At 43.2% G+C, this 72,089-nt stretch overlaps 3 long non-coding RNA genes across 4 annotated transcripts in view; 2 read left to right on the forward strand and 1 right to left on the reverse strand.

Annotated features, from left to right (window-relative positions):
• LOC132591838 (uncharacterized) overlaps positions 1–1,670 on the forward strand; it is a 9,528-nt gene extending 7,858 nt beyond the window's left edge. For both annotated transcript variants that reach the window (XR_009557254.2, XR_015949403.1), the window contains exons 2-3: positions 116–260; positions 1,484–1,670. This is a non-coding gene — a long non-coding RNA (uncharacterized LOC132591838). The remainder of the gene's footprint in view (positions 1–115; positions 261–1,483) is intronic.
• Positions 1,671–21,285: 19,615 nt separating this feature from the next.
• LOC132591925 (uncharacterized) lies at positions 21,286–24,704 on the reverse strand. The gene is made up of 3 exons (XR_009557399.2): positions 24,587–24,704; positions 23,185–23,302; positions 21,286–21,459 (listed from the first exon to the last, which is right to left on the reverse strand). It is a non-coding gene; the product is annotated as an uncharacterized LOC132591925 (long non-coding RNA).
• A 38,349-nt stretch (positions 24,705–63,053) lies between these two features.
• LOC132591839 (uncharacterized) lies at positions 63,054–65,971 on the forward strand. The gene is made up of 3 exons (XR_009557255.2): positions 63,054–63,289; positions 64,424–64,544; positions 65,798–65,971. It is a non-coding gene; the product is annotated as an uncharacterized LOC132591839 (long non-coding RNA).
• The last annotated feature ends 6,118 nt before the right edge of the window (positions 65,972–72,089 follow it).

Below are 72,089 nucleotides of genomic sequence, written 5' to 3' on the forward strand. Positions count from 1 at the left end.
GTTAAAGGGTATTCCGTTCCATTCCAAAGCAGCAGCAGCAGCAGCAGGTGGTGATCTATAGTTATCAAGTAAGAATGGAGGAATGCCTTAATCAAACAATGTTCTTTTTCTCTAGGACATGCATGCATGAAAGACGGCGATCCCATACGATCTATTGAAGCTTGCAGTAAAACTGGGGGATTTTGCACTAATGAGTCTAAATGCAACTCACCTTACCCATCCCAAGGAACATGTGGAGAAGGCACATTATGCTGTTTACCGTAAGATTTATATTTTTTCTAATATATGAACTCTAATGGAACATATATTTCAGTTTTCACATCTTTGTTCCTCATGTTATGATCTGATGGTATGCTCTCAGAAGTCACTCGTCATCTTGGAGTGAGAAGGATTTGGCTGTTCCATCTTTCAAAAATGCTTGGTTACATTTTTATATATTTATTTGTGGTTATATACCACTTTTCATCCACACTGGTCAAAAGGGCATTCGTGGGTCTCCCCTTACCCCATTATTTTTTAAATTAGATAAGTTGGAAATAAAAAGCCAGAGCAACAACGTACTGTTTAATCAAAGGATTCATTTGTTTGTTTGATTTAACAGGAGTCTTATATGGCTTTATCGTTCATAACTTCTAAGAAGTTTACATCCTATATAAAATCAAACATTAAACACAAGTTAATCTTGGGTTGCAATGTTTCAAAATGTGAAAATTCAGACAGAACTGTTGAGTTGTTTTTTTGGGGGGGGGAGTTCTTGAGCTGCTTTTGGGGTATGTGGGAAAAATTGTTGAGGTTTTTCTTTGTTGGGGGGAACCTAAAAAAGGAATGGTGGAGCTTTTTAATGAATTCTCACCCAAAAAATTAACTGTGTTGCCAATTTGCAAACAGTGAACAAAATCGGGCAAAAGTGCACCCATCTCCAACCTGGTGCCCTCCATACATTTTGGACTACAAATTCCACCATCCCTATCTGCATTGATGGGGTTGATGGGTCTTAAAGCCCAAGACCACTAACATATGATTCAATGTCCTGAAAAACAAAAAATAATAAGTATAAGTAAAAAAAAAACTTTATATCACAATCCTTGGACTGGAAATTATTCCAAGGCACCTTGCATGTAACACTAAACTACATTTTTTCAGCACACACTGTATTGAGCTCAGGGGTGGGGGAATTGTTCAGCCTGTGGGCCCCAATCCAGTGGTGGACGTGCTGTTTTGTTTTTCATTTTCCCCCTCCAAGGCATTTTAAAACTCCATATTAGTTGGATGTCCAGTCAAATTTGGTCATTTGTAAGTTTTCCTTTTAAAAAGTGTAGAAATGAATAAACTACAGGTCAATGGCATTTTTGTGACATGAAAAATGGTTGCTTATGGAGTGTCCCCCCCCCCCTGTGTGTGTGTGTGTGTGTGTGTGTACTGTCTCTTATGTGTTAATACATAAACCTGGTAATCATAGAATATGTATTTTTTCTTTCTGCAGAGCTTATGGAGAGTAAGGTGGAGAGAAACATTTGCTTATTTCAGCAACTGATATTACCCAGATTAATAGATTGATCTGCTGTTGTTTGGCTTCCAGAAAATACTTGATTGGAATTGATTTTTTTTTTTGGAAAACAACAACAACAACAACAACCCTGTGTACTATTTTGAATAAAATGTAATATGTTGCTGGGAAATTTGTGTGGGTTTATGTTCTTGTGAGATGTGAATAGACTGTTGTGGAGGATTTGCAGTTTCAGATGACCGAAAGCCACCACTTCATCAATATTAACACATTTCACTGAGGTATTATAAAAAAAAACTTCTCAGTGGGATGCCTTGGTTGACAGGGCAAGAGACTGCCACTGTTGATGATAGGCAATCCTTGATTAGTGGGTTTGGAGAAGAGGCTGAATGGATACCTGTTATGGATGGTATATGAGCAGATTTCCTGCCTTTGAGCCTTTGAGGTTCCTTATAATTCTCTGATTCTGCTGGAGATACTACCCAGATGGCTGGGAACTGCCTTAGAAGAGGCCCTCTATTTAGAAGGCTTGTAACTGCTAGCTCACTTACTTCCTGTAACATAATCCAGATGGTTAGGAGCCTCAGTAACATTTTAAATACACAACCCTCATTCAGGTTGTAACTGTGGTTCATCACCCAGCCTTTCCCTTTAATGTGAAATAGGGTTTTGCATGACTCACCCTTCCACCCTTGCGAGGTAGGAGGGCTATGTACATGTACAGTTCAGTTTCAGTTTCAGTTTAGTTTTATTACAGCAAAAGCCAGCAATACAGAATACCATAATTCCAAACAAAAGAAAATCAGCAATAACATCACCAGAAATGAAACAGTTCTAGTCACAGGTAGGTAGCCGTGTTGGTCTGAGTCGAAACAAAATAAAAAAATTCCTTCAGTAGCACCTTAAAGACCAACTAAGTTTTTATTTTGGTATGAGCTTTCATGTGTAATACTTTCACAGTAATACTAAAAGGGAAGGGAGTTCATGATGGTTGGGAGTTTGTTAAAAGGGAGATATTAAAAGCACAACTTCAGGCAATACCAATGAGACGGAAACATGGAAGGTGCCTAAAGAAGCCAGGCTGGCTATCTAAAGAACTTTTGACTGAGTTAAGATGTAAAAGGGATATGTACAAAAAATGGAAAAGGGGGGAAATCTCCAGAGAGGAATTCAAACATATAGCCAGCACGTGTAGAGACAAAGTCAGAAAAGTTAAAGCACAGAATGAACTCAGGCTCGCCAGAGAGGTTAAAAGCAACAAAAAGGGCTTTTATGGGTATGTCCGTAGCAAAAGGAAAAACAAGGAAACAGTGGGGTCACTCAGAGGAGAAGATGGTGAAATGCAAACAGGGGACAGAGAAAGGGCAGAACTCCTCAATGCCTTCTTTGCCTCAGTCTTCTCCAAGAAAGAAAACAACGCCCGACCTGAAGAATATGGAGCAGATGATTCAGCAGGGGAAACACAGCCCAGAATAAGTAAGGAGGTAGTACAAGAATACTTGGCTAGTTTAGATGTATTCAAGTCTCCAGGGCCAGATGAACTACATCCAAGAGTATTAAAAGAACTGGCAGAGGTGATTTCAGAACCACTGGCAATAATCTTTGAAAATTCCTGGAGTACAGGCGAAGTTCCAGCAGACTGGAGGAGGGCAAATGTTGTCCCTATTTTCAAAAAGGGGAAAAGAGAGGACCCAAACAATTACCGCCCAGTCAGCCTGACATCAATACCAGGAAAGATTCTAGAGCAGATCATTAAGCAAACAGTCTGTGAGCACCTAGAAAGAAACTCTGTGATCACTAAAAGTCAGCATGGGTTCCTGAAAAATAAGTCATGTCAGACTAATCTGATCTCATTTTTTGACAGAATTACAAGCCTGGTAGATGAAGGGAACGCTGTGGATGTAGCCTATCTTGATTTCAGCAAGGCCTTTGACAAGGTGCCCCATGATATTCTTGTAAAGAAGCTGGTAAAATGTGGGCTAGACAATGCTACCATTCAGTGGATTTGTAGCTGGATTACTGACCGAACCCAAAGGGTGCTCATCAATGGCTCCTCCTCATCCTGGAGAGTAGTGACTAGTGGGGTGCCACAGGGTTCTGTCTTGGGCCCAGTCTTGTTCAACATCTTTATCAATGACTTGGATGATGGGCTTGAGGGAATCCTGAGCAAGTTTGCAGATGACACCAAGTTGGGAGGGGTGGCTAACACCCCAGAGGACAGGATCACACTTCAGAATGACCTTAACAGATTAGACAACTGGGCCAAAGCAAACAAGATGAATTTTAACAAGGAGAAATGTAAAGTACTACACTTGGGCAAAAAAAATGAAAGGCACAGATACAGGATGGGAGACACCTGGCTTGAGAGCAGTACATGTGAAAAGGATCTAGGAGTTTTGGTTGACCACAAACTTGACATGAGTCAGCAGTGTGATGCAGCAGCTAAAAAAGCCAATGCAATTCTGGGCTGCATCAATAGGAGTATAGCATCTAGATCAAGGGAAGTAATAGTACCACTGTATTCTGCTCTGGTCAGACCTCACCTGGAGTATTGTGTCCAGTTCTGGGCACCACAGTTCAAGAAGGATACTGATAAGCTGGAACGTGTCCAGAAGAGGGCAACCAAAATGGTCAAAGGCCTGGAAACGATGCCTTATGAGGAACGGCTTAGGGAGCTGGGTATGTTTAGCCTGGAGAAGAGAAGGTTAAGGGGTGATATGATAACCATGTTCAAATATATAAAAGGATGTCATATAAAGGAGGGAGAAAGGTTGTTTTCTGCTGCTCCAGAGAAGCGGACACGGAGCAACGGATTCAAACTACAAGAAAGAAAATTCCACCTAAACATTAGGAAGAACTTCCTGACAGTAAGAGCTGTTTGGCAGTGGAATTTGCTGCCAAGGAGTGTGGTGGAGTCTCCTTCTTTGGAGGTCTTTAAGCAGAGGCTTGACAGCCATCTGTCAGGAATGCTTTGATGGTGTTTCCTGCTTGGCAGGGGGTTGGACTGGATGGCCCTTGTGGTCTCTTCCAACTCTATGATTCTATGATTCTATGATTCTATGTGCATGCACAAGCCATAAGGAACACCATTTCAGATAGAACCACAGTGGACTTTGCTACCAAACTCTGCCACTTTGTCCTTACCCACAACCACTTCAAATTTGGTGATGACCTGTTCCTCCAGATCAGTGGCACAGCCATGGGCACCCGCATGGCCCCACAGTATGGCAACATCTTCATGGCAGATTTAGAACAACGTTTCCTAAACTCCTACCCACTCAAACCTCTCTTGTGCCTACGATACGTTGACGATATTTTTATTATCTGGACACATGGTCAACAGACCCTGGAAACCTCCCACCAGACATTCAATGACTTTCACCCCACCATCAGTGTTCTTTCTAAAGAGTAAAGAGTAAAGAGTAAAAGAGTAAAGTACTTACTAAAGAGTAAATCTCAGAACAGCAATATTTGTTTAAAGATACAATTGTGGACCTGTGTGGTCAGCACATGAAGCTGGTAAGCCAACCTCATAGACCAGGGATCGGCAATCTCTTTTGACCTGCGGGCACATTTGCAAGCTGGACAAAATGTCAAGGGGACACGCCACATTGAAAGATGGATTGCAAACTATTCTATTGGCAACAAAAGAATCCTCCTTTTAAGCCTAGTTTCAGTGGAGGGAGGGGAAAATTTGGAGGCCATGGAGGCCTTTATGTACCCCTATTGTAACAGGGGTTACTAGTCTGGACTTTTAAAACAGTGAAGCTGGCATAAGTTTAATATGAAAGGCATCCTTCCAGAAATTTCTATGACCCTGATACATCTCCTATCTCATTTGAGACCTAAAGTAACAGTTCACACCCTAACATAAGAATGTAATAAGGCCCGACTGGCATGTTCTCTCCCTCCTGGTCGGTCGTTGAGGACCTTCAAAAGTATTCTGAAGCCTGAACATCACAGTGACTGATGCCAAGAGGCATAAGCACACTTAGGGATCCTGCAGAGTATTTGCAGCTTGAGTAACAGAACTCAGTAGCACAGCATTTTGGCTAATCTACTTTGTTGTTGTTTAGTCATTTAGTCGTGTCCGACTCTTCGTGACCCCATGGACCAGAGCATGCCAGGCACTCCTGTCTTCCACTGCCTCCCGCAGTTTGGTCATACTCATGTTGGTAGCTTCGAGAACACTGTCCAACCATCTCGTCCTCTATCGTCCCCTTCTCCTTGTGCCCTCCATCTTTCCCAACATCAGGGTGCTTTCCAGGGAGTCTTCTCTTCTCATGAGGTGGCCAAAGTATTGGAGCCTCAGCTTCAGGATCTGTCCGTCCAGCGAGCACTCAGGGCTGGTTTCCTTCAGAATGGATACTTTATTTACATATAATACACTCGGAGCATTCTGACTTAGCTCCTTCCTCTTTCTCATCAGACAGCAAAGAGAAAGAACAAAGGACAACAGTCCTACTTCATGGAACACAGGAATACCAAAACATCCTGTCTCCATCACGTCCCACACTGTGGAATGAAAACATACACTGTCACAGTGGCCGGAGCAGGCTACTTCAGAGTAACGACGCTACACAGCTCTGCATTTTATTCTTTTATTGGTGCTGCGTATTTACAGTGCTGAAGTCATTGCTATTTACACGGAGCGATGTGGTCATTCGGTTTCAGAACCTCCGAATGGCTTTTGGCGCGTCTTTCTCCAACACAAAAGCTTTGGCAGCCCCATCCTCTTTCCCCTCCTCTTTCTGTGTAATTCCGGAGTTGGGGGGATGGGTCTCCCCCCCTTATTTGCCCCTTCCTGTCCCACCTGGGACCCTGGCTCCTCTACCTTGCCTGAGCCTCGGACACGACTTCCTGCTTCCCCACTGGAATCGGAACTCTCTCTGCTTTCCCCTGTGCTCGGGGATGGGCTTGAACTCAGGAGGGGAGGGACTTCGCGATATCCCCTGTCCCTCACATCCACCCCCCTCCCAAGCTCTCCTTCTCCCCTCCCCAGGTCCCCCCCAGGTGTCGGTGACGACTGGAAGCTTAAGAACTCAGTACTTTCCGAGCCCGTTGGTGTGAACACCTCCCCCCAGTCCTGCGAGCCCCCCCCTTCCGCCTGGGAGGACGGGTATCCCAAAAAGTCCATGGCGTCAGAGCTGGTGGGGGTAAAAATGTGCTGCCAGTCTGCTTCTTCCTCTGACTGGGTGGATCTCGGTGACGCCCATACCTCGTCCTCTGGTTCCTCAAACTCCGCTTCCCAGCGCCATGGTGAACTGCTCTCCCGTGCTTCCTCCCCCTCCCCCTCCCTTTCCATGTGCCAGGGCTTGGGTCTGTGGGGAAAGAGGGCGTGAAATTCTTCTACCAGGAATTCCTCCTGTATCTGAGTCGCTGGGACCCATTCATTCTGTGACGGTGGAGCATCCTCCCATGCCATGAGGTACTCCAGGCCCCTCACCCCTCTCCGTGAATCAAGGATGGCCGTGGCCTCATTGAGTTGCTCCCTGCCTTCCCTCTCCCCCCCTCCCTCGGGGGTTTGTTCGCTGTCTCGGAGCCTGCTGCTTTCCCTGTACGGCGACAGCAGCGATCTATGCTGCCCAGGACTCTCTCCTGCTGTGAGTGCCTACAGGCCCTGTCCCTGCCTCCTTCCACCTGGTCTAGGGCGGGGCCTGGAAGGCCTCATAAAGGACTGCTGCCGCTGCTCTGCTACTGGTGCTGCCCAGGACTCTCTCCTGCTGTGAGTGCCCTCAGGCCCTGTCCCTGCCTCCTTCCACCTGGTCTAGGGCGGGGCCTGGAAGGCCTCATAAAGGACTGCTGCCGCTGCTCTGCTGCTGGTGCTGCCCAGGACTCTCTCCTGCTGTGAGTGCCCACAGGCCCTGTCCCTGCCTCCTTCCACCTGGTCTAGGGCGGGGCCTGGAAGGCCTCATAAAGGACTGCTGCCGCTGCTCTGCTGCTGGTGCTGCCCAGGACTCTCTCCTGCTGTGAGTGCCCACAGGCCCTGTCCCTGCCTCCTTCCACCTGGTCTAGGGCGGGGCCTGGAAGGCCTCATAAAGGACTGCTGCCGCTGCTCTGCTGCTGGTGCTGCCCAGGACTCTCTCCTGCTGTGAGTGCCCACAGGCCCTGTCCCTGCCTCCTTCCACCTGGTCTAGGGCGGGGCCTGGAAGGCCTCATAAAGGACTGCTGCCGCTGCTCTGCTGCTGGTGCTGCCCAGGACTCTCTCCTGCTGTGAGTGCCCACAGGCCCTGTCCCTACCTCTCTCCACCTGGTTTAGGGCGGGGCCTGGAAGGCCTCATAAAGGACTGCTGCCGCCGCTCTGCTGCTGGTGCTGCCCAGGGGAACTTGAAACAGCACAGAGTTCTTTTTAAAATGCTTTTTAAAGAATTTTTTATGTTTTTATCTTCTTTGGGGTGGTAGGTGGGAGGGATTTTTAGTTGGGTGTGGGAATCTGTTAAATTTTAGTGTATTTGTAATTTTTATTGTTTTTGGTTTTATTGTTTTATTGTGTTTGGGGTGGTAGGTGGGAGGGATTTTTAGTTGGGTGTGGGAATCTGTTAAATTTTAGTGTATTTGTAATTTTTATTGTTGTTGGTTTTATTGTTTTATTGTCTCTTTTTTGTGTTCTTCTTTTGTTGAGTTCTTTGCTGTTTCTTACAGAGGTTTTATTTTGTTTTTAAGGGGAGGGGTCAGGGCTGCCCGGGAGGGGGTCCCAGCAAGCAAAATGGCTGGGGCAGATTCCACAGGGGGGTGTGCACTGGAACAACCGATCTCAGTGGTCACGGGTAGGAGGAGGAGTTACGCTAAGACCAGACCATGTCATTACCGAGGAGGCAGACTTAGTCGTTGTCTGAGGACTATCCCTGCCTCCAGGTCTGGTCCTGACCGGACGGATATTGGAATAGGCAAGGGATACCCACATGACCTGAAGGTGCTGCTGTGCAATGCCAGGTCGATGATGAATAAGACCACCGCCATTCACGACCTGATTGTGGATGGAGGATTTGACCTGGCATGTGTGACAGAGACCTGGTTGGAGGAAGCCGATGGGCTCGTTCTTGGCACTGCTTGCCCACCAGGTTTCTCTTATGCACAGCAACCCAGGCCATCTGGGCGGGGAGGGGGGGTTGCAGTGATTTTTAGGAAGTCATTAGTTTGCACCAGGCGTCCTATTGGGAAGACCCAGTTCTCTGAGTGCATGTTCTGGAAGTTGGGCAATAGGGGCAGTACAGGATTCCTTTTGGTGTACCGACCTCCCCGCTGCACCAAGGATTCCCTGCCCGAGCTGCTTCAGGTCGTGTCGGATGTGCTCCTGGAGACACCTAGCTTGGTTGTCTTAGGGGATTTTAACATCCATGCCGACACGACCTTACAAGGAGCCGCTCGGGACTTCGTGGAAAGCATGGCCACCATGGGGCTGTCCCTGAATAAGTCTGGCCCAACTCATAGCCGCGGACATGCCTTGGACTTGGTGTTTACCTCTATGGATGTTGGTGATCTGACATTAAGTAAAAGCGAAACAAAAGAAGTGCCATGGTCAGATCACTTTCTGGTGCAACTGGACTTCTCCGCAACCCTTCCCCTCTGCAGGGAGGTGGGACCGATTCGGATGGTCCGCCCCCGCTACTTAATGGATCCAATTGGCTTCCAAAGAGTGGTAGGGGATGTTTTATCCCATGTCGATGGCCTTTCAGCTGATTCCCTGGTGGCCCGCTGGAATGCGGAGTTAACCAGCGCTATTGACTGTCTGGCTCCGAAGCGCCCTCTCAGATTGCATGGAGCCCGGACAGCCCCGTGGTTTTCCCCGGCGCTGAGGGCAATGAAACAGTCGTTGAGACGGCTAGAGCGCCGGTGGCGGAAAACTCATTTTGAATCAGACCGGACACGGGCTAGAGCTCAACTTCGAGCCTACCAAGTGGCAATGGCGACGGCGAAGAGGACCTTCTTCACGGTCTCCATCGCATCTGCAGAAAACAGCAGCAGGAGACTCTTCCAGGTGGTTCGCAATTTAGCGGAACCACCTGCTCCATCCGGGCCCAGTACGGGCCACATGATCTCCTGCAATGATTTTGCAAAGTTTTTTGCAGATAAAGTCGCTCAGATTCGGGAAGAGGTAGACTCCACCGTGGGAGCAGGGCCGGGGCGGGGGAGTGCTAGAGTCCTGTCTAGTCAAGTTTTGTGGGATCAATTTCAATCTGTTACCTCCGAGGATGTGGACAGGCTGCTTAGACGAATGAAACCAACCACCTGTCTCCTTGATCCTTGCCCATCCTGGCTTATAAAAGCTAGCCAGGAAGGGCTGGGCGATGGGCTTCGCGGGCTGGTAAATGCTTCTCTCCATGAGGGAGCCTTCCCAGACCCGCTGAAAGAGGCGGTTATTAAACCGCTTCTTAAAAAACCATCTTTAGATCCGGCCAATATGGCCAACTATCGCCCAGTCTCAAATCTTCCATTCTTGGGCAAGGTGATTGAGCAAGTGGTTGCGGAACAACTCCAGGCACGCCTGGAAGAAGCGGACCATTTGGATCCCTTCCAGTCAGGATTCAGGCCTCATCATGGGACTGAAACTGCCTTGGTCGCACTGGTCGATGATCTCCGGCGGGCTAGGGACAAAGGTAAGAGCTGTTTCCTGGTTCTGCTGGATCTCTCAACGGCTTTTGACACCATCGACCATAACATCCTTCTGGACCGTCTAGAGGGCTTGGGAGCTGGGGGCACTGTCATGCAGTGGTTCCGCTCCTTCCTCCTGGGCCGTGTTCAGAAAGTGGTGGTGGGGGATGAGTGTTCAGACCCCTGGGCGCTCACTTGTGGGGTGCCTCAGGGTTCTGTCCTCTCTCCCATGCTTTTTAACATCTATATGCAGCCGCTGGGAGAGATCATCAGGGGGTTTGGGCTGGGTGTCCATCAGTATGCTGATGATACCCAGCTCTACCTCTCTTTTAAATCAGAACCAGTGAAGGCGGTGAAGGTCCTGTGTGAGTGCTTGGAGGCGGTTGGAGGATGGATGGCGGCTAACAGATTGAGATTGAATCCTGACAAGACAGAAGTACTGTTTGTGGGGGACAGGAGGCGGGCGGGTGTGGAGGACTCCCTGGTACTGAATGGGGTAACTGTGCCCCTGAAAGACCAGGTGTGCAGCCTGGGAGTCATTTTAGACTCACAGCTGTCCATGGAGGCACAGGTCAACTCCGTGTCCAGGGCAGCTGTTTATCAGCTCCATCTGGTACGCAGGCTGAGTCCCTACCTGCCCACTGACTGTCTCTCCAGAGTGGTGCATGCTCTAGTTATCTCTCGCTTGGACTACTGCAATGCGCTCTACGTGGGGCTACCTTTGAAGGTGACCCGGAAACTACAACTAATCCAGAATGCGGCAGCTAGACTGGTGACTGGGAGCGGCCGCCGAGATCACATAACACCGGTCCTAAAAGACCTACATTGGCTCCCAGTACGTTTCCGAGCACAATTCAAAGTGTTGGTGTTGACCTTTAAAGCCCTAAACGGCCTCGGTCCGGTATACCTGAAGGAGCGTCTCCACCCCCATCGTTCTGCCCGGACACTGAGGTCCAGCTCCGAGGGCCTTCTGGCGGTTCCCTCATTACGAGAAGCCAAGTTACAGGGAACCAGGCAGAGGGCCTTCTCGGTAGTGGCACCCACCCTGTGGAATGCCCTCCCACTAGAGGTCAAAGAGAACAATTACCAGACCTTTAGAAGGCATCTCAAGGCAGCCCTGTTTAGGGAAACTTTTAATGTTTGATGGATTTCTGTATTTTAGAATTTCTGTTTTTTTGGAAGCCGCCCAGAGTGGCTGGGGGAACCCGGCCAGATGGGCGGGGAATAAATAATAAATTATTATTATTATTATTATAAACACTGGATGCACCCTCATGTCCTCTGGCAGTGCCAGCCTGTATGCCACCGGGTTTACCTGCTGCGTGACCGTGAAAGGCCCAACCTTCTGGGTGCCAGCTTCTTGCACCTCCCTCTGGTGGGAAGGCCCTCCGAGGACAACCAAACCTTGTCCCCCACCCTGATGACCTCCCCTTGTCGCCTGTGGCGATCTGCCCCCTTTTTGTACGCTTCCTTGGCCCTCTCCAAGTGTTCTCTGAGCTGCTGGTGCACCGTCTCCAGCTCCTCTGCCCAATCCTCTGCCTGCGGGCCCTCCTCCTCCTCCTCCCCCTCCCTCTCCGGGAAAGATCTGAGGTCGCGCCCGTAGTTGGCCTTAAAGGGCGACACCCCTGTGGAGACGTGCACCGCATTGTTGTAGGCAAATTCTGCCAGTGGCAGGCGATCCACCCAGTCCGTTTGCCTCTGGCTGACGTAGCATCTCAGGTACTGCTGTAGAATGGCATTGACCCTCTCCGCCTGTCCATTGGTCTGCGGGTGCCGAGCCGTCGACAAGCTAACCTCCACCTGCAGGAGGTTCATGAGCCGCCTCCAGAACCTGGAAACAAATTGGCGGCCTCTATCTGAAATAACTCTTAAAGGTAATCCATGCAATCTGAATACGTGTTCAACAAACAGTTTGGCTGTCTCTTCTGCAGAGACCGCCCTGGCACACGGTATAAAATGGCCACATTTTGGACATAAGGTCCACCACCACCAACACTGCGGTCTTGCCTCTGGACGACGGCAGGTCTGTGATGAAGTCCATTGACACTACTTCCCACGGCCTGTGCGGGGTGGCTAATGGCTCCAGCAACCCTGCTGGTGCTGCTCTGACCACCTTTGCTCGTTGGCAGGTGTCACAGCCCCGTACATAGTCTCTAACATCTTCCCGCACCCCTGGCCACCAGAAATGTCTCATGACTAGGTGAGCGGTTTTGTCCCTTCCAAAATGACCCGCCGTTGGGTTGTCGTGCATCTGCTTGAGGACCTTACGTCTAAGCTGGGTGGTGGGCAGGTACAGTGCACCCTTGTAGAAAAGCAGCCCCCTGCGGTCTGTGAAGTCTTTTGCCTGCTCCCTCCCCCCTCTCAGTTCTCTGAAGATGCGGGTGGCAAATTCATCCGCTGCTGTCAGTGCTGTGAGTTCTGCCTCGCTCACCACTGCTGCTCCGCAGGACCATGCTGACGGGGGGGAAATGTGCCTGGGTGCTGGTGGCGACTCCTCCTCCATGTACTCTGGCTTGCGGGAGAGGGCATCCGCCCTGACATTCTGCTCCCCCGGGATGTAGTGGATGGAGAAGTTGAAGTTCGAGAAGAACTCTGCCCACCGTATCTGCCGCTGGTTGAGCACCCTGGCAGTTCTCCAGAACTCCAGGTTCTTGTGGTCTGTGCACACCTGGATGGGGTGCTTGGCGCCCACCAGGAAGTGTCGCCAGTGCTGGAACGCAGCGTGGATCGCGAGAAGTTCCCTATCAAACACTGTGTAGTTGCGTTCTGGCTGGGTCAGCTTCCTGGAGAAGAAGGCACAGGGTCTGCACTCTCTGTTGGCGTCCAGTTGCAACAGAATCGCTCCCAAAGCCTTGTCTTTCTCTGCATCCAGCTTGTTTTGGAGGTCTACCGCCACCGCCCTTAATTGCTGCTCTCTTTCCTGAAGTGCTCTCACCTGTTCCGCAAGTTGTAGCCGGTCGTCCTGGACCTTCTTGGTTTCTTCTTTAGCTGCCTTTAATACCCCCTGCGCCTGCTGCGCCAGCTGCTGGAGGTCTTGCTGGGCTTTCTCCGCGATCTGCCGCCATTTCTCCGCCTCTGACACACTCATCCCGGCAACTCCAAAGTAGCCCAAAAAAGATTCGGAGGTTGCTGTCACAGTGGCCGGAGCAGGCTACTTCAGAGTAACGACGCTACACAGCTCTGCATTTTATTCTTTTATTGGTGCTGCGTATTTACAGTGCTGAAGTCATTGCTATTTACACGGAGCGATGTGGTCATTCGGTTTCAGAACCTCCGAATGGCTTTTGGCGCGTCTTTCTCCAACACAAAAGCTTTGGCAGCCCTATCCTCTTTCCCCTCCTCTTTCTGCGTAATTCCGGAGTTGGGGGGATGGGTCTCCCCCCCTTATTTGCCCCTTCCTGTCCCACCTTGGACCCTGGCTCCTCTACCTTGCCTGAGCCTCGGACACGACTTCCTGCTTCCCCACTGGAATCGGAACTCTCTCTGCTTTCCCCTGTGCTCGGGGATGGGCTTGAACTCAGGAGGGGAGGGACTTCGCGATATCCCCTGTCCCTCACAGAGAACAATCCCATGACTGCAAACACGGAGCAAGAATCCTAACACCCTCTCCCTTCCTGCAGTTTCCAGCCATTGGTATTCAGATGCATTGTTGCATCCAACTGTTGGAGGCACAGAGTAGCTATCATGGCTTGTAGCCACAGATAGCCCCCTGCTCCATGGTTCCCCCCCCCAAACCTCTTTTAAGGTCATTTAAGTTGGTGGCTGTCACTCAGTTTGAAGAAGTTGTACTGGAATTATTTGGAATCTCTTTTTGTTTTGGTTTAATGACCGTGAACAATTTAATATCATGAGCAAACTTGCCCATCTTGCAGCTCACTCCGCATTATGTTTACTTCTCTTAATTCAGAGAATGCCTTGTAGAATTTTAAGCATAACTTTGCTAGCGTGAGAAATGAGCGCAATTGTGCGGTAGTTGGAGCATTCTTTGGCACTGCCCTTCTTTGGGATTGGGATGTAGACTGATCTTCTCCAATCCTCTGGCCACTGCTGTGTTTTCCAAACTTGCTGGCATATTGAGTGTAGCACCTTGACAGCATCCTCTTTTAAAATTTTATATAGTTCAGCTGGAATATCATCAGTTCCACTGGCCTTGTTATTAGCAGTGCTTTCTAAGGCCCATTTGACTTCACTCTCCAGGATGTCTGGCTCAAGGTCAGCAACCACACTACCTGCGGTGTACGAGACCGCCATATCTTTCTGGTATAATTCCTCTGTGTATTCTTGCCACCTCTTCTTGATGTTTTCTTCTTCTGTTAGGACCTTACCACTTTTGTCCTTTATTATGGTAATCTTTGTATGAAATATTCTTTCCATATCTCCAATTTTCTTGAAGAGATCTCTGGTTTTTCCCATTCTGTTGTTTCCCTCTATTTCTTTGCATTGCTGGTTTAAGAAGGCCCTCTTGTCTCTCCTTGCTATTTTTTGGAAATCTGCATTCAATTTCCTGTATCTTTCACTATCTCCCTCGCATTTTGCTTGCCTTGTCTCTCCCACTATTTTTAAGGCCTCATTGGACAGCCACTTTGCTTTCTTGGATTTCCTTTTCATTGGGATGGTTTTCGTTGCTGCCTCCTGTATAATGTTACGAGCCTCCATCCACAGTTCCTCAGGCACTCTGCCCACCAAATCTAAATCCTTATACCTGTTCCTCACTTCCACTGTGTATTCATAACACTGTGGGTTACTGTACTGGAGGTCAATTAGTTTTTTTTCTGTGTTATATGTAGGTACAAACTCTCTATCTGGGATTCATGCATAGAATGTCCAGTAGAATCAGAGACTTGTAAAGAACATGAAAGTTCATGTAGACCAGCCATCTGCCAAGGCAGGAAACCCATTAATATACCATCTGTGATCAGGGGCATAGGAAAGTGGGGGCGGTGGTGGTCCACACCGAGTTCCATCATGGAGGGGGTGTGTGTGACAAATTATCAAAGAACAATTACTGCCCTTCTAGGGCGGTTCATAAAAACTTTTTTTTAAAATAAAATGCCTGCTCCAAATGTCTTATCTTGCTACACTAGGGATTGTATAGCTATATATGAAATTTCATGCATATCAGTTAATATCTTGACCCGCCTCCTCGAAAATAGCTGTTTACTTGGCCGTTTTCCTATGTCGTGAAGGCTGAAGTTTTAATTCAGTGGAGAAGGGTCACCATCCCAAAGAGGATAAAATGGGTTGACTTTGGTACTCTTTTGTCATCCCCTGCCCCAATGTCTTTCTAACTGAGCTGGCTCCCTGCCTGTTATGTTACATGCAGGGAAACCCGTGTGGGGTTCCTCTCTGTATAAAGTCTTCAAGCTGTTCCTGGCTGAGGGGAAAAACAGAAGAAGGATGTCCCTCAGTCAGGGATGGTCTAGTTGAGATTCCTGCATTGCCCCAGGGATTTGGCTAGCTGACCCTCAGGAGTCCCTTCCAACTCTACAATTCTCTGGTGCAGGCTCGTGCAGAGTTTTAGGTACAGGTTGGATGCAAGGGGTGCACCGTCGGCTTGGGACAAACTCCCACTGTTCATGATGAGACTAGATTGCTGCTGTGCAGTCCTTTTTTAAAAATAAATGTTTTCCTTTTCAGATAATACAGAGCATCGTGAAATCACAATAAATAAAACCTCTCCTTCAGTAGTTTCAAGCACTACTACAGGTTCCACATAATATCTCAGGTACCTCGGGTTACAGACTGTGAGGGACAAGAGATACCGGCAGGTCCCTCCCATTCTGCACACCAGCTCATCGCCCAGCGCCAGTAGCAGCGGGGAAGGGGATAGCTCAAGCAGTGATTCAGGAAGTGAGGTCCGAGGGAAGGGGAGGGGGAGGGACCCTCAGGAGGGGAATCCGGGAGCAGATCCCCATGGAGATGGGAAGCTGGTTTTGAAGAACCTGAAGAAGAAGTATGGTTTTACCAGGAGACGGGCACGTCAGAGTCAGTAGAGGACTGGGGACAGATTTTCACTCCCACCAGCTCTGATGCCACGGACTTTTTGGGCTTTCAGTCCTCCCAGAGAGAAGGGGGGAAGTCTCCAGACTGGGGGGAAATTTTCACCCCCTCCAGCTCCGACGCCACGGACTTTCTTGGCTTCCAGTCGTCCTCGGCTCCCTCGGAGCCCTCGGGAAGGGGGGGGGGAGGGGAGCCTGTGGGGGTGGATGTGAGGGACAAGAGATACCGGCAGGTCCCTCCCATTCTGCACACCAGCTCATCGCCCAGCGCCAGTAGCAGCGGGGAAGGGGATAGCTCAAGCGGTGATTCAGAAAGTGAGGTCCGAGGCTCAGGCAAGGTAGCGGAGCCCATGCCCAGCGGGAGACGGGAAGTGGGAGGCAAGGGGGGAAGGCCCATCCCACCTACCCCAGAATTGCACCGGAAACGGCGGGGGCCGAGATTCAGTATCCCGAGACTACTTTGCTGGAAGAAAACGCGCGAACATCCATTCAGAGGTTCTGACTCCTAGCTGACAACATGTACATAGCACTGCTCTGCACTGTAAATACTCAGCACCAATAAAATCATGAAAAGGCAACGAATGGAAGAGTCGTTACTCTAGAGTAGCCGCTAACGCCCCTGTGACAGAAACCTCCGAATCTTTCTGGCTACTTTGGAGTTGCCGCGATTAGTGAGCAGGAGACGGCACACTGGTGGCAGGAGGTGGAGAAGCTGAAGCAGGAGATGCAGAGCTTGACCGCGCAGGCCCAGCAACAGTTGGCCGTTGCCACGGAGGAATCACGCAGAGCGCAGGAGGAGCTACAGAAAGCAGTGGAGCAGGTGAGAGCGAAAGATGAAATGGAAAAGCAGCTGAGGGCCATGGTGGTGGATCTGCAAAACAAACTGGATGCGGAGAAGGCAGCGAGAGGTGGGGGGCCCCCCTGCCACAAGTATTACCAGTGCGGAGGGGGCAAGCCCTAGTAACCAAGTTTAACGGAGACCCCAAGGAGTATCTAGGATTTGAGACTGAGATTAATTATGCGCTGGAACTGCATAACGCGGAGTTTCCGGATGACGCGCACAGAGTCTCTTATATCGTGGAACACTTGACGGGAGGGGCAAGAGAATGGGTCAGGCCGCTCATCGCGTCAAAAAATCCTAAAAGTAATGTATGCAAGCGACAGTGAGATGGAAGCTACGAAGGAGGAGCTTCACAATTTGACACAGGGCAAAATGACGGTCAGAGAATACTGGGCGAAGTTTACGATGCTAGTTCACAAACTGGGGTGGGATTTGCACAGTGACCCAGTGCAGTCTGCCTTTTACCTGGGGTTGCATGCGGATGTGAAGGATGAACTTTCGAGGGGGCCAAAGCCACAAAGTATGGATCAATTGAGTAAAGCAGCATTAGCGGTGGGCGTGAGACAATAATCCAAGTGGAACGACAAACAGGGAGCTGTGCAGCAACTCAATGAGGCCACAGAAATTCTGGATTCCAGGTGGGGGGACAGAGGGCTGGAGTATCTCATGGCGTGGGAAGACACCCTGCCGTACAGGAGGAATTCTTAGTGGAAGAGTTCCACGCTCTCTTCCCTCACAGACCCAAGCCCTGGCAAAGGGACAGGGAAGGGGAGGGGGAGGGACCCTCAGGAGGGGAATCCGGGAGCAGATCCCCATGGAGATGGGAAGCTGGTTTTGAAGAACCTGAAGAAGAAATATGGTTTTACCAGGAGACGGGCACGTCAGAGTCAGTAGAGGACTGGGGACAGATTTTCACTCCCACCAGCTCTGATGCCACGGACTTTTTGGGCTTTCAGTCCTCCCAGGGAGAAGGGGGGAAGTCTCCAGACTGGGGGGAAATTTTCACCCCCTCCAGCTCCAACGCCACGGACTTTCTTGGCTTCCAGTCGTCCTCGGCTCCCTCGGAGCCCTCGGGAAGAGGGGGAGGGGAGCCTGGGGGGGTGGATGTGAGGGACAAGAGATACCGGCAGGTCCCTCCCATTCTGCACACCAGCTCATCGCCCAGCGCCAGTAGCAGCGGGGAAGGGGATAGCTCAAGCGGTGATTCAGGAAGTGAGGTCCGAGGCTCAGGCAAGGTAGCGGAGCCCCTGCCCAGCGGGAGACAGGAAGTGGGAGGCAAGGGGGGAATGCCCATCCCACCTACCCCAGAATTGCACCGGAAACGGCGGGGGCGGAGATTCAGTATCCAGAGATTATTTTGCTGGAAGAAACCGCGTGAACATCCATTCGGAGGTTCTGACTCCTAGCTGACAACATGTACATAGCACTGCTCTGCACTGTAAATACTCAGCACCAATAAAATCATGAAAAGGCAACGAGTGGAAGAGTCGTTACTCTAGAGTAGCCGCTAACGCCCCTGTGACACAGACGCTTCAGGTTACAGAGGCTTCAGGTTACAGACTCCATTAACCGAAAAATAGTACCTCGGGTTAAGAACTTTGCTTCAGGATGAGAACAGAAATTGTGTGGTGGCGGTGCAGCGGCAGCAGGAGGCCCCATTAGCTAAAGTGGTACCTCAGGTTAAGAACAGTTTCAGGTTAAGAATGGACCTCCGGAACGAATTAAGTTCTTAACCCGAGGTACTACTGTACTGCATTGTTTACTGTGAAAGCACCACTTTGGAACTCCCCGCCTATTGCAACAAAGCACGTGGCTTTGCTAGACTGTTTTCGAGCACCTGCTAAAAGCATTCTTCTTTAGGCAAGCATACCTAGATGCCTAGGAAGTTGAAGTAAATTTAATCTTAATATTTTAGCTTTTGTATGTTTTAGAGTAGGATTGTTCATTTTTCTTGATTTTACTGCTGTGGTGTTTTTTGTGTTGTTGTCTTTTGGTAAACAAGGTTGCAGGTTTTTAAAAATAAATTTTATTAAATAAAGTAGCTGGCCCGGCCACGTGTTGCTGTGGTTCTTTTCTGTGATTCACCCCACTCTGTCTGGACACATGACTTATCCTGCCCCCTCCTCCCCCCACCCCCTGGTTCATCCCTGTGACTGCCCCCACCCTGTTCCGACCCATGAGGTATCGAGCCCCCTCCTCCCCCACCCCCGCAGCACATCCCTGTGACTGGCCCCACCCTGTCCTGACTCATGAGGTATCGAGCCCCCTCCTCCCCCCACCCCCTGTCTGAGTCCTCTGTTGTCTCTGGGAAATGTTGGGATCCTCTGTTGTCTCTCCCCCCCCCCGTTTCTCTATACCTTGGCCCCCCACACTTGGAACTGTCAGCTTCTGGGTTGTTTCCCAGCATGCACATTTGTCTGAGGCCTCTGTTGTCCCTGGGGAGTGTTGGCCCCCTCCCCCCTGTATTTCCATACTTGGGCACCCACCATTGGAGAAGGAACTGTCAGCTTCTGGGTTCTATTTCCCAGTATTTACTTATGTCTGAGCCCTCTGTTGTCCCTGGGGAGTGTTGGCCCCCTCCCCCCAGTATCTTCCTACATTGCCCCCACCCTTGGAGAAGGAACTGTCAGTTTCTGGGTTCTATTTCCCAGTATTTACTTATGTCTGAGCAATCTGTTGTCCCCGGGGAGTGTTGTCCCCTCCCCCCTGTATCTCCATACATTGGCCCCTGTGCACGCATCATGAACATTTTAATATATTTAGATTTAAAAAATTGAAATAAGAACATGAGAAGCAGAAGTCTTTATTGTTTAATTTTATTTTTGGGGTTGTCATTTTGGTGGATATTGTATGATTTGGGCATTGTGTGTTTTGTGGTGTGCTTTTTTTGGTTATTTGGATATTCTAATTTTGGAGTAGGTGTTTTGAATGTAGGATGTGTTGTTGTTTTTTATTGTATTGTTTGCGATGTTTTATTTCTCTAGTTGGGGGTTGTCATTTATTTTGGTGTGAAGTGTATGATTTTGGTGTGGGTGGTTGTTTTTTGTTTTTTAATTTTTGGTGTAATTTTATAGAATTTAGGATGGGATGTATTTTTTTTAATGTGTTGTTTGTAACTTTTTTATTTTTATGGGTTTTATTGTGGGTATAATTGAGGAGTATTTGGTGTTGAGAAAGGTGGGGAGAGGTCCATGTGGGCAAAGCCCAAAGCCAGGGGGGAGATGTCTGTTTGGGCAAAGAAAAGGGTTGGGGTTGATGATGCACCCCAGGACCCAGAGAACTACTTTAAAAATCCCAATGGGGGGTGTCAAATAGCGAAGCCCCACAGCCCTATAGCAACAGAAGGTGGGTTCCGAAGTGCCCGAACTGCTCGGTTCCATAAAAAACCCATTCTGTTTGTTTTTCCCTGCTTGGCAATGCTGCGGCCTATTGAAAAAGCCGGGCCTTGTTGCTGCAATAGGACTGTTTTCAGTTGGTTGCTGTGAATTTAGTGATGTCATCTGGCGGCGCAGCTTTGGAGCTGCTGGAGTCTTCAGAGCTTCTGGTGGGCGCCACATTTTTGTGTTTAATCATTATTTTAGGTGTGAAAGGTGTGGTTTTTGGAGAAAGAATTCTGCCAGATCCCTCCCTGATGGGCATGGAACGTTGTGGCCAAATTTGTTACATTAAAGTTCAGCAGTTATGGAGAAAGGCTGTGACCTCTGCGCACACAATACCTACATTTAGATAGATAGATAGATAGAGAGATAGATAAACAATAAATATAAATAAAATAACACAAGCCAAAACACAATCCAACCTGTAGATTTAAGTATCTGTCCATAGTCGCCTACTTGTTACCAGAGGCCCAGAATCTACATTCCTTTGAAAGAAAATATGAAATAACATAAAAACCATTTTTGCAGGGAGAGATAAAAACAAACAACAATGTGGGGTGGGGGGTGACAAGAAATTTTCCGCACCGGGTACCCCCTGACCTTCCTACGCCTATGTCTGTGATACGTAGACATTCAGTCTCTTCCTCGAAGCAACTAATCATGGCCAATCTAGCATCTTCAGTGAAAGTCTTTTGCACTGTCAACCAGCTCATCCCATTGGGAGGTTCTTCCTAATGCCTTTGTGAAATGTGTTGATATTGTTGCAGGCCAAATGACATTAAAACCAAACTGGCAGAAATGGTGAGTCTTGGCAGAAAAGTGTTATTTAACCTGAGCATAATTTGCGGTATACATGTAGAGAAGAACAAGCATGGACCACCTGAACTTTAGAAATAAAAAGATTTTGGTAGCTTTGCAAATTGTCCACAAGGGGGATCCACGTCTCAGGAGGGCATAAACAAACACACATTTCCCAGCAACATATCAAATATTTATTCAAAATAGTACACAGATTTTCTCAAAATTCCCACATCATGGAAGTATTTCCGCAGGCCAAATTAGCAGCACGTCCATCTCGTTGCTTGGGTTATAGCCATTGCTGAAAGAAGCAGATGTTTCTTTCCATTTTAACCTTTAGTAGTGCTGAATAAAGGAAAGAGATTTCTTTAGTGATTCACAGGTTTATGTGTTAACAGGGAGAGTACACAGACACACGAACACAAACATTTCTCTAGGCGGAATCAGGCTGGGGGGAGAAACTCAAAGCCAGGGTCTGAATGTGGCCTTCCAGGCTTCTCCATCTGACCCTCAGCAGCCCGAGCTACACAGTCTATTTCAAAATCACACAGAATACTGGCTCTACTTTGCCTGCCAAGAATGTGTCCTTGAACTAATCCCTTTCTCTTGCTTGGAAGGAAGATAGGGAGATATATGCATGCATACAAAAGTTAGAATTATTCTCATTGCCACACCCACATTTGTCTCTGACTCCATCCACCAATGGGATGGGGCCTTTGGGTGGATGCTCAAAATGAAAAATGGCTCTAGGGTTTGAAAAAACATCTCACCACACATGGCCTCAATGTACTGCAGACCTTCCATGTGTCCCTATTTAACCCTGAGTTTCAGATTTGATCCCGTAATGTCCCACGTTTTCTGAGGATATCCCTATTTTCATTGGAGACATGTTGGAGGGCATGGTTGGATGTCCCTATTTTCATTGGAGGCTATGGGATTATGTGACCCACGAGTCAAGGAGATAAAAGGAGATATAACCTTTAGAAGACGTCTGAAGGCAGCCCGGTATAGAGTAGTTTTAAAATGTTTTATGTTTTATTACATTTTTTCAACTTATTTGCATTCACCCACCAACCCCAAGTTGTCCATGTAATCATAAAAAACCTCATTTTCTTCTTTTTCTTTTTCTAGAAGTGCCTGAACATTGACTCATAGCTAAGTTGTCTTGGACTACAATACCTGTGAGCCCCAATCAATATGAACAGGGCTATGGGAACTTGTAGTCCAAAACATCTAAAGGGCACAAAGTTTTGGATGTTTCGCACTTCATTATTTGTAAATAAAGGAAATGCTTTAAGAATGGCCCAAAACATCAGTGATTCTCACTGCTTGGGGAAGTGGGGAGTATGGGGTGGTATTTTAAGTTTTGTTGCAACCATATTAGAAAAATCTTAATGGAAGTCAAGTTGAAGAGAAATGTGTATTAATGAAAGTGGGTGTAAAAATAATATAAAGCATTCGTTGAGCAGTCCCTTCTAACCTTTACAAAGTTTTGTATTGGGGGGGGGGAGAAGGAATTTAAGAAGGAAATGAAATAAATGCTGCCCTCTAACTGGGAGCAGATAATTAATCAATGTTAAACCCCTACTGGCAAATCAGAAATCTGAAGCCTACTATAAATTTGAAGCCTACTATACTAAATATCTTCTGGACGACAAGTGTAATGATATCACAGTGGCCGTGGCAAAGTTTCTTTCGGTAGTCATAGGTATCAAAAATCATTGTACTTAAGACTAAACAAATATTGTCTCATTCTTCCTCTCCCGGTGGGTTGTCTGTATGAATCTGCATTTTATTCTGAATCTATGTTATGGGTCTTTGGACCACAAGAAAGATTAATAATTATTCAATGGGCATAAATTTAAATATGAGAGGGGGGAGGAGAGAGAGAGAGAGAGAGAGAGAGAGAGAGAGAGAGAGAGAGAGAGAGAGAGAGAGAGAGGAGAGAGAGAAAGCTGCTTGTTTTAAATTTCGAGGTTAATTTGCTTTATGTATTTCATTTTATCAATATTTTAAGAAACAAATTCCATTAGAGTTCAATGGATTTGAAAAACTAGGAAGAAAACTTACTCTTCACAGCATTTCTTCCCTCCAGGACAAGTTCCACTCTGCAAGATGATCCCACATCCAGCCCTGCATAACCCACCAATAGCCTCGCAATTATGAGGTTCCCCTGCATGGACGAATCCTAGATAGAGATATTTTATTTAATTTTATGAAGGCATTTCCACATTCTGACATTCCTGACCGCATTATCATGGGCCATTGCAACTGCGTCTTTGAACTGCAGTGGACTACTCTTTAACCGCCTCATAAGAATACCAGAGCTCAAGATGTATAGCCATTTTGAATTTTCAGATGTTTTAAATTCAGCATTCGTAAGGTAGGTGTTACTATGCCTGCACTGAGCTTTCCATTTTGGGAATGACACTGGAGTGTAATGGATTATATGTTTCCCCCAGTGAACAGGGCCAAACCTCTGGAGAGGCAGTTGCCAAAAATGGCAATCTGGAAGGGGTAGCAGATTTGCCTCTGGGTGCTGCCCTCAGTTCCTGCCTCCTGCCTCCTTGGCTACAGCAGTGACACATCCTCATCCCTGGGACAGTTTCTTCAGGAATGGAAAAAAGCTTTCCTTCTCCCACTCTTCTCATTGCTTCTCCAGTTCCTCCTCTATCTTTTCTGACTCTCCTGATTTTCTGGTCTGAAATCCTCACTTAGCTTGCATGCTTGGCTTGCAGTATTCGAGGTTTCAATGCTGGGTGACTTCCAGGGAAGGGGTTTAGTCCTTCCCAACAGCTTGTACCCCATCACTAAGTGCTGAGTGGAATGAAGAACTGAACCTTGCCCTACTGCCATGTCAACCCTGCCTTGCCTACTGCAGTCAGTAAGATTTGGCCTGATTTTAAACCAACGTCTGGTGTCTTGTCTCTGTTATTTCAGGGCTCTCACAGGTCACAGAATCACGTTCCAGGGCAAACATTTTTCCTGATTCCCCTTGCTTGTTCCTCAACATTTTCTGCCAATGAACTTTATTAGGACACATCAGACACTGCACTTCATATGGCAGGAAAAGGCAAATATTTATCAATATCAGACAATCCTTTATATTAGAAATCCTTATCTCATGTTCAAAACACATTTACATACATCCTTAAAAATCCGGAAAATGCAGCATAGCAAAGAGATGGTGTGAACAGGATTGGATGATGGGGCAGAGTCTGAGAAGGAAGACAGCATAATCAATAGATCAAGGGAAGCAAGAATGAAGGAGGGAAGTGTTGAGAGTAGGTGCAGGAGGAGGGAAAGAGACAGGTCTAGAAAAGAGAGAGGAGAGAGAGCAACATAGATCAAGGCATATGGCTTTCATATTAGCCTTGAAGGGAAAGCAGAAGTGGAGTAGAAAGCCATGCTGGTTAATGTATCCCAATTTCCACATTATGTCTGAACATTCTGATTTTGATCTATGTCTTACCTGGAGAAGCTAAGAGCATCGCTGAAAGAGCAATGATGTAAAAGATGCTGATCTGCATTGCTGAAGTTTGACTGGAAATGCCAAGTTGGAAACCAAAGAAGGGAGACCAAGAGTGCTCTCGAATTCCTGTGTCATCCAAAAGATTGCATGCTCACGTATTTATAGGTCTGCAAACAGCATTTACACGTCCGCCCTAGGATTTGGCATCCTAAAAGTACTGGATGTGTTAGCAGGAAGTCCAGTACTCCCCATGAATTCCCGGTGTGCCAAAAAGAAGTAAAATAAACTAACTTGTACATTCATAGTCCAGTCAGCTCAAGACAGTAATTTTATTGTTTTCTGTGTTTTTATTATTTATTGTTTTCTGTGTTTTATCTCTTCCTGTATCCTGCTGCTATAGTTCATAGCTAAAACTAATGAACTAAACTGAACTGAACACTATGTACAAATTAGTATGGTGAGCACTTTGAGTCTCTTTGTCTTAAAACAAAGTTCCCTTGTTGTTTTTAAAGAATAAGGCCACATTTAGTAAAATGCAGCACTGTTAGAATCCAGAAAGAACCTTCATCTGGGCAAAATATCTGGATTAGTTTGGTGTGCACTTTCAGTTCATGAGGCAGGCCTCAGGTTTTCTGGCACCACTGCTCCCCTGACTAGCAAGAAGATGTGACCAAAAGGAGACCCTTGTTGGATGAGACCAAATATTTATCCATGATCCTGTTCTGACAGTGGCCTGCCAGATGTCCCTGGGAAGCCCACCAACAAAACATAACGACAGCAGTGTGCCTCATCAACAAGTGGTATTCAGAGGCTCTCATTATCCTCTCTGGGTGTTGGACCCCTGGTGCTGCTCTAGAAAATGGAGATGGAGCTGATATATTCAATGACAATGTTTATCTCCTTCCTTCCTCATTTGGTTTATTGTTAAAAGCAACAGAAACCCAATTTAGCAATCACAGAAGCAATGATGTAAGCATGTACAAAGTAGTAGAAGACTACAATGCACTACAAATATTACAAGCTAAGTCCACTAAATGAATGCAAGCAGTGGCAACAAGGTAAGCAGCAATGGTGGAGGAAATCACCAAAGTTGCACCTCATTTTGTGCTTCTTCCTACCAATTGAAGAATATGTATGGACCGCAGCCATGGACCCCTTATTGCCTCAGTAATTTTTCCAAGATTTTTCTTCCTGTAAATCATGCTGTGATGCTATTGTGTGCCCCTGGGCACTTTCCTTTTTTTAAAAAAAATAATTTTTAATTGAATTTTCCATTAAACGTTTTACAACAACTTAATGTCTCCAACATTGTATCTTTGTCAATTTCTAACAAATTCAGACTTCCCTCCTCCCTTTGGTAAAAGGTATAGTTCTCTTTAGTTCGTGCATTTTAGAGAGACAAAACACAACCTTAACAACTTTACAGTCTGACCAAAAGAAAGAAAAAATAACTTTAAAAAACATCAGCTTTGTAGGTTCTAACACATACCCGCCAGAGTCTTTAAACTTTTATAATTCTCTTTAACATACTCTCGGAATTTCTTCCATTCTTCGTTGAATTTCGTGTCCTCCTGATCTCGGATTCTGCATGACAGGTTTGCTAGTTCCAAATATTCCAGCATTTTCACTCGCCAATCCTCAATTGTGGGTATTTCAGTCGTCTTCCACCTCTGGGCTAGTAGGACTCTTGCTGCCACTGTGGCGTACATGAACAGTCTTTGGTCTATTTTCGGAATTTCATTTCCCATCAGCCCTAACAGAAAGGCCTCGGGTCTTTTAGGAACGTGTATTTAAATAATTTTTTGAGTTCATTATAAACTTGTTCCCAGAAACTTTTAACTTTGTCGCACGTCCACCACATGTGGCACTTTCCATATGAATTCCCCCCAACAAAGAAAAAACCTCAACAATTTTTTCCACACACCCCAAAAGCAGCTCAAGAACTCCCCCCAAAACAACAACAACTCAACAGTACTATCTAAATTTTCACATTTTGAAACATTGCAACCCAAGATTAACTTGCTTTTAATGTTTGATTTTATATGGGATGTAAACTTCTTAGAAATTATGAACGATAAAGCCATATAAGACTCCTGTTAAATCAAACAAACAAATGAATCCTTTGATTAAACAGTACGTTGTTGTTCTGGCTTTTTATTTCCAACTTTGCTAATTTTAAAAATAATGGGGTAAGGGGAGACCCACAAACGCCCTCTTGACCAATTTGGATGAAAGGTGGTATATAACCACAAATAAATATATAAAAATGTCACGAAACATATTTGAAAGATGGAACAGCCAAATCCTTCTCACTCCAAGTTGACGAGTGACTTCTGAGAGCATACCATCAGACCATAACATGAGGAACAGAGATGTGAAAACTGAAATATATGTTCCATTAGAGTTCATAGATAAAATATAAAGCTTACACTAAACAGCATAATGTGCCTTCTCCACATGTTCCTTGGGATGGGTAAGGTGTGTTGCATTCAGAGTCATTAGTGCAAAATCCCTTAATGTTACTGCAATCTTCACAAGATTGTATTGCTTCTGTCCTGACTGCATGTCCTAGAGAAAAAGAACATTGTTTGATTAAGGGATTCCTCCATTCTTGGAGGGATGTGGGTGGCGCTGTGGGTTAAACCACAGACATTAGGGCTTGCCGATCAGAAGGTCAGCAGTTCGAATCTCTTCAATGGGGTGAGCTCCCATTGCTTAGTCCCAGCTCCTTCCAACCTAACAGTTCGAAAGCACATAAAAGTGCAAGTAGATAAATAGGTACCGCTCCAAGCGGGAAGGTAAATGGCATTTCCGTGTGCTGCTCTGGTTCACCTGAAGCGGCTTTGTCATGCTGGCCACATGACCTGGAAGCTGTACGCCGGCTCCCTTGGCCAATAAAGCGAGATGAGCACCACAACCCCATAGTTGGTCACAACTGTACCTAATGGTCAGGGGGTACCTTTACCTTTAGCTTTACCATTCTTACTTGATAACTATAGATCACTACCTGCTGCTGCTGCTTCGGAATGGAACGGAATACCCTTTAAACCTCTAATACATCTAAAACACATCTACACACACCCTTATATGCTAGGGCAGGCAGCATGGTAAAGAGATGGCTTGAGCAAACAGGATGATGGGCAGGTGGAAAAGTCCAAGGAGGACAGCAGCAATTGCTCATCTGAAACAAGAATGAAGGAGAGGAGTGAGAGGAGAGGTGTGTGAAGAGAGAATGAGAGAGATCTAGAAGAGGAGGAGGAGGAGAAAGCAAGGGAGACAAAGGAATATAGTCTTCATCCTGGCCCCAGAGCCAGGAGAGAAGCAAGACATGGAGGGAACAGGAATGGGAGGAAAAAAGTAATTTCTGGAAGTTCATTTTTTACTTGGTTTATGGTAATTGCACTGCTGGGAATGTGGACATCTGTCACTGTGGTTTGGTTAGAACTTGTTGATTATGAGGAAGTGCTAGGAAAACTTGAGAACTATGATGCTGATGGAGATGGAGATTTTGATGTGGAAGATGCCAAGGCTTTGCTAGGACTTAAAGAAAAATCTTTCCCAGAACAGCAAAAGACAAGAGATGCTGAAGAGGTTATCCAACCTACAGAGGAGCCACATGGGAGAGCAAAACACAGGAGTGCTGAAGCAGAACCAGAAGAGGAAGATGAAATGGACACTGTACTACGTCAAGTTCTTGAATCAGAGTTTGAAAAAAATAAGTGAAGCAGATGAAGAAACAGATTTTCAGGAAGAGAATAGTGAAACACCTGAAGTTCCCACAGAACAGTATGTCTATGATGGAGACCTTGAAGATAAAGTTAATGTTTAATAAATGATTGTATTTTAATATTTCTGCTGGAAGCCGCCCAGAGTGGCTGGGGAAACCCAGTCAGATGGGCGGGGTATAAATAAATTATTATTATTATTATTATTATTATTATTATTATTATTATTATTTTATTATCATTATTATCTTAATCTTGAGGGGAAAGTCTTCAGCAGAATTGGAGGAGAAGGCTATCTTGAAATATATAAAATATAAAATAATAAAACTGTCCAGTAATACCTTAGAGACCAACTAAGTTTGTTCTTGGTATGAGCTTTCGTGTGCATGCACACTTCTTCAGATACACTGAAACAGAAGTCACCAGACCCTTATATATAGTGAGATGGTGGGGAGGGGTATTACTCAGAAGGGTGATGGGAATGGGTGATTGGCTGATAGGTGTGATAAACCTGTGGGTGACTGTTAATGACTGTGATTGGTATTACAGGAAAAAGCAAGGGATGAGATGGCCAAAAATAGCTTTAGCATGTATAATGAGATAAGAATCCAATGTCTCTATTCAGACGAAGTCTCTCCATGGTTTTACGTTTGGTAATAAGTTGTAATTCAGCAACTTCTCTTTCCAGTCTATTTCTGAAATTCTTTTGTAATATGACAGCTACTTTTAGATATTGTATGCCACTTGTCTACCTCACCTATCAGCCAATCACCCATTCCCACCACCCTTCTGAGTAATACCCCTCCACACACACACACACACACACATTTCTACTGTGTCAGACCAACACAGCTACCTTCCTGAATCTAAGGCTATCTTGGTTATTGAATCCCAATTTTCACATCATCTCTGAACATTCTGATTTTGATGTATGGCTTACCTGGAGAAGCTAAGAGCATCCCTGAAAGGGCAATGATGTAAAAGATGCTGGCCTGCATTGCTGGGAAGTTTGACTGGGAATTTCAAGTCAGAAACCAAGAAAGGGAGACCAAGAGCATCATCAAAAAGAATGCATGCTCATGTATTTATAGGTCTTCAAATGGCACTTACACGTCAGCCCTAGGATTTAAGATTACCAAAGTAAAGGTTGTGATAGCAGGAAAGTCTTGGTCCAGTGCTCCTCATGAAGTCTTGGAGCATCAAAAAGAAGGAAAATACAGTAGCTTGTACATTCGTAGCCCAGTGAGATCTGAAGAAGTGTGCATGCACACGAAAGCTCATACCAATCACAAACTTAGTTGGTCTCTAAGATGCTACTGGAAGAAGAAAAAACTAAAAAAAAATTATTATTATTTTAATTGCCTGTATTTTCTTTCCACTTTCTGGCTGCTATAGTCCATTGCTAAAACTAATGAACTGAACTGAAGAGTGCAGGCAGATTAGTACATTGAGCACTTTGTGCCTCTTTTGTCTTAAAACAGGTTGCTATTGGTTTGTTTGTTTTCTTATTTTAAAGAACGAGGCAACATTTAGTAACACACAGCACTGCAAAAACCTCCCGCTGGGCACAATCTCTGGCTTGGGTTGGTATGCACTTTGGATTAATGAGCAGGTCGGTTTCCTGGTAGTCCTCAATGTCAGGAGCCCCGGCTGCCGTCTTGATAACACAGCACACAAGTCATAATAAACTTGACAATTTATTGCAATACAAACAATTAGCCTTGGACATCTAACCAAATATCTGTGGTTTACGAATCAGTTGACCCTTCTGAAGAAAGCTTCCTGGTCCGCAACTGGACCTAACGGTCAGGGGTCCCTTTACCCTTTACCTATAAGGAACCTAAAAGGCTATGTAGGCCAGCAGCCTGCCAAGACAGGAAATCTACTAATCAGTTTATTGCACTGCAAACTCAACAACAAAAAACCCACACACATTTCCCAGCAACATGTCACATATTTATTATTATATTATTATTATATTACAGTTCCCCACCCAAAATACTTTATTCAATTGAAGTATTTTCTGGAGGCCAATAACAGATTAATCCAGTTGCTTGGGTTTTGTCAGTTGCTAAAAGAAGCATATGTTTCTCTCCACTTTAACGAACCCTAAAAAAAGAAAAGAGATTTATTTCATAATTTCCGGGTTTTTGTTTTCACAGAGACATTACACATAATGTTCTGGGGGTGTGGGAATAAGCAAAGCAGCTACATGCCAGCATTCAAGTGAAAATTTACAAAGGAATGAATTTGACTGAACATCCAATGAATATTGTACATGAAATGTGAGTTTCAAAACATATGAAATAAAATTAAAAACAATAGAGCACGAAACCACCTGAGATCTGTGTAGCTAGCAGCATGGGAGGGTGTTCTCTAGGCGCAAAAAAATTCAACACCCAGTGCTGCTTTAACTTGAGCACAATTTTTGATATATGTCTAAAAAACATGACAATTTCCTTAACTTTACGAATAAAAAGATTTCTGTCGCTTTGGTGATCCATATCTCACAAGGACACAAGTCTGCACATATTTTCCAGCAATATGTTTATTCAAAATAGTACAAATTCTCCCCCTCCCCCTTAAAAAATCTATCCCATAGAAGTATTTTCTGGAGTTGCCAAATAACAGATCAATCTAGTTGCTTGGGTATTATCAGTTGCAGAAATAAGCATATGTTCCTCTCCACTTTACTCAACCCTGAAGAAAGAAAAGGGATTTATTTTATGATTTCCAGGGTTATGTTGTTAATAGAGACATTACACATAATGTTCTAGAGGGTGGAAATAAACCAACAGAGATACAATGCAGCACACAAGAGACAATTTACAAACAAGACAACAGACCAAAGCATCATGAAGACTTCTAAAGGGGTTACTCTCCCTCTGAAGGAGCAGGTACTTAGCTTGGGGGCATTTCTGTATCATTTGTTGTGGCTTGAAGGTCAGGTGGCTTTAGTGGCCCAGAGTGATTTCCATCAGCCTCGGCTGGTGGTCCAGCCGTGCACCTATATGGACAAGGATAGCCTAACTTCTGTTGTCTATGCTACGCTAACCGATTACTCCAATGTACTACATGGGGTTGCCTCTGAAGATGGTTCAGAAACGTCTACTGGTGCAGAATTTAGTAGCCAGGTTGCTCACTGATACAAGGCGGTTTCAGCATGTAACAGCAATCCTGACTGCACTGGCTGCCAATTAGTTTCCAGGGACAATTCAAAGTGCTGTTTTTGTCCTATAAAGCTTTAAACAGCTCAGGACTGTAATACCTCAAGGGTCTCCTCTCCTCAAATGAACCGCCCCAGACCCTGCAACGACCAACTAAGGTCCTTCTTTGTGTGAACAATTAAGTGGCATAAAAAAAGGTAATGGTAAAGGACCCCTGACAGTTAAGTCCAGTCGCGAACGACTCTGGCGTTGCGGTGCTCATCTCGCTTTACTGGCCGAGGGAGCCAGTGTTTGTCTGCAGACAGTTTTTCCCCGGGTCATGAGGCGAGCATGACTAAGCCACTTCTGGTAAAACCAGAGCAGCACATGGAAATGCCATTTATCTTCCCGCCGGAGCGTTATCTAGTTATCTACTTGCATTTGACGTGCTTTTGAACTGCTAGGTTGGCAGGAGATGGGACTGAACAACGGGAGCTCACCCCATCGCGGGGATTCGAACCGCCAACCTTCTGATTGGCAAGCCCAAGAAAACCCCTGCTAAATCAATCAAATTAATCCATTAATGGAATGTTATGTGGTTGCTTTCATTTTGGATTTCCCACTGCTTAAAAAAAAAGGAAGGCAAGAGAGACACCCATGAACTCCCTCCTGAGCTGCACGGATGAAGCAAGGGATCTAAGCACAAACAAACAAGTACTTTTTAAAATCAAACTCACTGGAAAGAAGAGACAGCAAAAACTTTCCCACTCTAAGTTGATGAGTGGACTGGGAGCACTTTAATTATAAGAACGGGAAAAGGGTTATAACAATCTGAATGTATGTTCCAGTTGAGTTTCATGACTTTAGAAAAAGTATGGGGGGAGTGGAACTTACATTACACAGCAAATTCGGTTTTTATCACATTTTATGTCATAACTCTTGAGGCCCGAGCATTCATTGGTGGTGGTGCATTCCCCGCCCTTGGCCTCGCAAGCATTTTCATTCTTTGGCTTTTCATTATTTGGTTTAGGTCTTCCATAAGTATATCCTAGAGAGAGAAGTTTGCTGGATGAATGCATTCCTATATTCTGACCTATCTAGTCCCATCATCGTGGCTCATTTGCAATGGTTAGTTGGAAGGATGAAGCCAGAGTTTAGGGTCGAGCTGCAGTGATGTGAGCTAGAGGAGAAAGCAGCAAACCATATTTGATTTCTGACATAGGTGAAACAATACCCTGTTGGGGTGTTCAGGCTGTGAACCACTCCGTCATAGGCTCAGGTTGTATATATGCGGAAATAAACCGTATATCAGAATATTGTGAACTGCCCTGAGACCTCTGGGTATACAGCGGTATATAAATTCAATAAATGAAATGAAATAAGAACAACATGGTTGTGCCTCATTTTCAGAAGGAAACATGAACCCAGGGTAAGCACTTGTAACCCCTGGAATGTGCACCGCTCAAAGGGGTTTTGTGCAACAATATTAGCAATAAAGCTCAGCATGTTTTGGCTTTTTGAATGTTCAAATGCATCAAATGAAGCATTTGTATGGTAGGTGATGGGTATTATCTCAGCATTGTACAGTCATACCTCGGTTTAAGTACACTTCGGTTTGTGTACTTTCAGTTTAAGTACTCCACGGACCCGTCTGGAACGGATTAATCCACTTTCCATTACTTTCAATGGGAAAGTTCGCTTCAGGTTAAGTACGCTTCAGGTTAAGTACAGACTTCCGGAACCAATTGTGTACTTAAATAGAGGTACCACTGTACATTGCACTTCGGGGGTGAAACTGAAAGGTGATGGACTATATGTTTGCCCACACTCAGAGAGCGCCTGGGATGGGGAGAAATTCATTTGGTGCAGAAGTCTAATGTGAACTTTCTTCCTTTGCATTTCCTGAGCCGATGTATGAATAGAAACACAGCCATCCTATGCAGCACGCATGTCTTCCTACGTCACAATTTAACCCTAGAACCTCAGGAGCAAATCTAAATCAAGAGGAGGAGTAGAAAACAATGCAGCTATTAGTGGATTTATTTTAGAGAAATATTTGGACAATAATGCCTTACATCAGGAGAGGTTTCTTGCAAAAATGCATAGATTGAGTAAAACTATGAACACAAAAGCATCTATTGGTTGAGAACGGAAAGCAATGAATGTTCACAGCTTTGTGTGAAAATTGGAAAAGAATCAGCATCTTTTCAGAAATGGAGTAAACAGAGCAGAGAAACCAAAGCTGGCATATTAATTTATATGGTAGGAGTAGGTAGGTTATTCAGTTTACACTTTGCCCCTTCCAAATATGGGGTCTCCTATGTGTTCTTTCCAGCTCTCCTTTGCCTGCAGTTATATAACTTCTCCTTTGAGAAGGCCACATTCATTCTCGTTACCAAATTTTGCATAGGTCTACATTCCTTTAGGTCTTAATATTTCAGAAGTTGATGTAAGGCCTTACCTGGAAAAGTTAAGAGCGTCCATGAAAGGGCAACAATGTAAATGATGCCAAACTGCATTGCTGAAGACTAGGAATCTCAAGTCAGAAACCAAAAGAGGGAGACCAAGAGGGAGACCAAGATTCTCTGTGTTATCCAAAAAACTTGTTTGTTCAGATCTTTATAGGCACACATGTAAACTTGATGACATAGTATTCCTGAAGTAATGGATGTGATAGCAATAAGCCTTGGTCGCCTGCTCCTAATGAAATCACAATGTACCCAAGAGGAAGGAAGGAAAGTAGTTTAACTTGAACATATATTCAGGATCCAGTGGGCTGAAAAAAAATGTTTTTATTGTCATTTTCATAGGTTTTTTTTAAAAGTAGAATTGTCTGTATTTCCTTTCCTATTTCCAGCTGCTAACATGCATTACTATTGAAATGAAATGAAATGAGCAGTACATTGAAATTAGTACAGTGACATTTTTTTCCTGAAAATGTTTTTTTTTTTAAGGAACATTGTAACATTTAGTATATGCAGAACTGTTGGAACTGTTCTGGCTTAAGTTCATATGCACTTTGGGTTAATGGGTCTTGATGGTTTCCTGGCAGTCTTCATATTTTCTGGCAGCACTGATGACATGAGTGGTAACAACAGAAGGAGATTTTCCTAGATCAGACCGGAAGCTCATCTCACCCAGAAGCTTTTTTCTGTTGGTGGCCAGACAGATGCATATGGGAGTCCCCCAGGAGGGCATGGCCAGAACAGTGTGTTTCCCCAAGAAGTTTTAGCTTCTATTTTGTGTTCAGGAAGTGAACCAAATACGGGTTGGGCTAAACCAAATAACCATGTATGCTTATGTACCATCCCTTAGTGGATTTTTCTTTGCTTCGCCTTCATGTCAGGGAGGTCATGAGGATCCAGAAAGTCCATTGGCTGACTTGACTCAGCAGGAAGCTAGGTTGTAATAATAGTAAAAAAGTTAAGCAATTGGTAAACAAATGATCACCAGCTTCATGACTGGTAATAACAGAAGAAGAGAGAAAGGCACAAAGAGAGAAAATCTTTCTTATCTTGAGGTAGTTGTTGTTGTTGTTTAGTCGTTTAGTCGTGTCCGACTCTTCATGACCCCATGGACCATAGCACGCCGGGCACTCCTGTCTTGCACTGCCTCCCGCAGTCTGGTCAAACTCAGGTTTATAGCTTCAAGAGCACTCTCCAGCCATCTCATCCTCTGTCATCCCTTTCTCCTTGTGCCCTCCATCTTTCCCAACATCAGGGTCTTTTCCAGGGAGTCTTCTCTTCTCTCTTTTTTTTTTTTTAAAAAAGAAGTAAAAAGTATTTTATTGTTTTCCATTTAAAAATCACACTATGCAACAGTATTGCAACAATATTACAAAGAGAAAAAACAAAGAAAAATTATATCATGTGCAAATCTAACAAAAGGAAAAGATACATAGTCACAATAACGAAATACAAACCAGTAAACCAGTAAAAGTATATGCCTCGTCTGATAAACTCAGAAGAGGCGAGGGAAAGGAGAAAACAGTAACGATGAACAGAAGGAAGAAATCAAGAAGAAAAAAAGGGGGAGAAAAAGAAAAGAGAGGGAGAAAAAAAGGAAAAATTAAAATTTGACTTCCCGTTACTTCTCTGTACCTCATATATTACATTCTATTTCATGGCACGAATCTTAGTTTACATTTACATCTTCTTCCTCAGGTGTTCAATTTAGGCTCAGGTACGCTCTGCTGGTTGGCTTAATTATTTAATTAGATTCTAAATATTCGTAAAATAACCTCCATTCTTTTTTAATTTTTTGGTTCGTCTGTCCTCTGACTCTTCCTGTAAATTTTGCTAGCTGTGCATATTCTTTCATTAACAGTTGCCACTCAAGTTTACTGGGTATGCTGTTACTTTTCCAGGTTCTCGCTAACAGGATCCTTGCCGCAACTATTCCATACATCATCAGCGTTCTGTTCGCGCCTTTTACATTTTCAGGAATTATATTCAATAAAAATACCTCTGGTTTCTTTTTAATTGTTGTTTTTGTCATTTTCTTAAGTTCCTCATATATCACATTCCAGTAGTTGTTTATCATGGGACATTTCCACCACATATGTATTTGCGTACCTGTTTCTGTTCCACACCTCCAGCATTTATCTGATTGATTTTTATATATTTTGGCTAATCTATCCGGTGTTTGATACCACCTGTACATCATTTTTAAAATATTCTCTTTTAGATTGTAACAGGCGGTAAACTTCAGGTCCTGTCTCCACAGCCTCTCCCATTGCTCCACGAGGATATTATACCCAAAATCTTGGGCCCATCTCACCATTGATGGTTTAGTTTGTTCTTCCATGAGGTCCCATTCAAGCAACAGGTCATATATTTGTGAGATTTGTTTGCCTTCTTTATTCATTATGATTTTTTCAAATTTAGATTTTTCTTTGGCAATACCCAATTTTTTATCCTCATTAAATCTTTGGTTTATTTCGAAATATTGGAGCCAGACTGAAAGGTGATCTTTAATTTCATCATATCGTTTCAATTTAATTTCATCTTGGTTAATTTCCAATATATCATTGTAGGTAGCCAATTTCTCATCCATGTTTGTTTTTTTAACTGTTATCATGTTTATTGGAGAGGCCCACAGAGGTATTTTTGTTTCTAAGATTCCTCTATATTTCGTCCATATTGCATATAGAGATTTCTTTACCAAATGATTTAGGAAACCCCTGTGCGCTTTAACTTTCTCGTGTAACAAATAAGAGTGCCATCCAAAGCGATTATCCGCTCCCTCCAAGTCTAGTAGTTCTTGATTTTCCAAGGTGATCCACTCTTTCACCCATACCAAGCCTGCTGCTGCGTGATAGAGTTCAAGGTTTGGTAGCGCAAAGCCCCCCCTTTCTTTTTTATCTGTGAGTAATTGATATTTAATACGGGGCCTCTTACCATTCCAAACAAATTTCGACATGTCTTTACGCCATTCTGCAAAACATTTCATTCCTCCCAATATTGGTATTACCTGAAATAAGTACATTAACCTAGGGAGTACATTCATTTTAATTACAGATATCCTGCCCCATAGTGATAGTTGTAACTTACTCCATTTCTCCATGTCCTTTTTTATCTCATTCCACACCTTTTTGTAGTTGTCTTCATATAGGTTCAGACTTTTTGCCGTAATCCAGACCCCCAGATATTTAACTTTCTTTCTTATTTCTAGACTTGTTAGTTGTTGTAGTTCTTCCTTTTCTTTCTTATCCAAATTTTTAGTTAATAACATGGTTTTCTTATAATTCACTTTTAGCCCCGCTACCTTCCCATATTCGTTGATAATTTCTAATACTTTCGGGATACTTTGGATGGGGTCCTGTGATGTTACTATTATGTCATCCGCGAAAGCACGAACCTTGTATGCCCTTTTACCGACCGTTATGCCCTTTACCATCTCTTCATTTCTGATATTATTTAATAAAACTTCTAGTACCATTATAAATAGCAAAGGGGATAATGGGCACCCCTGCCTTGTGCCCTTTGTTATCAAGAAACTGTCCGACACCCTTCCATTCAATATTAACCTGGCTTTTTGCTGGTTGTAGATAGCTCCTATAGCATTTTGTATTTTTTCCTTGAATCCCATCATTTCTGTCTGTTTCCTTAAAAACTCCCAGGAGACATTATCAAATGCCTTCTCGGCGTCTAATAACATTAATGCTGCTTTTTTATCAATTTTGAATTCCAAGTATTCCAAGATGTCAATTACATTTCTTATATTACTCGCTATCTGCCTCCCTGGTAAGAATCCTGTCTGGTTCGGGTGTATTACTTCTTTTAGGATGTTCTTTACTCTTTGCGCTATTATTCCTGCGAAGATTTTATAATCGCTATTTAGGAGGGATATCGGTCGGTAGTTTGCAATTATTTCTGTATCTGTGTCTGATTTTGGTAATAACGTGATATATGCTTCCTTCCACGACTCTGGTGTTAATCCCTTTTCTAGTGTCTGGTTCATCAGGTCTTTTAACGGGTTAAGGAGAATACTTTCCAATTTTTTATAATACTCTACCGGCAGCCCATCTGGGCCCGGCGATTTTCCTGGTTTACTTTTCTTCATTATATTTTTTATTTCCTGTATTTTTTTTTTCTCTTCTCATGAGGTGGCCAAAGGTGTCTTTTAATTTCATGACTGCTGTCACCATCTGCAGTGATCAAGAAGTAAAATCTCTCACTGCCTCCATTTCTTCCCCTTCTATTTGCCAGGAGGTGATGGGACCAGTGGCCATGATCTTGGTTTTTTTGATGTTGAGCTTCAGACCATATTTTGCGCTCTCCTCTTTCACCCTCATTAAAGGTGAAAGAGGAGAGCGCAAAATATTCCCCTTCATGGATCACATATGGTAGAATTGCAAATAAATTATAAATTATTGGGACAATGATTTATAATGAAATGAAAAAAATCTGTTTAAGATAACCTTTGTTACAAATCCAGAAGCCTTTTAATTGGGTATTGCAGGACAAGATATACCAATAGACAAGAAGAATTTATTTATGTATGCGACAACAGCGGCAAGAACGTTATTAGCTCAAAGATGGAAAAGCGATGAAATACCAACGAAAGAACAATGGCAAGAAAAGTTAATGGAATACGTGGAAATGGTGAAGCTAACTGAAAGACTTAAAGACAAAGACAATAATGACTTCAAAAATGATTGAAATGAACTCATTTGTAGGATTTGAGTAATACACTTACAATGGACAAATACAAATAGTAAATATAAATAAGGACTAAGAGACTAAGTACTGATTAAGAAATAAGTTTATTTTATTACAGAAGGGATATAAAACTATATGCAGAACAAAAAGAATACATTCCAAACCAGAAAGGGAAGTTGGGGGAAGTCACGCGGGGACGTGGGGCGTGTATATTGAGTATGTAAAATGTAATTTGAGTTTTTTGAATGTGTTAAAATTTGTTTAAAAACCTAATAAAAACTATTAAAAAAAGAAATAAACTGCTGCATTTTCGTAAATGTGGCCTTATACGTACTTAAAGAAAAGAAAAGAAAGAAAAACAACTTGTTTTAAGACAAAGATGTGCAAAGTGTTCAATGTACTAATTTGCATGCACTGTTCAGTTCCATTCAGTTCATTAGTTTTAGTCATGGACTATAGCATCCAGAAACAGGGGAAATTACAGGCAATTTAATTTTCAAAAGACATTTAAAACAATAAAAATCATGTTTCGAGCTGGCTGGACTCTGAATGTACTAGATCCTGTATTTTACTTCTTTTCACTGTGCCAAGACTTAATGAGGACCACTGGACCTAGGCTTCCTGCTATCACATCCATATCTGGATTAGTTTGGTGTGCACTTTCGGTTCATGAGGCAGGCCTCAGGTTTTCTGGCACCACTGCTCCCCTGACTAGCAAGAAGATGTGACCAAAAGGAGACCCTTGTTGGATGAGACCAAAGATTTATCCATGATCCTGTTCTGACATTGGCCTGCCAGATGTCCCTGGGAAACCCACCAACAAAACATAACCACAGCAGTGTGCCTCATCAACAAGTGGTATTCAGAGGCTCTCATTATCCTCTCTGGGTGTTGGACCCCTGGTGCTGCTCTAGAAAATGGAAATGGAGCTGATATATTCAATGACAAGGTTTATCTCCTTCCTTCCTCATTTGGTTTATTGTTAAAAGCAACAGAAACCCAGTTTAGCAATCATAGAAGCAATGATGTAAGCATGTACAAAGTAGTAGAAGACTACAAATATTGCAAGCTAAGTCCACTGAATAAATGCAAGCAGTGGCAACAAGGTAAGCTGCAATGGTCTCTTCAGAGAATAGTGGAGGAAATCACCAAAGTTGCACCTCATTTTGTGCCTCTTCCTACCAATTGAAGAATATGTATAAACCGCAGCCATGGACCCCTTATTGCCTCAGTAATTTTTCCAAGATTTTTCTTCCTCTCAGGAAAGCATGATTCCTGTAAATCATGCTGTGATGCTATTGTGTGCTCCTGGGCACTTTCCATATGAAGGAGAAGCATGAAAAATATTTAAAATCCTCATTTTGGGATCACAGCAACAGGAGTGAAATCCCATTAGTTGTACTCCATTGCCCAGGTGCATGGTACAAATTTTAGCTTCGCCACATACAGTCAGGAGGGGTGAGACAGGAATGTTTCAGGGTCCTTAAAATGAGTAATAAGCAATTTATCTCTCTATCCAGGGAACACGGAAAAGTTCCTTCAGCCAATGTACTGCACAGTGCTTTCTCTCCCTGGAACACCTTATCTCTTGAAGAATAAGGCACTGTGGTTTTCTTTCATCATTCTCCTTCTCAAAGGGACATTAATCCCAAAAGCTTACCTGTAAGTATATGCTAAGTCTTGAACAGTAAGTCTTGGACATTAAGTTTTGGAGAAGCCAAGGACACCAAGTCTCTGAGAAGACAGAATATGTGTTCTGCTGTGGTTTTTCTCTCTTTCTGTAGTATTTGAGATTACCTTCAGGCTTCAGCCATGTGGACTGGCCTTCTTCACCTTGCCCAATCAAAAATAAAATAAAATCTTTAAAAATTATTGACATTTCTCAGGGGTAATCCTAATGTGTGTTTGGGTGGTGGGGGATGCTGTTTCACCATTGGCATCTAAGTATGAATATAAAAAGTTATAGTAATATAATAATAATAATAATAATAATAATAATAATAATAATAATAATTTCTACCATGTGGCTGGGCTCCTGAATAACTACTGGAGTTGGAACTAAAATGCAGAGCAGGTTTAACACAGATAGGGCACCTTTCCATAGGAACTTCCCATAGCAACAGGTATCAGTCAAAGCTTATAACCTGTACATAGCCCTAGCCATCTGGATTATGTTACAGGAAGTAGTGAACTAGTATCTTTGTTATATACAGTTACAAGCCTGCTGAATAGAGGGCCTCTTCTATGGGCAGTTCTGCACCTCCTTCTTCCATCTGGGATTCCTGGGTAGTATCTCCAGCACAATCAGAGAATTATAAGGAACCTCGAAGGCCCAAAGGCAGGAAATCTGCTCATATACCATCCATAACAGGTATCCATCCGTTCAGCCTCTTCTCCAAAACCACTAATCAAGGATTGCCTATCATCAACAGTGGCAGTCTGTTGCCCTGTCAACCAAGGCATCCCATTGAGAAGATTTCATAATACCTCAGTGAAATGTGTTAATATTGATGAAGTGGTGGCTTTTGGTCATCTGATAGCCAAATAGCATTTCAATCGCTTTGGTAGCAATGGGGAGTGTTGGTAGAAAACTTGATCAGAATTTTTGGTATACCCATAGAGAACAATCATATGGTTTCCTTATCTTTGCAAATAAAAAGCTTTCTGAAACTTTACAAATCCTCCGCAACAGTGTATTCACATCTCACAAGAACATAAACCCACAAACATTTTCCAGCAACATATTGCATTTTATTCAAAATAGTACACAGGGTTGTTGTTGTTTTCTTAAAAAAATAATAATCGATTCCACTCAAGTATTTTCTTGAAGCCAAACAACAGCAGATCATTCTATTAATCTGGGTAATATCAGTTGCTGAAATAAGCAAATGCTTCTCTCCACTTTACCCTGAACCAAATCTGCAGAAAGAAAAAATACATATACTGTGATTACCAGGTTTATGTGTTAACACATAAGAGACAGCACACACACACACACACACACAAACGTATGGGGGGACACTCGATAAGCAACAAAATTTCATGTCACAAAAATGCCAATGACCTGTAGTTTATTAATTTCTACAAATTTTCAAATGAAAGCTTACAAATGAGCAAATTTGACTGGACATCCAACTAATATGGACTTTTAAAATGTTTTGGAGGGGGAAATGAAAAACATAACAGCACGTCCACCACTGGATTGGGGCCCTCAGGCTGAACAATTCCCCCACCCCTGACCTCGATACAGTGTGCTATCACATCCATTCCTTTGAGAATATTAAATCTGAGTGCTGATGTGCAAGTGTCATTTGCAGACCTATGAGATGTATGGCAAAGGTATTAGACAGGAAGCAAACCCAGAAATTTGAGGGTCATAGGTTCAGGATCTGATTTCGATGCTGCCCATTTGGTGATATCCATGTGTAGAGTCGTCTCTTGTGTTGTTGGAAGAGAGTGTTTGTGATGACCAGCTTGTTCTCTTGACAGAACTCTATTAGCCTTTGCCCTGCTTCATTTTGAACTCCAAGGCCAAACTTGCCAGTTGTTCCTTTTATCTCTTGATTCCCTACTTTAGCATTCCAATCCCCTGTAATGAGAAGAACATCCTTCTTTGGTGTCATTTCTAGAAGGTGTTGTAAGTCTTCATATAATTGGTCAATTTCACTTTCTTCAGCACCGGTAGTTGGTGCATAAACTTGGATTACTGTGATGTTAAAAGGTCTGCCTTGGATTCGTATCGAGATCATTCTGTCATTTTTGAGATTGCATCCCATTACAGCTTTTGCCACTCTTTTGTTGACTATGAGGGCCACTCCATTTCTTCTACGGGATTCTTGCCCACAGTAGTAGATACGATAGTCATCCGAACTGAATTCACCGACTGATGCCCAGGATGTCAATATTTATTCTTGCCATCTCATTTTTTACCACATCCAGCTTACCATTATCCATGGTTCTTACATTCCAGGTTCCTATGCAATATCTTTCTTTACAGCATCGGACTTTCCTTTCGCTTCCAGGCATATCCGCAACTGAGCGACCTTTCGGCTTTGGCCCAGCTACTTCATCAGCTCTGAATCTACTTGTACTTGTCCTCCGCTTTTCCCCAGTAGCATGTTGGGCGCCTTCCGACCTGAGGGGCTCATCTTCCAGCGTCATAACTTTTATATGCCTGTTGTCTTTGTCCATGGAGTTTTCTTGGCAGGGATACTGGAGTGGCTTGCCAGTTCCTTCTCCAGGTGGATCACGTTTAGTCAAAACTCTCCACTATGAACTGTCCATCTTGGGTGGCCCTGCATGGCATAGCTCATAGCTTCTCCGAGTTATTCAAGGAACATTTCGTACAAAGATTACCATAATAAAGGACAAAAGTGGTAAGGACCTAACAGAAGTAGAAGACATCAAGAAGAGGTGGCAAGAATACACAGAGGAATTATACCAGAAAGAAATGGAGGTCTCGTACACTCCAGGTAGTGTGGTTGCTGACCTTGAGCCAGACATCTTGGAGAGTGAAGTCAAATGGGCCTTAGAAAGGACTGCTATTAACAAGGCCAGTGGAAGTGATGATATTCCAGCTGAACTATTTAAAATTTTAAAAGATGATGCTGTTAAGGTGTTACACCCAATATGCCAGCAAGTTTGGAAAACTCAGCAATGGCCAGAGGATTATAGAAGATCAGTCTACATCCCAATTCCAAAGAAGGGCAGTGCCAAAGAATGCTCCAACTACCGCACAATTGCGCTCATTTCACACGCTAGCAAGTTTATGCTTAAAATTATACAAGGCAGGCTTAAGCAGTATGTGGACCAAGAACTCCCAGAAGTGCAAACTGGATTTTGAAGGGGCAGAGGAACCAGAGACCAAATAGCAAACATGCACTGGATTATGGAGAAAGCTAGAGAGTTCCAAAAAGACATCTACTTCTGCTTCATCGACTATGCAAAAGCCTTTGACTGTGTCGACCACAGCAAACTATGGCAAGTTCTTAAAGAAATGGGACTGCCTGATCACCTCATCTGTCTCCTGAGAAATCTCTATGTGGGACAAGAAGCTACAGTTAGAACTGGATATGGAACAACTGACTGGTTCAAAATTGGGAAAGGAGTACGACAAGGTTGTATATTGTCTCCCTGCTTATTTAACTTATATGCAGTATTCATCATGTGAAAGGCTGGACTAGATGAATCCCAAGCCGGAATTAAGATTGCTGGAAGAAATATCAACAACCTCAGATATGCAGATGACACAACCTTGATGGCAGAAAGTGAGGAGGAATTAAAGAACCTTTTAATGAGGGTGAAAGAGGAGAGCGCAAAATATGGTCTGAAGCTCAACATAAAAAAAACCAAGATCATGGCCACTGGTCCCATCACCTCCTGGCAAATAGAAGGGGAAGAAATGGAGGCAGTGAGAGATTTTACTTTCTTGGGCTCCTTGATCACTGCAGATGGTGACAGCAGTCACGAAATTAAAAAACGCCTGCTTCTTGGGAGAAAAGCAATGACAAACCTAGACAGCATCTTAAAAAGCAGAGACATCAACTGGCCTACAAAGGTCTGTATAGTCAAAGCTATGGTTTTCCCAGTAGTGATGTATGGAAGTGAGAGCTGGACCATAAAGAAGGCTGATCGCTAAAGAATTGATGCTTTTGAATTATGGTGCTGGAGGAGACTCTTGAGAGTCCCATGGATAGCAAGAAGATCAAACCTATCCATTCTTAAGGAAATCAGCCCTGAGGGCTCACTGGAGGGACAGATCGTGAAGTTGAGGCTCCAATACTTTGGCCACCTCATGAGAAGAGAAGAATCCTTGGGAAAGACCCGGATGTTGGGAAAGATTGAGGGCACTAGGCGAAGGGGACGACAGAGGACGAGATGGTTGAACAGTGTTCTCGAAGCTACGAATATGAGTTTGACCAAACTGTGGCAGGCAGTGCAAGACAGGAGTTCCTGGTGTGCTATGGTCCATGGGGTCACAAAGAGTCGGACATGACTAAACGACTAAACAACAACAACAATAACAGGTTCAGGATATTCTGCAGAACCAGGAAGCATTCTTCAGAAGGGTCAACTGATTCAGAAGCCACGGATATTCGGTTAGACATCCGAGACAATATGTTTGTATTGCAATAAATCGTCAAGTTTATTATGACTTGTGTGCTGGGCTCCTGACACTGAGGACTGCCAGGAAACCGACCTGCCCATTATCCCAAAGTGCATACCAACCTAAGCCAGAGATTGTGCCCAGCGGGAGGTTTTTGCAGTGCTGTGTGTTACTAAATGTTGCCTCGTTCTTTAAAATAAGAAAACAAACAAACCAATAGCAACCTGTTTTAAGACAAAAGAGGCACAAAGTGCTCAATGTACTAATCTGCCTGCACTCTTCAGTTCAGTTCATTCATTTTAGCAATGGACTATAGCAGCCAGAAAGTGGAAAGAAAATACAGGCAATTAATTTTTTATTATAGACATTGAAAACAATAAAAAATCATGTTTCCAGCTGGTTGGACTCTGAATGTACAAGCTACTATATTTTACTTGTTTTCAATACTTCATGAGGAGCACTGGACCAAAACTTTCCTGCTATCAGAACCTTTACTTTGGTAATCTTAAATCCTAGGGCTGACGTGTAAGTGCCATTTGAAGACCTATAAATACATGAGCATGCATTCTTTTTGATGACGCTCTTGGTCTCCCTTTCTTGGTTTCTGACTTGAAATTCCCAGTCAAACTTCCCAGCAATGCAGGCCAGCATCTTTTACATCCTTGCCCTTTCAGGGATGCTCTTAGCTTCTCCAGGTAAGCCATACAGCAAAATCAGAATGTTCAGAGATGATGTGAAAATTGGGATTCAATAACCAAGATAGCCTTCTCCTCCAATTCTGCTGAAGACTTTCCCTTCAAGATTAAGATGAAGACTATATTCTTTGTCTACCTTGCTCTCTCCTCCTCTTCTAGATCTCTCTCATTCTCTCTTCACACACATCTCCTCTCACTCCTCTCCTTCATTCTTGTTTCAGTTGAACAATTGCTGCTGTCCTCCTTGGACTCTTCCACCTGTCCATCATCCTGTCTTGCTCAAGCCATCTCTTTACCATGCTGCCTGCCCTAGCTTATAAGGGTGTGTGTAGATGTGTTTGAGAGGTGGATTTCTAAAATAATGGGTTTCCTGTTCCTCGAACATTAATAGACATCTAACTTTTAACACCATACAAAATGCAAAGTGGGATGAGCTGGTGAATATGTATCCACAGAAAACTCAGGGGAGAAAATCTCTCAGTACGTACAGGTACTGGAATGGATAGGTGAACCCTTCTTTGGAAGAGAGGAAGCATGAGCAGAACAATATATGAACCCCTTCCCTTCTGATGAATTAATCTGTAGGTCTTTGGTTTCTCTGATTTCTCCTGCTTGAATTTCTGCGCCAACCTCTGGTTATTATTTTCTTTAAAAAATGATTTCACACAAAGCTGTGAACATACATTTGTGTGCATTTTCACTTAACATACAAATTTCTGTTCATCATTTTGCTCCATATACCGTATGTGTTTTGGCAAACAATGCAGTGACCCAGTTTAGCCAATAGGATGGCATTGGCTGAGGTCATCAAGTCATCTTAAGTAATGGATGGGCCTTTGGGTGGGCATATTTTGAGCTATAATGGCATTTCTGTTTTTGGCATGGTTAAATCACACCTGGATTGATTCTGACCATAATGCTCCCACTGGCTATTTGTGTGCCGACATCGCTCACAGTAACCAAACAGTTAATGAGAGCCAAACCCCCCAAATGGTCTCCTTCTAGAAATCCAATGGAAGATACTAAGCACATCTCCATTTGGCAATTCATGATCCACCAGTGGAGCCAGTTGCTCCTTCCTCTTAAGAGCATTTAGCAGCTACACCTTGGATGAAAGCAATTTCTATAGTGGTTTCTAGAGCCTATAATAAGTGGCTATAAATGGCAGAAATGGTGGCTTATTCAGCTAGCCAAACCAACTGCACAGTCTGCACTTTGGAGCCTGTGAATGCGTTGTGCTGGAGCCATGGAATGAGACCATTCTGAAGAGCCCAGTACTTGGAACATATGGAGGACAATCTCAGAGTAACCAGATGCACAATGCCACCACCACCACCATGGGCGGGTAGCAGCCCAGCAGCGTGCCGGCCTTGTGGCTTGCTTGCCCGACGCCTGATGCCACCACCATCCTTGGGGGAAAGCTCAGACCTAACCCATAAACATGGCATCACCCACAGCCTTAATTCCCTGATTTGGGAAGTGGAAGAGGGGAGAGTGCAAGCACCACCAGTATCACAGCATGGGGACATAAAGGCATATTGGATCTGCGGTACTAAAGCCTACCTTGTCCTATCAAGAGGATGTGTGGTATCTGGTTCCCTGGTATCTGCTACCCTGCCTGGCTAATTCCCCCTATGTGGATTTATGAGTTGCTTGCCACCACACCCTGTGAGAGGAAAATGATCAGCTGACAGAGCGGCAGTTTCAAGAGAAAGCTCTCAATAGTGGGGGAAATGATCAGTGGTTTCCAGAGCAGATAGTAGCCATATGCAAGTTCAAACCTGGAATGTATGGGATATGTCTGGATTGATTGACTGGTTCCCCAATTGAGGGTGGTTTCTCTGCTAATCTTGTTGCTCATTTGCTTGTGTATCCCCTGCTTTTTGCAATGTGTGCAAAATATTGTATTGAATGCTAAGGCCCCAATTTATAGCCCTGGTATGAGAATATCAACCAGTACCTTGGGACGCGACGGAAGGCTCTGTCGGTCCAAGGACAAGAGGTGGGAATGTAGGGAGAGAATTGCTAATCGTATTATTGAGCTAAATCTGATCCTATAGTTTGCATTGCCTGCATTGTATAATTCTGATTGTGTGGTTAGCCCCCTCCCCTATTCCTAAAATGCTTTTCTCCCTAAAATGCTTTTCTCTTGGCCTCTATGCCTCTGTGTCAAAGTGTAATGAAAACATTCAACAGCTCAACAGGATGGCCTTGCCAGAAAGCACAAGGAGCATCAGGAGATGCTCAAGGTCTACACCAGGAGATGACGCAAATATCAGGCACACTCAAGGCTGCTTGAGGCTGGCACCGGGGTAGCATTGCTGAGTCAGCGTGTGTTTATGAGAAGGACAGGATACGGAAATATCCTTATATGTACTTGTAACTTATGACCCCCTTGCATGCGCACTTACTTACAGAGGAGGGGGGAAAGGAGCCCAAGAAGTGTATAAGAATCTTTGCAAATTTGTGTTTCTTTACTCTTGTCGTGAAACATGGATCACCAAGAGTCTCTCTAATTAGAGATTAAAGTCTTTCTCTGGATTCAACCGTCGGTGTCCTTATTGACTGTCCCTGTCCCTGCCTGGGCGCAACTTAAGGACCCCTATGAGCTAATAAGGCTACAACCCGAAAGTACACAAAGCAAACCAGTTGACAAATGCATGCTGAACTTCAGTATTACTATGAGAGGGTTAAAGGGTATTCCATTCCATTCCAAAGCAGCAGCAGCAGCAGCAGCAGCAGCGGGTGGTGATCTATAGTTATCAAGTAAGAATGGAGGAATGCCTTAATCAAACAATGTTCTTTTTCTCTAGGACATGCATGCTTCAAAGACGGCAGTCCCTTAGAATCTATTGAAGATTGCAGTAAAATTGGGGGATTTTGCACTAATGAGCCTAAATGCAACTCACTTTACCCATCCTATGGAACATGTGGAGAAGGCACATTATGCTGTATACCGTAAGATTTATATTTTTTCTAATATATGAACTCTAATGGAACATATATTTCAGTTTTCACATCTCTGTTCCTCATGTTATGGTCTGATGATATGCTCTCAGAAGTCACTCGTCATTTTGGAGTGAGAAGGATTTGGCTGTTCCTTCTTTCAAAAATGCTTGGTGACATTTTTATATATTTATTTGTGGTTATATACCACTTTTCATCCACACTGGTCAAAAGGGCATTTGTGGGTCTCCCCTTATCCCATTATTTTTTAATTAGCGAAGTTGGAAATAAAAAGCCAGAGCAACAACGTACTGTTTAATCAAAGGATTCATTTGTTTGTTTGATTTAACAAAAGTCTTATATGGCTTTATCGTTCATAGTTTCTAAGAAGTTTACATCCTATATAAAATCAAACATTAAACACAAGTTAATCTTGGGTTGCAATGTTTCAAAATGTGAAAATTCAGACCGAACTGTTGAGTTGTTTTTTTGGGGGGGTTCTTGAGCTGCTTTTGGGGTGTGTGGGAAAAATTGTTGAGGTTTTTCTTTGTTGGGGGGGAATCTAAAAAAGGAATGGTGGAGCTTTTTAACGAATTCTCACCCAAAAAATTAACTGTGCTGCCTATTTGCAAACAGTGAACAAAATCGGGCAAAAGTGCACCCGTCTCCAACCTGGTGCCCTACATACATTTTGGACTACAAATTCCACCATCCCTATCTGCATTGATGGGGGTTGATGGGTCTTAAAGCCCAAGACCACTAACATATGATTCAATGTCCTGAAAAAGAAAATAATAATAAGTATAAGTAAAAAACAACAACTTTATATCACAATCCTTGGAATGGAAATTATTCCAAGGCACCTTGCATGTAACACTAAACTACATTTTTTCAGCACACACTGTATTGGGCTCAGGGGTGGGGGAATTATTCAGCCTGTGGGCCCCAATCCAGTGGTGGACGTGCTGTTTTCTTTTTCATTTCCTCCCTCCAAGGCATTTTAAAACTCCATATTAGTTGGAAGTCCAGTCAAATTTGGTCATTTGTAAGTTTTCCTTTCAAAAAGTGTAGAAATTAATAAACTACAGGTCAATGGCATTTTTGTGACATGAAAAATGGTTGCTTATGGAGTGCCCCCCCCCCGTGTGTGTGTGTGTGTGTGTGTGTGTGTGTGTGTGTGTACTGTCTCTTATGTGTTAATACATAAACCTGGTAATCACAGAATATGTATTTTTTCTTTCTGCAGATCTCCTTGAGGGTAAGGTGGAGAGAAACATTTACTTATTTCAGCAACTGATATTACGCAGATTAATAGATTGATGTGCTGTTGTTTGGCTTCCAGAAAATACTTGATTGGAATTGATTTTTTTTTTTAAAAAAAACAATAACAACAACCCTGTGTACTATTTTGAATAAAATGTAATATGTTGCTGGGAAATTTGTGTGGGTTTATGTTCTTGTGAGATGTGATTAGACTGTTGCAGAGGATTTGCAGTTTCAGATGACCAAAAGCCACCACTTCATCAATATTAACACATTTCACTGACGTATTATAAAAAAAAACTTCTCAGTGGGATGCCTTGGTTGACAGGGCAAGAGACTGCCACTGTTGATGATAGGCAATCCTTGATTAGTGGTTTTGGAGAAGAGGTTAAACGGACGGATACCTGTTATGGATGGTATATGAGCAGATTTCCTACCTTCGAGGTTCCTTATAATTCTCTGATTCTGCTGGAGATACTACCCAGGAATCCCAGACGGCTGGGAACTTCCTGAAAGGAGATAACAGAATTCCCCTTAAAAGAGGCCCTCTAGCAGGCTTGTAACTGCTAGCTCACTTACTTCCTGTAACATAATCCAGATGGCTAGGAGCCTCAGTGACATTTTAGATACAGTCCCTACATTCAGGTTGTAACTGTGGTTCATCACCCAGCCTTTCCCTTTGATGTGAAATTGGGTTTGGCATGACTCACCCCTCCACCCTTGAGAGGTAGGAGGGCTATGTACACGTACAGTTCAGTTTCAGTTTCAGTTTAGTTTTATTACAGCAGAAGCCAGCAATACAGAATACCATAATTCCAAACGAAAGAAAATCAGCAATTACATCACCAGAAATAAAACAATTACGCAAAGGGAATTTGCAATGTGTTATTCAATAAAAGAGATCACATCATGTGAAACTGGACTTGAGGAATCTTCCAGAAGGAATTTTCGTAAGGTTTCAGAGGAGAATTCCAAATAATATTGTAAGGGTGTAAATTTTGATAAAGGGGGTAAAATAAGTCAAGCTCGTTCTTCACTATAAAATTCGCAAAATAAAAGGATATGAGTGACAGATTCCACCTTGTTAGACATGCAGGGGCAAAGGCACTCATGAATTGGTACCCGCATAAATTTGCCGTACAGCACAGCTGAGGGCTCAAAACGGGCTCTGGAAAAGGCCCATTTATAGGCTTCTCTATTTAGACCAAGTCTCTCCATGGTTTTATGTTTGGTAATAAGTTGTAATTCAGCAACTTCTCTTTCCAGTCTATTTCTGAAATTCTTTTGTAATATGACAGCTACTTTTAGATATTGTATACCACTTGTCTACCTCACCTATCAGCCAATCACCCATTCCCACCACCCTTCTGAGTAATATCCCTCCATACACACACACACACACATTTCTACTGTGTCAGATAGACACAGCTACCTTCCTGAATCTAAGGCTATCTTGGTTATTGAATCCCAATTTTCACATCATCTCTGAACATTCTGATTTTGATGTATGGCTTACCTGGAGAAGCTAAGAGCATCCCTCAAAGGGCAATGATGTAAAAGATGCTGGCCTGCATTGCTGGGAAGTTTGACTGGGAATTTCAAGTCAGAAACCAAGAAAGGGAGACCAAGAGTATCATCAAAAAGAATGCATGCTCATGTATTTATAGGTCTTCAAATGGCACTTACACGTCAGCCCTAGGATTTAAGATTACCAAAGTAAAGGTTGTGATAGCAGGAAAGTCTTGGTCCACTGCTCCTCATGAAGTCTTGGAGCATCAAAACGAAGGAAAATACAGTAGCTTGTACATTCGTAGCCCAGTGAGATCTGAAGAAGTGTGCATGCACACGAAAGCTCATACCAATCACAAACTTAGTTGGTCTCTAAGATGCTACTGGAAGAAAAAAAAATTTAAAATTTTTTATTATTATTTTAATTGCCTGTATTTTCTTTCCACTTTCTGGCTGCTATAGTCCATTGCTAAAACTAATGAACTGAACTGAAGAGTGCAGGCAGATTAGTACATTGAGCACTTTGTGCCTCTTTTGTCTTAAAACAGGTTGCTATTGGTTTGTTTGTTTTCTTATTTTAAAGAACGAGGCAACATTTAGTAACACACAGCAATGCAAAAACCTCCCGCTGGGCACAATCTCTGGCTTGGGTTGGTATTCACTTTGGATTAACGAGCAGGTCGGTTTCCTGGTAGTCCTCAATGTCAGGAGCCCCGGCTGCCGTCTTGATAACACAGCACACAAGTCATAATAAACTTGACAATTTATTGCAATACAAACAATTAGCCTTGGACATCTAACCAAATATTTGTGGTTTACGAATCAGTTGACCCTTCTGAAGAAAGCTTCCTGGTCCGCAACTGGACCTAACGGTCAGGGGTCCCTTTACCTATAAGGAACCTAAAAGGCTATGTAGGCCAGCAGCCTGCCAAGACAGGAAATCTACTAATCAGTTTATTGCACTGCAAACACACAAAAAAAAAACCCCACACACATTTCCCAGCAACATGTCACATATTTATTATTATTATATTACAGTTCCCCACCCAAAATACGTTATTCAATTGAAGTATTTTCTGGAGGCCAATAACAGATTAATCCAGTTGCTTGGGTTTTGTCAGTTGCTAAAAGAAGCATATGTTTCTCTCCACTTTAACGAACCCTAAAAAAAGAAAAGAGATTTATTTCATAATTTCCGGGTTTTTGTTTTCACAGAGACATTACACATAATGTTCTGGGGGTGTGGGAATAAGCAAAGCAGCTACATGCCAGCATTCAAGTGAAAATTTACAAAGGAATGAATTTGACTGAACATCCAATGAATATTGTACATGAAATGTGAGTTTCAAAACATATGAAATAAAATTAAAAACAATAGAGCACGAAACCACCTGAGATCTGAGCTTAAAAAATGAAACAGGAAAATAGAAGAAAGTCCTCCTAGTGCTGATAAGATAAGAATGTGTAGCTAGCAGCATGGGAGGGTGTTCTCTAGGCGCAAAAAAATTCAACACCCAGTGCTGCTTTAACTTGAGCACAATTTTTGATATATGTCTAAAAAACATGACAATTTCCTTACCTTTACGAATAAAAAGATTTCTGTCGCTTTGGTGATCCATATCTCACAAGGACACAAGTCTGCACATATTTTCCAGCAATATGTTTATTCAAAATAGTACAAATTCTCCCCCTCCCCCTTAAAAAATCTATCCCATAGAAGTATTTTCTGGAGTTGCCAAATAACAGATCAATCTAGTTGCTTGGGTATTATCAGTTGCAGAAATAAGCATATGTTCCTCTCCACTTTACTCAACCCTGAAGAAAGAAAAGGGAATTATTTTATGATTTCCAGGGTTATGTTGTTAATAGAGACATTACACATAATGTTCTAGAGATTGGAAATAAACCAACAGAGATACAATGCAGCACTCAAGAGACAATTTACAAACAAGACAACAGACCAAAGCATCATGAAGACTTCTAAAGGGGTTACTCTCCCTCTGAAGGAGCAGGTACTTAGCTTGGGGGCATTTCTGTATCATTTGTTGTTGCTTGAATGTCAGGTGGCTTTAGTGGCCCAGTGTGATTTCCATCAGCCTCGGCTGGTGGTCCAGCCGTGCACCTATATGGACAAGGATAGCCTAACTTCTGTTGTCTATGCTATGCTAACCGATTACTCCAATGTACTACATGGGGTTGCCTCTGAAGATGGTTCAGAAACGTCTAATGGTGCAGAATTCAGTAGCCAGGATGCTCACTGAAACAATGTGGTTTCAGCATGTAACAGCAATCCTGACTGCACTGGCTGCCAATTAGTTTCCAGGGACAATTCAAAGTGCTGTTTTTGTCCTATAAAGCTTTAAACAGCTCAGGACTGTAATACCTCAAGGGTCTCCTCTCCCCAAATGAACCGTCCCAAACCCTGCAACCAAGAAATTAATAAACTACAGGTCAATGGCATTTTTGTGACATGAAAAATGGTTGCTTATGGAGTGCCCCCCCCCCGTGTGTGTGTGTGTGTGTGTGTACTGTCTCTTATGTGTTAATACATAAACCTGGTAATCATAGAATATGTATTTTTTTCTTTCTGCAGAGCTTATTCAGAGTAAGGTGGAGAGAAACATTTACTTATTTCAGCAACTGATATTACCCAGATTAATAGATTGATCTGCTGTTGTTTGGCTTCCAGAAAATACTTGATTGGAATTGATTATTTTTTTTTGGAAAACAACAACAACAACAACCCTGTGTACTATTTTGAATAAAATGTAATATGTTGCTGGGACATTTGTGTGGGTTTATGTTCTTGTGAGATGTGAATACACTGTTGTGGAGGATTTGCAGTTTCAGATGACCGAAAGCCACCATTTCATCAATATTAACACATTTCACTGAGGTATTATAAAAAAACTTCTCAGTGGGATGCCTTGGTTGACAGGGCAAGAGACTGCCACTTTTGATGATAGGCAATCCTTGATTAGTGGGTTTGGAGAAGAGGCTGAATGGATACCTGTTATGGATGGTATATGAGCAGATTTCCTGCCTTTGAGCCTTTGAGGTTCTTTATAATTCTCTGATTCTGCTGGAGATACTACCCAGATGGCTGGGAACTGCCTTAGAAGAGGCCCTCTATTTAGAAGGCTTGTAACTGCTAGCTCACTTACTTCCTGTAACATAATCCAGATGGTTAGGAGCCTCAGTAACATTTTAAATATACAACCCTCATTCAGGTTGTAACTGTGGTTCATCACCCAGCCTTTCCCTTTAATGTGAAATAGGGTTTTGCATGACTCACCCTTCCACCCTTGCGAGGTAGGAGGGCTATGTATACGTACAGTTCAGTTTCAGTTTCAGTTTAGTTTTATTACAGCAAAAGCCAGCAATACAGAATACCATAATTCCAAACAAAAGAAAATCAGCAATAACATCACCAGAAATGAAACAGTTCTAGTCACAGGTAGGTAGCCGTGTTGGTCTGAGTCGAAACAAAATAAAAAAAAATTCCTTCAGTAGCACCTTAAAGACCAACTAAGTTTTTATTTTGGTATGAGCTTTCATGTGCATGCACAAGCCATAAGGAACACCATTTCAGATAGAACCACAGTGGACTTTGCTACCAAACTCTGCCACTTTGTCCTTACCCACAACCACTTCAAATTTGGTGATGACCTGTTCCTCCAGATCAGTGGCACAGCCATGGGCACCCGCATGGCCCCACAGTATGGCAACATCTTCATGGCAGATTTAGAACAACGTTTCCTAAACTCCTACCCACTCAAACCTCTCTTGTGCCTACGATACGTTGACAATATTTTTATTATCTGGACACATGGTCAACAGACCCTGGAAACCTCCCACCAGACATTCAATGACTTTCACCCCACCATCAACCTAACAGTGAACCAATCTATGCAAGAAATACATTTTTTGGACACTACTATAAAAATACAGGATGAACGTATAGACACCACCTTATACAGAAAACCAACTGACCGACAAACATATCTACATGCTTCTAGCTACCATCCCAAACATACCAAACGATCCATCGTATACAGCCAGGCCCTACGTTACAACCGTATCTGTTCCAACTCTACAGACAGAGAATCTCACCTAAGAGATCTACAGCAAACCTTTTTAGAACTAAAATATCCACCTGATGAAGTCAAACAACAGATCAACAGAGCCAGACTGATACCTAGAGAGAACCTGCTGCAAGACAGACCCAAAAAAGAAAATAACAGAACACCACTAGTCATCACATACAGCTCCCAAGTTAAAACAGTACAATGCATCATCAGAGATCTACAGTCTCTCCTGGACAATGACAGCTCCCTTTCTCAAGCTCTGGGAGGAAGACATTTCATTGCCTACAGACAGCCACCCAATCTTAAACAACTCCTCACCCACAATAATACAACCACCAGACTTCACATGGACACTGGTACCAGAGCCTGCAATAAACCCAGATGCCAACTTTGCTGCCACATACACCCGGACAACACCATTACTGGCCCCAACAACATCCAACATACCATCTCAGGACTATTTAATTGCTCATCTTCTAACATTGTGTATGCCATCAAATGCCAACAGTGCCCTTCAGCTCTCTATATTGGACAAACAGGCCAAACCCTACGCCAAAGGATAAATGGTCATAAATCTGACATCAGGAATCACAAGACAGAGAAACCAGTAGGAGAACACTTCAATCTCCCAGGACATTCTATACAAGATCTCAAAGCAGCTGTTTTATTACAGAAAAATTTCAGAAACAGACTGGAAAGAGAAATTGCTGAATTGCAACTCATTGGCAAGCTTAAAACCATGGAGCCACCTGGAATGAACAGAGACATAGGATTCTTATCTCATTATACATGATCCTTAGCACCTCAGCCCTTGCTCCCCCCAAAAAGACCAATTGCAGTCATTAACAGTCGTTAACAGTCATCAACAGGTTTACCACTCCCATCAGCCCATCACCCATTCCCATCACCCCCACCCCACCCTCTGAATATACATAAGGGTCTGGTTGCTTCTGTTTCATTGTATCTGATGAAGTGTGCATGCACACGAAAGCTCATACCAATATAAAAACTTAGTTGGTCTTTAAGGTGCTACTGAAGGAATTTTTTTTATTTTGTTCAAAGGGAATTTGCAATATGTTATTCAATAAAAGAGATTTACATTTCTTAATAACTAAAGTGCAAAATTTGGCCACATCATGTGAAACTGGACTTGAGGAATTTTCCAGAAGGAATTTTCGTAAGGTTTCAGAGGAGAATTCCAAATAATATTGTAAGGGTGTAAATTTTGATAAAGGGGGTAAAATAAGTCAAGCTCGTTCTTCACTATAAAATTCGCAAAATAAAAGGATATGAGTGACAGATTCCACCTTGTTAGACATGCAGGGGCAAAGGCACTCATGAATTGGTACCCGCATAAATTTGCCGTACAGCACAGCTGAGGGCTCAAAACGGGCTCTGGAAAAGGCCCATTTATAGGCTTCGTTAGTGATGTTAGATAAGTAAGGGGCAGCTGAAAAATTATGCCACGATTTTAGACATCTATAATTCTCCGGGAGTAAGGCATCTTCTTATTGTAATTCAACATTGTGAAGTCTCTGAGGAATGATTGTTTTTGCCTTGTTCAAAGTTCTGTTAAAAAGATCTTCAGGATTTAGGCCAATTTGTTTGATCTTATTAGTTATTTGCGTAAGCCAGGGTGGACTGCGGCCAGGAAGTGAAGTAACATTCCCTTTGGATTGTAATGAATTTTCAACCAAAGGGATATTGCTTGCTCCCAGACTTTTAATTCCACTCTGGGAAGTCCTGCCTCTTGCCTTAATACTACATTAGGTGTACACTTTGGGGTACCAAATAGCGATCTTAAAAATTTTGATTGTGCTTTTTCAAGGGTCTTAAGATTGGCAGAAAGTCCGATTTGAGAGCCATACAAGAGTTGGGCTAAAGATTTTGCCTGAAAAACTTTTAGGGCCCTAGGAAGAAAGACGGAGCCTTTCCTTCTGAATAATCTAAGGATGGCATTTGCTCTTCTTCCTGCTGAAGTGGCTGATGCGTCAGGTCTGTTGAAAATTTGGCATTATAAGAGAAGGTTATGCCTAAGTACTGGAAGATCTTAGTTTGTTCTATGGCGTTCCCCTTCATACTCCTTGTCTTTCTTGTAGGAGCGGTCGAAATGAACAATGTTAGTTTTGGCAAAATTAAGTGTTAACAATACAGTGCTACATTGGTCGCTAAACTTCCCTAAGGCTCGTTTCAAACCAACTTTAGTTTGAGAAAGAAGATCAGCGTCATCCACATACATTAGAATTGGCACTTTTCTTCCACTGGAAAACACCGGGGTGTGTGTGTGTGTGTGTGTGAGTATGGATTTCATGACAACATGTGATCAAAGAATTAACATAGATATTGAACAAAAAAGGAGCTAATAAACATCCTTCTCTAACCCCTCTTTGGACTGGGATTCCTCTAGAAATTCTGCCATCCTGTGCAAATCTTATCTGAAGGGTTTTATTTTCATGAGGCTTAATCATCAGAAGTAATAGCCTTCTGTCAATACCCATGCTGGCCAATTTAGCCCAGAGCCTATCCCTAGACACATAATCAAAGGCCACATACAATGACTTTTTGCAATGTTTCACATATTTATAGATGAAATCATCTAACACTAAGCAGTGATCAATGGTGGAGCGTCCAAATGTAAAACCTGCTTGTTCAATTTCTAGTAAATCATTATGGTCCAACCATTCACACAGTTTTAGACACAGATGTTTTGTATATAGTTTACAGATCACATTGAAAAGACTAATTGGTCTGTAATTAGCTGAATCAGGTTACAAGCTTTTACTGGTACCTGTTGCTATGGAAAGTTGCGATGGAAAAGTGCCCTATCTGTGTTAAACCTGCACTGCATTTTAGTTCCAACTCCAGTATTTATGATTCTTCTTCTTTGGCGATCACTTGTAGCCGAGTAAGATTGTCTTCCATAAACACGATTTGAACAATGGGTCCGTAAGTTACTGTGGAGGCCAATTCTGGACCCACACGTCCTTCCACAGTGGGGACATAGGTTTCCAGGCGAGAGTTGATCACGGTGTGGATTTGCCAAATGTGCCTTCCTCTTAGCACGTATCTCCCTTGCGTCCTGAGATCAAGCCCATGACACCTTTGGTAAATGCTGTTCTCCAACTGGAGCGCTTGCAGGCCAGTGTTTCCCAGTTGTCAGTGTTCATTTGTTGTTGTTGTTTAGTCGTTTAGTCATGTCCGACTCTTCGTGACCCCATGGACCATAGCACGCCAGGCACTCCTGTCTTGCACCGCCTCCCGCAGTTTGGTCAGACTCATGTTGGTAGCTTCGAGAACACTGTCCAATCATCTCGTCCTCTGTCATCCCCTTCTCCTTGTGCCCTCCATCTTTCCCAACATCAGGGTTTTTTCCAGGGAGTCTTCCCATCTCATGACGTGGCCAAAGTATTGGAGCCTCAGCTTCAGGATCTGTCCTTCCAGTGAGCACTCGGGGCTGATTTCCTTCAGAATGGATAAGTTTGATCTTCTTGCAGTCCATGGGACTCTCAAGAGTCTCCTCCAGCACCATAATTCAAAAGCAGCAATTCTTCGGCGATCAGCCTTCTTTATGGTCCAGCTCTCACTTCCATACTCTTAGTGTTTTTAAGTGTCAGGTGTAACTTCAGCCGACTCTTCATACTACTTTTTTAAAGATTTTCCTTTCTCTTTAAACCTCTTTTGTTGACCACAAGCATTACGCTTTCCATTTTTAAGTTCGGAATAGAGTAGTTGCTTTGGAAAAGGACCATCATATCCACACAACACGACCAGTCCAATGAAGTTGATATTGAACAGTTATGCAGGAGCCCAGCCAGATGGTATAAATTATTATTATTATTATTATTATTATTATTATTATTATTATTATTATTATTATTATTATTATATTATATTAACATCACTTTTTATATTCATACTTAAATGCCAATTGTGAAACAGCATTCCTCACCACCCAAACACACATTAGGATTACCCCTGACAAATGTCAATAATTATTAAAGGTTTTATTTTGTTTTTGATTGGGCAAGGTGAAGAACGTCAGTCCAAATGGCTGAAGCCTGAAGGGGATCTCAAATACTACAGAAAGAGAGAAACACCACAGCAGAACACATTCCAACTTCTCTGTCTTTTCAGAGACTTGGTGTCCTTGGCTTCTCCAAAACTTAATGTCCAAGACTTACTGTTCAAGACTTAGCATATACTTAGCATATACTTTTGGGATTAATGTCCCTTTGAGAAGGAGAATGATGTTAACTCTATCCATTGGAACATTTAGTGGGGTCATACTTAGAAGGAAGGCTTCAGGACTTTTTTGGAAGGTACATTTTAACAGCTCTTTCAATTTTTCATATATCTTGTTCCAAAATTCCGCCACCTTGGGGCATGTCCTGCTTTATGCATGTGCTGCGGCAAGGGTATTGATTGCATCGAAATGGAAAGGGGCTAGCTTCCCAACAGTTCAGGAATGGCGTGAAAAATTGAATGAATACCTAAGGATGGCAAAATTAACTGCAGTAATTAGGAATGTTCCGAGGCAAAAGATAATAGGGGAATGGAAATATGTACAAGACTACTTGGAAAAAGAAAATATAGAAGTTAACTTAGCGAAATCCTAAGAAAAGAGATTTAAAAGGAGAAGAAAAATTATAAGTAAAGAGAAAAACGGTAATGGAATGGAGTAAGAGGAATAGCAAGGGAAAGAGAATTTGCAAAGGAAAGTGTACTGTAAATAACAGGAAGTGAATTTTCTTTTATTTTCTTTTTTTCACCTTTTTTGTAAATGTATTCTTTTGTTTTCTATTTTTACCCTGTACCTTTTAATGAATTGTTCTTTATGATTTTGTAATTTTTTGTTCCATTTTTCTTCGTTTTGTATGTTTTAAAAAACTGAATAAAGATTTTTTTAAAAAAAACCATCTTTCTCAAAAAAAAAAGAGAAGGAGAATGATGAAATAAAACCACAGTGCTTTATTCTTCAAGAGATAAGGTGTTCCAGGGAGAGAAAGCACTGTGCAGTACATTGGCTGAAGGAACTTTTCCGTGTTCCCTGGATATAGAGATGAATTGCTTATTACTCATTTTAAGGACCCTGAACCATTCCTGTCTCACCCCTCCTGACTGTATGTGGCGAAGCTAAAATTTGTACCATGCACCTGGGCAATGGAGTACAACTAATGGGATTTCACTCTTGTTGCTGTGATCCCAAAATGAGGATTTTAAATATTTTTAATGCTTCTCCTTCATATGGAAAGTGCCCAGGGGCACACAATAGCATCACAGCATTATTTACAGGAATCATGCTTTCCTGAGAGGAAGAAAAATCTTGGAAAAATTACTGAGGCAATAAGGGGTCCATGGCTGCAGTCTATACATATTCTTCAATTGGTAGGAAGAGGCACAAAATGAGGTGCAACTTTGGTGATTTCCTCCACTATTCTCTGAAGAGACCATTGCTGCTTACCTTGTTGCCACTGCTTGCAATCATTTAGTGGACTTAGCTTGCAATATTTGTAGTGCATTGTAGTCTTCTACTACTTTGTACATGCTTACATCATTGCTTCTTTGATTGCTAAACTGGGTTTCTGTTGCTTTTAACAATAAACCAAATGAGGAAGGAAGGAGAAAAACCTTGTCATTGAATATGTTGTTGTTGTTGTTTAGTCGTTTAGTCGTGTCCGACTCTTCGTGACCCCATGGACCATAGCACGCCAGGCACTCCTGTCTTGCACTGCCTCCCGCAGTTTGGTCAAACTCATGTTCGTAGCTTCGAGAACACTGTCCAACCATCTCGTCCTCTGTCGTCCCCTTCTCCTAGTGCCCTCCATCTTTCCCAACATCAGGGTCTTTTCCAAGGATTCTTCTCTTCTCATGAGGTGGCCAAAGTATTGGAGCTTCAGCTTCACGATCTGTCCTTCCAGGGAGCACTCAGGGCTGATTTCCTTAAGAATTGATAGGTTTGATCTTCTAGCAGTCCATGGGACTCTCAAGAGTCTCCTCCAGCACCATAATTCAAAAGCATCAATTCTTCGACGATCAGCCTTCTTCATGGTCCAGCTCTCACTTCCATACATCACTACTGGGAAAACCATAGCTTTAACTATACGGACCTTTGTCGGCAAAGTGATGTCTCGGCTTTTTAAGATGCTGTCTAGGTTTGTCATTGCTTTTCTCCCAAGAAGCAGGCGTCTTTTAATTTCGTGACTGCTGTCACCATCTGCAGTGATCAAGGAGCCCAAGAAAGTAAAATCTCTCACTGCCTCCATTTCTTCCCCTTCTATTTGCCAGGAGGTGATGGGACCAGTGGCCATGATCTTGGTTTTTTTGATGTTGAGCTTCAGACCATATTTTGCGCTCTCCTCTTTCACCCTCATTAAAAGGTTCTTTAATTCCTCCTCGCTTTCTGCCATCAAGGTTGTGTCATCTGCATATCTGAGGTTGTTGATATTTCTTCCGGCAATCTTAATTCCGGCTTGGGATTCATCTAGTCCAGCCTTTCGCATGATGAATTCTGCATATAAGTTAAATAAGCAGGGAGACAATATACAACCTTGTCGTACTCCTTTCCCAATTTTGAACCAATCAGTTGTTCCATATCCAGTTCTAACTGTAGCTTCTTGTCCCACATAGAGATTTCTCAGGAGACAGATGAGGTGATCAGGCACTCCCATTTCTTTAAGAACTTGCCATAGTTTGCTGTGGTCGACACAGTCGAACGCTTTTGCATAGTCAATGAAGCAGAAGTAGACGTTTTTTTGGAACTCTCTAGCTTTCTCCATAATCCAGCGCATGTTTGCTATTTGGTCTCTGGTTCCTCTGCCCTTTCGAAATCCAGCTTGCACTTCTGGGAGTTCTCGGTCCACATACTGCCTAAGCCTGCCTTGTAGAATTTTAAGCATAACCTTGCTAGCGTGTGAAATGAGCGCAATTGTGCGGTAGTTGGAGCATTCTTTGGCACTGCCCTTCTTTGGAATTGGGATGTAGACTGATCTTCTCCAATCCTCTGGCCATTGCTGAGTTTTCCAAACTTGCTGGCATATTGGGTGTAGCACCTTAACAGCATCATCTTTTAAAATTTTAAATAGTTCAGCTGGAATATCATCACTTCCACTGGCCTTGTTATTAGCAGTGCTTTCTAAGGCCCATTTGACTTCACTCTCCAAGATGTCTGGCTCAAGGTCAGCAACCACACTACCTGGGGTGTCATTGAATATATCAGCTCCATTTCCATTTTCTAGAGCAGCACCAGGGGTCCAACACCCAGAGAGGATAATGAGAGCCTCTGAATACCACTTGTTGATGAGGCACACTTCTGTGCTTATGTTTTGTTGGTGGGCTTCCCAGGGACATCTGGCAGGCCACTGTCAGAACAGGATCATGGATAAATATTTGGTCTCATCCAACAAGGGTCTCCTTTTGGTCACATCTTCTTGCTAGTCAGGGGAGCAGTGGTGCCAGAAAACCTGAGGCCTGCCTCATGAACCAAAAGTGCACACCAAACTAATCCAGATATTTTGCCCAGATGAAGGTTCTTTCTGGATTCTAACAGTGCTGCATTTTACTAAATGTGGCCTTATTCTTTAAAAACAACAAGGGAACTTTGTTTTAAGACAAAGAGACTCAAAGTGCTCACCATACTAATTTGTACATACTGTTCAGTTCAGTTTAGTTCATTAGTTTTAGCTATGAACTATAGCAGCAGGATACAGGAAGAGATAAAACACAGAAAACAATAAAATTACTGTCTTGAGCTGACTGGACTATGAATGTACAAGTTAGTTTATGTTACTTCTTTTTGGCACACCGGGAATTCCTGGGGAGTACTGGACTTCCTGCTAACACATCCAGTACTTTTAGGATGCCAAATCCTAGGGCGGACGTGTAAATGCTGTTTGCAGACCTATAAATACGTGAACATGCAATCTTTTGGATGACACAGGAATCCGAGAGCACTCTTGGTCTCCCTTCTTTGGTTTCCAACTTGGCATTTCCAGTCAAGCTTCAGCAATGCAGATCAGCATCTTTTACATCATTGCTCTTTCAGCGATGCTCTTAGCTTCTCCAGGTATGACATAGATCAAAATCAGAATGTTCAGACATAATGTGGAAATTGGGATACATTAACCAGTATGGCTTTCTACTCCACTTCTGCTTTCCCTTCAAGGCTAATATGAAAGCCATATGCCTTGATCTATGTTGCTCTCTCTCCTCTCTCTTTTCTAGACCTGTCTCTTTCCCTCCTCCTGCACCTACTCTCAACACTTCCCTCCTTCATTCTTGTTCCCCTTGATCTATTGATTATGCTGTCTCCCTTCTCAGACTCTGCCCCATCATCCAATCCTGTTCACACCATCTCTTTGCTATGCTGCATTTTCCAGATTTTAAAGGATGTATGTAAATGTGTTTTGAACATGAGATAAGGATTTCTAATATATTGTCTGATATTGATAAATATTTGCCTTTTCCTGCCTTATGGAGTGCAATGTCTGATGTGTCCAAATAAAGTTCATTGGCAGAAAATGTTGAGGAACAAGGAAGGGGAATAAGGAAAAATATTTGCCCTGGAACGTGATTCTGAGACCTGTGAGAGCCCTGAAATAACAGAGACAAGACACCAGACGTTGGTTTAAAATCAGGCCAAATCTTACTGACTGCAGTAGGCAAGGCAGGGTTGACATGGCAGTAGGGCAAGGTTCAGTTCTTCATTCCACTCAGCACTTAGTGATGGGGTACAAGCTGTTGGGAAGGACTAAACCCCTTCCCTGGAAGTCACCCAGCATTGAAACCTCGAATACTGCAAGCCAAGCATCCAAGCTAAGTGAGGATTTCAGACCAGAACTGAGGGCAGCACCCAGAGGCAAATCTGCTAACCCTTCCAAATTGCCATTTTTGGCAACTGCCTCTCCAGAGGTTTGGCCTTGTTCACTGGGGGAAACATATAATCCATTACACTCCAGTGTCATTCCCAAAATGGAAAACTCAATGCAGGCATAGTAACACCTACCTTACGAATGTGGAATATAAAACATCTGAAAATTCAAAATGGCTATACATGTTGAACTCTGGTATTCTTATGAGACGGTTAAAGAGTAGTCCACTGCAGTTCAAAGACGCAGTTGCAATGGCCCATGATAATTTGGTCAGGAATGTCAGAATGTGGAAATGCCTTTGTAAAATTAAATAAAATATCTCTATCTAGGATTCGTCCATGCAGGGGAACCTCGTAAATGCGAGTCTTTTGCTGGGACTTGCGAGTCTCAATGTGAAAGGATCATTCAGAGTGCAACTTGTCCTGGAAAGAAGATATGCTGTGAGGATGCGTACGTTTTCTTCCTAGTTTTTCAAATCCATTGAACTCTAATGGAATTTCTTTCTTAAAATATTGATAAAATGAAATACATAAAGCAAATTAACCTCAAAATTTGGAACAAGCAGCTCTCTCTCTCTCTGTCTCTGTCTCTGTCTCTGTCTCTGTCTCTGTCTCTCTCTCTCTCTCTCTCTCTCCCTCTCTCTCATATTCAAATTTATGCCCATTGAATAATTATTAATCTTTCTTGCGGTCCAAAGACCCATAACATAGATTCAGAATAAAATGCAGATTCATACAGACAATCCCCCGGGAGAGGAAGAATGAGACAATATTTGTTTAGTCTTAAGTATGATGATTTTTGATACGTATGAATACCGAAAGCAACTGTGCCACGGCCACTGTGATATCATTAAACTTGTCGTCCAGAAGACATTTAGTACAGTAGGCTTCAGTTTTACCCAGCTGATTTCCCAGTAGGGGTTTAACATTGATTAATTATCTGCTCCCAGTTAGAGGGCAACATTTATTTCATTTCCTTTTTAAATTGCTTTTTTCCCCCAATACAAAACTACTCTATACTGGGCTGCCTTCAGATGTCTTCTAAAGGCTATATCTCCTTTTATCTCCTTGACTTGTGGGTCACATAGCCTCCATTGAAATAGGGACATCCTACCATGCCCTCCATCACATCTCCATTCAAAATAGGAGTGTCCTCAGAAAAAGTGGGACATGACGGGATCAAATCTGAAACTGGGACAGCTTCTGTGAATCTGGGGCTGTCCCTGGAAAATAGGGACACATGGAAGGTCTGCAGTACATTGAGGCCATGTGTGGTGAGATGTTTTTTTTTTCCAAACCCAAGAGCCATTTTTTATTTTGAGCATCCACCCAAGGGCCCCATCCCATGGGTGGATGGAGTCAGAGACAAATGTGGGTGTGGCAATGAGAATAATTCTAACTTTTGTATGCATGCATACATCTCCCTATCTTCCTTCCAAGCAAGAGAAAGGGATTAGTTCAAGCACACATTCTTGGCAGGCAAAGTAGAGCCAATATTCTGTGTGACTTTGAAATAGACTGTGTAGCTCAGGCTGTTGAGGGTCAGATGGAGAAGCCTGGAAGGCCACATTCAGACCCTGGCTTTGAGTTTCTCCCCCCACCCTGATTCAGCCTACAGAAATGTTTGTGTTCGTGTGTCTGTGTACTCTCCCTGTTAACACATAAACTTGTGAATCACTAAAGAAATCTCTTTCCTTTATTCAGAGGTATTAAAGGTTAAAATGGAAAGAAACATCTGCTTCTTTCAGCAATGGCTATAACCCAAGCAACTAGATGGATGTGCTGCTAATTTGGCCTGCAGAAATACTTCCATGATGTGGGAATTTTGAGAAAATATGTGTACTATTTTGAATAAATATTTGATATGTTGCTGGGAAATGTGTGTTTGTTTATGCCCTTCTGAGATGTGGATCCCCCTTGTGGACAATTTGCAAAGCTACCAAAGTCTTTTTCTTTCTAAAGTTCAGGTGGTCCATGCTTGTTCTTCTCTACATGTATACCGCAAATTATGCTCAGGTTAAATAACACTTTTCTGCCAAGACTCACCATTTCTGCCAGTTTGCTTTTAATGTCATTTGGCCTGCAACAATATCAACACATTTCACAAAGGTATTAGGAAGAACCTCCCAATGGGATGAGCTGGTTGACAGTGCAAAAGACTTTCACTGAAGATGCTAGATTGGCCATGATTAGTTGCTTCGAGGAAGAGACTGAATGTCTACGTATCACAGACATAGGCGTAGGAAGGTCAGGGGGTACCTGGTGCGGAAAATTTCTTGTCACCCCCCACCCCACATTGTTGTTTGTTTTTATCTTTCCCTGCAAAAATGGTTTTTATGTTATTTCATATTTTCTTTCAAAGGAATGTAGATTCTGGGCCTCTGGTAACAAGTAGGCGACTATGGACAGATACTTAAATCTACAGGTTGGATTGTGTTTTGGCTTGTGTTATTTTATTTATATTTATTGTTTATCTATCTCTCTATCTATCTATCTATCTAAATGTAGGTATTGTGTGCGCAGAGGTCACAGCCTTTCTCCATAACTGCTGAACTTTAATGTAACAAATTTGGCCACAACGTTCCATGCCCATCAGGGAGGGATCTGGCAGAATTCTTTCTCCAAAAACCACACCTTTCACACCTAAAATAATGATTAAACACAAAAAAGTGGCGCCCACCAGAAGCTCTGAAGACTCCAGCAGCTCCAAAGCTGCGCCGCCAGATGACATCACAAAATTCACAGCAACCAACTGAAAACAGTCCTATTGCAGCAACAAGGCCCAGCTTTTTCAATAGGCTGCAGCATTGCCAAGCAGGGAAAAACAAACAGAATAGGGCCTTTCACAAGGGGGGGGGCAACAGGGATGAGGCACAACAATGCGAGGGGGGAAACAGAGAGCTATGGGGAGGAAGGAATACACCAAAAATTAAAAACCAAAATACCACTCACGCCAAAATCATACACTTCACGCCAAAATAAATGACAACCCCAACTAGAGAAATAAAACATCGCAAACAACACAATAAAAAACAATAACACCACATCCTACATTCAAAACACCTACTCCAAAATTAGAATATCCAAGTAACCAAAAAAGCACACCACAAAACACACAATGCCCAAATCATACAATAACCACCAAAATGACAACCCCAAAAATAAAATTAAACAATAAAGACTTCTGCTTCTCATGTTCTTATTTCAATTTTTTAAATCTAAATATATTAAAATGTTCATGATGCGTGCACAGGGGCCAATGTATGGAGATACAGGGGGGAGGGGACAACACTCCCCGGGGACAACAGATTGCTCAGACATAAGTAAATACTGGAAAATAGAACCCAGAAACTGACAGTTCCTTCTCCAAGGGTGGGGGCAATGTAGGAAGATACTGGGGGGAGGGGGCCAACACTCCCCAGGGACAACAGAGGCCTCAGACAAAAGTGCATGCTGGGAAATAGAACCCAGAAACTGACAGTTCCTTCTCCAATGGTGGGTGCCCAAGTATGGAAATACAGGGGGGAGGGGGCCAACACTCCCCAGGGACAACAGAGGGCTTAGACAAAAGTGCATGCTGGGAAACAACCCAGAAGCTGACAGTTCCAAGGGTGGGGGGCCAAGGTATGGAGAAACAGGGGGGGAGACAACAGAGGATTCCAACATTCCCCAGAGACAACAGAGGACTCAGACAGGGGGTGGGGGAGGAGGGGCTCGATACCTCATGAGTCAGGACAGGGTGGGGCCAGTCACAGGATGTGCTGCGGGGGTTGGGGGAAAGGGGGCTCGATACCTCATGGGTCGGAACAGGGTGGGGGCAGTCACAGGGATGAACCAGAGGGTGGGGGGAGGAGGGGGCAGGATAAGTCAAGTGTCCGGACAGAGTGGGGTGAATCACAGGAAAGAACCACAGCAACACGTGGCCGGGCCAGCTACTTTATTTAATAAAATTTATTTTTAAAAACCTGCAACATTGTTTACCAAAAAACAACAACACAAAAAACACCACAGCAGTAAAATCAAGAAAAATTAACAATCCTACTTTAAAACATACAAAAGCTAAAATATTAAGATTGAAATTACTTCAACTTCCTAGGCATCTAGGTATGCTTGCCTAAAGAAGAATGCTTTTAGCAGGTGCTCGAAAAGAGTCAAGCAAAGCCACGTGCTTTGTTGCAATAGGTGGGGAGTTCCAAAGTGGTGCTGTCACAGTAAACAATGCAGTACAGTAGTACCTCGGGTTAAGAACTTAATTCGTTCCGGAGGTCCGTTCTTAACCTGAAACTGTTCTTAACCTGAGGTACCACTTTAGCTAATGGGACCTCCTGCTGCCGCCGCGCCGCCACCATGCAATTTCTGTTCTCATCCTGAAGCAAAGTTCTTAACCTGAGGTACTATTTTTGGATTACTGGAGTCTGTAACCTGAAGCGTCTGTAACCTAAAGCGTCATTTGTAAGTTAAGCTCATTTGTAAGTTTTCATTTGAAAATTTGTAGAAATTAATAAACTACAGGTCATTGGCATTTTTGTGACATGAAATTTTGTTGCTTATGGAGTGTCCCCCCCCATACATGTGTGTGTGTGTGTGTGTGTGTGTGTGTGTGTGTGTGAGAGAGAGAGAGAGAGAGAGAGAGAGAGAGAGAGAGAGAGAGAGAGAGAGAGCGCGTGTGTGTTGTCTCTTATGTGTTAAGACATAAACCTGTTAATCACAGAATATGTATTTTTTCTTTCTGCAGATTTGGTTCAGGGTAAAGTGGAGAGAAACATTTGCTTATTTCAGCAACTGATATTACCCAGATTAATAGATTGATCTGCTGTTGTTTGGCTTCCAGAAAATACTTGAGTGGAATTGGTTTTTATTTTATTTTATTGAGAGAAAAAACCCAACAACAACCCTGTGTACTATTTTGAATAAAATGTAATATGTTTCTGGAAAATGTGTGTGGGTTTATGTTCTTGTGAGATGCGAATACACTGTTGTGGACAATCTGCAGTTTCAGATGACCAAAAGCGACCACTTCATCAATATTAACACATTTCACTGAGGTATTATAAAAACTTCTCAGTGGGATGCCTTGGTTGACAGGGCAAGAGACTGCCACTGTTGATGATAGGCAATCCTTGATTAGTGGGTTTGTAGAAGAGGCTGAATGGATACCTGCTATGGATGGTATATGAGCAGATTTCCTGCCTTTGGGCCTTTGAGGTTCCTTATAATTCTCTGATTCTGCTGGAGATACTATCCAGAAATCCCAGATGGCTGGGAACTGCCTGAATTCCCCTTAGAAGAGGCCCTCTATTTAGCAGGCTTGTAACTGCTAGCTCACTTACTTCCTGTAACATAATCCAGATGGCTAGGAGCCTCAGTAACATTTTAAATACACAACCCTCATTCAGGTTGTAACTGTGGTTCATCACCCAGCCTTTCCCTTTGATGTGAAATTGGGTTTTGCATGACTCACCCTTCCACCCTTGCGAGGTAGGAGGGCTATGTACACGTACAGTTCAGTTTCAGTTTCAGTTTAGTTTTATTACAGCAAAAGCCAGCAATACAGAATACCATAATTCCAAACAAAAGAAAATCAGCAATAACATCACCAGAAATAAAACAGTTCTAGTTACAGGTAGGTAGCCGTGTTGGTCTGAGTCGAAACAAAATAAAAAAATTCCTTCAGTAGCACCTTAAAGACCAACTAAGTTTTTATTTTGGTATGAGCTTTCATGTGCATGCACAAGCCATGTTGTTGTTTAGTCGTTTAGTCGTGTCCGACTCTTCGTGACCCCATGGACCAGAGCACGCCAGGCACTCCTGTCTTGCACTGCCTCCCGCAGTTTGGTCAAACTCATGTTCATAGCTTCGAGAACACTGTCCAACCATCTTGTCCTCTGTCGTCCCCTTCTCCTAGTGCCCTCAATCTTTCCTAACATCAGGGTCTTTTCCAAGGATTCTTCTCTTCTCATGAGGTGGCCAAAGTATTGGAGCCTCAGCTTCACGATCTGTCCTTCCAGGGAGCACTCAGGGCTGATTTCCTTAAGAATGGATAGGTTTGATCTTCTTGCAGTCCATGGGACTCTCAAGAGTCTCCTCCAGCACCATGATTCAAAAGCATCAATTCTTCGGCGATCAGCCTTCTTTATGGTCCAGCTCTCACTTCCATACATCACTACTGGGAAAACCATAGCTTTAACTATACGGACCTTTGTCGGCAAGGTGATGTCTCTGCTTTTTAAGATGCTGTCTAGGTTTGTCATTGCTTTTCTCCCAAGAAGAAGGCGTCTTTTAATTTCGTGACTGCTGTCACCATCTGCAGTGATCAAGGAGCCCAAGAAAGTAAAATCTCTCACTGCCTCCATTTCTTCCCCTTCTATTTGCCAGGAGGTGATGGGACCAGTGGCCATGATCTTGGTTTTTCTGATGTTGAGCTTCAGACCATATTTTGTGCTCTCCTCTTTCACCCTCATTAAAAGGTTCTTTAATTCCTCCTCACTTTCTGCCATCAAGGTTGTGTCATCTGCATATCTGAGGTTGTTGATATTTCTTCCGGCAATCTTAATTCCGGCTTGGGATTCATCTAGTCCAGCCTTTCGCATGATGAATTCTGCATATAAGTTAAATAAGCAGGGAGACAATATACAACCTTGTCGTACTCCTTTCCCAATTTTGAACCAATCAGTTGATGCACAAGCCATAAGGAACACCATTTCAGATAGAACCACAGCGCACTTTGCTACCAAACTCTGCCACTTTGTCCTTACCCACAACCACTTCAAATTTGGTGATGACCTGTTCCTCCAGATCAGCGGCACAGCCATGGGCACCCGCTGTTGGCAAAACCGCAGAAGACCTGGGCCACCTAGCCCCCCGGTAAGACTCTGCCGGTAGCGTCTTCTCCCTCCGGTAGCCAGCTGTAACACGATCCAGGCTCCTTGGAGTCTGGACACGTTATCTGCAGAGATCATTTCCAGCGATCAGCGTGGTTTGGCAGCAGCAGCAAGAAGGAATACTCAGAGAGAAGTCCTTGCATATTTACAAGCGTTTTATTCTAAAGCATCTCGAAAGATAGACCAACGTGTCTGTCTCCATCAGCAAAGCGAAAGCAAGACTAACATTACAATAGTACAACCAAACGGAAATATACATCATGTGACATACTCAACATCCTCTTCCAAGCCTGTTCCTGTTTAAGGTGGAACAGAATCTACTATGAAATTCTAACAAAACTCCCCCATTCTGTGTAACCTTAAACTTCAGTAATCCCAACTGTAGCTTTGGCACATCCATCTTTAGTTGTTCTCTGTTAACAACCCTGGACAACACACCAGCAGGAAAATCACTACCTGGCATGCAGGACACTTGACCTGGTCCCTTCCTGATACTCTCTCTTGCATGACGTAACCTCATCTGCAAGAACTTGGACCTTTGCTTGCAACCTTCTGAAGCTAGCAAATCCAAACAGGAAATGTTGTCCTGATACACCTGTGCTGGACAAGTCACCTTGACTTTGACATCCTGAAACAGTTGCATCAACCACTCGCAATCTGTGAGCGAGAATGAGGGAGTGTTGAGTTCCACTGCATAGGAACTCAGACTCATTATTGTTTGCTCCTTGCACATCCAGCCAACCAGACAGTGGTTGTACAAGTAGCAAACGCCAGAAGAGCTTGTGCCACCTGTGGCATCACTTCTGAAACTTGCATTTGCAAAAATCTCAAGACCCCCAGTCTTCTGACTTGTCAACTTCAGCCTGCAGTGCATAGTGCTTCGAAGATAGCAACCTATGTGCTGCAGAGCTTGCCAATCCTTAACAGTAGGATTGTCAGCATGCCTGCCAAGCAAATCACAGCTTGCAGCAATGTCAGGTCTTGAACATTTTGCAATGAAGCATAGTTTGCCTAGAACACATCTATACAAAGTGGTGTCAGAAAATGCTTCTGTGTTATCATCTCTCTGATAACCTGGCACCATAGGTGTGTCTATAGGATTTGTATCACCCAAA

The sequence above is a fragment of the Zootoca vivipara genome, chromosome 3 (assembly GCF_965207765.1).
Source record: "Zootoca vivipara chromosome 3, rZooViv2.hap1.1, whole genome shotgun sequence".
Lineage (NCBI taxonomy): Eukaryota > Metazoa > Chordata > Lepidosauria > Squamata > Lacertidae > Zootoca > Zootoca vivipara.